At 37.8% G+C, this 72,089-nt stretch overlaps 1 protein-coding gene across 1 annotated transcript; it reads right to left on the bottom strand.

The window, feature by feature from the left end:
• Positions 1-16,028: 16,028 nt before the first annotated feature.
• ICOS (inducible T cell costimulator) lies at positions 16,029-36,958 on the bottom strand. The gene is made up of 5 exons (XM_045854593.1): positions 36,852-36,958; positions 22,049-22,378; positions 21,266-21,372; positions 20,147-20,231; positions 16,029-18,189 (listed from the first exon to the last, which is right to left on the bottom strand). Exons 1-5 carry the CDS (start codon positions 36,907-36,909, stop codon positions 18,149-18,151), a joined length of 621 nt encoding a protein of 206 aa, XP_045710549.1. The 5' UTR covers positions 36,910-36,958; the 3' UTR covers positions 16,029-18,148.
• Positions 36,959-72,089: the final 35,131 nt, after the last annotated feature.

Genomic DNA, 72,089 nt, shown 5'->3' on the forward strand with positions numbered 1-72,089 from the left:
TGCGTCCTTTGAAATTGCATAAAAGAAGCTTGTACCACATATGTTCTTATTCCATAAACTAAGAATTAGGTGGCTGCTAATTCAAACATATACCCCATGTTGGATTGCCACAAATAAAACTACTTCTTTTAGTTTGCAAAGTTTTTCCTTTCTACCCATTTTCATGGGGCAATCCCCTTCTTTCAATCAAAATTTCAAGAGAAAAAAATAAAATAAAAGGCACAGTGTAAAAGTAATAAAAATAGCAAAAAGGAGACTCCCAAACTGAAGTAAAATCTTAACAAACTACTTCTTTCCTAAGCAAGTTGTCAAAGGGTAAAAGATGGAGGTAGAAAGTATCTTGTGAGTAGGGTGATTATCATAGTGCTTTTGGGAGCTTTAAACGTTGCCCAGAAATTAAAGAAGTAAAATCTCTGACTGTGCAGCTTTAATTATAAAACTTTACTAAAAAAAAGCTTTAAATATAAACTCATCTTGTGAATGTAATTTATGGTACATTTGCATATAAGGGATGTTCTCTTAACAAACTGATGAAAATAAAGGACTGATGTACAAGTTCTCAGCAGTGAACCTAAACAACACAGACTCTGGTTACACTTCAAATTATTACCACGAAAGATTTTAAGACATGCTAATATTAAAGTGCTGTGGATGGAGCTAAATATTTTTAAATGTTAGAGTCGTAAAATTGTAAAGGAAGAAGAGACATCAGGAGCTATTTTGTCAATAAGAAAAATGAGACCTAAGGTGTATCTGATTGTCAGTGAAATGACTGTGTGGTAAGTGCAGAGACAAATGGGCTAAAGCCAAATGGAACTGGGTATAATTGTGATGCAATTACACAGCGGCCTCACCTGCAGGAGCCATAAGCTTCAACCCAGGCTCACCTGTGGCACACTCCTAGCTCCCTCTGAGTACAAAGACACTGGCAACAGTGAAAGTGGTAATATAAAAAAACTGGGAAATTCAAAGCTAGTGATAACTATGGGAAAATGAAGAGGTGTGAGGTGTGAAAGCAAAAAAGCTCATGATGATTATGAGAACAGGAGACTGACTAATTTTAGACAGATCATTAGTAAAAAGTGTATAACGCATTATAAACTTTTTTCAAGCATGTAATTATAAAAAATGTCCTACCCTATTTTTTTAAAGAAAGTGTTTTTTTTTTATAAATTCAGGTCTGTCTTTTTTTTTAAGATTCATGTTAATTCAATCTACAGCAACAGTAAGTACCACTTCTTTAGAAAATCAAATTATACCATGAAAAAATGCTTAGCAAGAACTTCTGATTTGTTTTGTGGGGGTGGCAGAGATTCTAGATTATAGGCACCAGAACTCAGTCTCATTATCTCTCTGAGCGCTATGTTCTGCCTTTGCTGTGCTTCTAAGCAAAAATAGCTCAGATGGCCCCCGTGCCCAGCTGTGGCTCAAAGGAGCTTTTCAAGAGCTCAGCAGACAGAGTTTGAGTTAGGTGGGGTGCTTGAAATTATAATATTTGGTGCCTTCAGGTACCAAGGCTTGCTGTTGATAATGAAGATAATAAAAAGAGGGGAAAACCCAAAAGACTTCAAGTAAGCCTAAACATCAAAAGTTTCAAAGCTAGAGGCTGGTAATTTGAGTTAAGGATCTTTTTTTGTGGGCTAAACTTTACTTAATGTTCCACTCCTGCTACAAATAATGCATTAAAAAAATAAAATCGAAACTGTTTTTTGGAAATCAGATAAAGGAAAAAATAGGCCCATTTGGCTTAAAGAAGAAAAGGTGGAGAAGAGGTCTGTTAATAATCTTCAAGGATATAACATGAGTGTTGGTGACATTTCAACAAATAAGAATAACATTCTAGTGAGAATTACTGAAAAGTAACTATATAGAAGATGTCTATCTCTGAATACTTTAAGAATGATGTAGAAAGCAGGAGAATAGATGATACTTCTTTTCAAGATCATATCATGTTTGGGCACATCAAAGTTCATCCATATATTGTTTTTGTGATAATTCTTATGCTTTTAAGCAATAAATCTATTGCTTTTGTGATAATTTTGAGGATTATTTGGAAGAAAAACTATTGTATTTTTTGTGTGTTCCAAAATTCCTACTAATGTATCCCACACAAGGAAGTGAGAAAAGCTTTCTGTGGCTATAAGTTTCTTCCATAAAACTATGAGCAGCAGAGGGTGAGGAGGTGGGAGGAGAACCCTAGGAGAATGGAGGAAAGAATACATGAGTGTGCTCAGAATCAAAGAAAGTCCTCTCAAACCCAAGGAAACACATGACCTCTGAGTCAAGCAGCCATCAGGGATTCATCTTCTGCCATAGCCCTAGCTGCCCCATCAGAGGACTAAGACTCCTGGCAACACAAATTAGAAGGTGAAGATAGTAGCTACCAACTCTGATTGTCCTATACCACATCATCTGAGGCTGTGTGTGGAACTCCTACAACCCTAGGAAAATCACCCTTCCTTGCAAAATCTTAAGTCAAGATAGGAAACATGTTTTCTAGAGTTTATTCCTTATTACATTGGCCAAAATATACTTTTCAAACTTTCCTTCTTTCTCAGAAGCTACCAGGTGCTCTAAAACTTGGGAAGAATGCCATCAGATAAAAAAATCTCAACTATAAATTCTCTAGAAGACCACCAGAAAAAAAAAACCATAAATCAAGCAAAACTAAGTTTATTAAACTTACTGAACAAAGAGAGGATGTTACTTTGGCAGTGTAAAAAATAGAAAATTGAGACAGGTTATCGAGAGTCTTTTAGGCCCTAGGTTAGATAATTTTAAGTCAGGGCTTCCAAGGCAGGAAACTTGTTGGGATGGGGCTCTGTTTACGACAAGATAAGTTGATATGGTGGATACAGGGCTGCTAATGTGGATCTTGCTTGATGAGCAAATTTTTAGAAGTAGCAGTTTTGCTGCTGTCACAGGTTGGGTTCTCTGTGAAACAGACTTTGAGGCAGAGCTTACTATTTAGGATGCTTATTAGGGAGTACCCTTGAGATAAAAACCTGTGACTGAGGAGGAAGAAGCTGAATTGATCAGGAAGAAAAGTCAAATTGTAATGGTCACAGTCTCAGTCGATTCCCCTAGAGAGCTCTAGATATTTTAAATGGCTCATCCGAAATGTCACATTGGGCCATGTTATTGGACATGGGCTACTCCTGGAAGGAAGTCATGGGAAGGGCAGCTCTCTGCAGCTGGGGCAATCTCTGAAAGCAATAACAGATAAAGGCTTTCTGCTGACACCATTCCCCAGAATCTAGGGCAGAAGTCTTTCCTTGACAGGATGTTCCACAGTATTATCATCCACGAGCTTGTATTCCCTGAACAAGTAACCAGTATTATTGTTTGGTCTCAGCATTGTTTAGCATAGGAATAGGAAAATATGTCTGGTTCCGTTATTGTTTAACACAGGGATAAGGAATTAGAAGAGTTTCATTTTTCAAAACAAGTTCAGCTTTTCTCCTCCCCACATGAAATTTATCTGAATCTCATATAAAGAGATTCCCTTCCTTTATACACATTTGGGTTCTATATCCCATCCATAGTCATCCACCTTTTTCCATTTAAGTATATCATGTGTTATTCCCTTATCCTATGCATATTCCATTACCTTTCACCACTGATCATTTCTCTACCTAAAAATTCCTCAAGTTTTCCTCAGTAAAAAAAAAAATTCTACATAATCAGTGATCCTTCTTTCACCATCAAATTTCTTCACTTTAAAAAGAAGAAAGTAGGGTGGGCTTAGCTCTCAGAGGTGATAGTTTAATGCCAACACTGTCATAGGCGTCATAACCCTTTAAATCAGGGATCTGCAAACCATGGCCCTGTGGGGTTTTAGTAAACAGAGTTTTATTGGAATACAACCTTGTTTGTTTACTTACATATTGTCTATGAATGCCTTCATGCTAAAATGGCAGAGTTGAATAGTTGCCATGGAGACTGGATGACCCACAAAGCCCAAAATGTGTATCTGGTCTTCTACAAAAAAAGTTTGCTATCCCCTGCTCTAAGCTTCCAAAGCTGAACAACCCTATTATTTTGATAACTGCACTTCCTTTACCCTCAACAGGGAATCAACTTTCAAGTTACACCTCTCTGTTATTGTCACACCTTCTTGTCTCTGTTTCCTCAGCCATTACCTCTCCTCTTGGTCATCTCCTTTCTTCTGTCTCAGTCTACTCACGTATTGCTACTACATTATTCTTTGGAAAACTCACCTCTGGAAATATTTCTGCCCTGTTCAAATGCCTCCATTGGTTTCCTCATTTGCTAAAATGATTAAATCTAAAGGCATTACATATTTTGCCCCAAACTACACTTTCTGGATTATTTCCCACCACTTTCATATACACTCATATCACTGACTTGTCTCCAAAAAACCCTACCCTTTACTATCTTTGTGATTTTGCACTGATGCTTCTGGTTTAAGAGAATCCATAAAAACAACATTTATACCTCTCCAACCCAAAGTTAAAAACCAATTGAGAAATAGACTGTCGATTGGAGTCAGGAAGATGGAGATAAAAATGCTAGAAATATTACTAGGAAACTAGAGGGGAGAATATGGTTAATTTAATGTATGCGATAACAAAGGGTCTACTGATTCTCTCTACTACACTACATCTCACTCATAACCCTTAGGAAGGTCCATTGAGGGAAAACTTGGGCTTCAAAATAAAATACTATTCAGAATTTCTGTCTCACACTAATCCAGGATAGAGAGAAAATAATAGAATAGCACCCCAGTGCTTGGAACTTTGTAATAAATCAGCTCCCTCAAATGGATCAATGTGGGTGATTGGATGTCTCCTACCATCAAAAGGGGTGGAGTAAGAAAAAAGGTGGGTAAAGACAAGGGTGTTAGTTTAGAACACTTACATTTTTTTTAAAGATTGGGGAAGGGTGTGGGTTCCCCCCAATCATGTATTTCTCATGTATTTTTTCTCATGTATTTCTCATGTATTTTTATCTTATCCTTTGGAATTCACCATGAATTATATCAACCAAGGGAGTAACTATTATCCAAAATGGAGATCAGCAGTTCATCAAGGCCATTTCTTTTCCACCTTCCTAAATACCACCTACTGCTCCTTTGGTATCTTCCTGTGGAAGCATAAAAATGCTCCTAGACAGCACATTCATTAGATTAATTCCAAATCTACACTGCATCCAAGGTTGAGATTTTGCTCCCTCTTCTATTTTCCACCTCAAATTATGCCCAACTACACTGCCCAATATAGCTCACCAGAGGTTAGGCATTATAATTAAGTGGCAAACAGGAGATTTGGAAGTAGGGTTGAGCCTTGCTGAAGAGAAAGAAGAATGAAAAGGAAAATGGAATTGACAATATTTTCCACTAATATAGTATACTAATAAATTTCCAAAAACATAAGTGTATGCAAAATTTGCATATAAATTTTCTTCCATTGTGAAATTCCCAGAAGAAAGCAAAGTCCAAAGATTAAATTCTCTTGCAAGTTCAGGTCCTAATAATTTAATGTGCAAAAGAATTAACATCCTTAATTCTTTCTCTCCTAGTCCTTATTCTCCTTAGGCTCAGCTGAAGGACTTAATCTCAGAAATCTGGTAGAGTCTAAATTATTTCAACCACTGCTGCCTGGGATTTTTATCACTAAAATAATTGTATTTGTTTGTATTCCCCAACATTTAAAAAATTCAAAGACACACCTGGATTATCGAAGAAGGTAGTGCTCATGAAATTTAAAACAAGACAAAAATCCAGTCCCCAGAAAGCTCATCTCAGGTGAAATTGTTCCTTGAACACAATAGTACTCAGTCTAGGCCACATTAATGTGGCCAAAGACCATAAGAGTGAATCTTGGCACTGAGAGAAGAAGAGTGGTCAGAGAGGAGAAGATCTCAATTTCGGTCTTGCCAGGATGTCAGTCAGCTGATGTCAGACATCTAAAGTTCATGACTATAAAGTTAAACCCAACTGGGAGCAATTTCTCATAAGAGATTAATTTCTCCTAAGGGGTTAATGTCACATGTGAGTGAAAATACAAGAGCATGCTACCTTGTTCCTCAGGGAGAGGTGTTGGTGACATCATAGCCTTCTTAGAAAGTGTAGACATTTTCAGTGGTTACAACACCAGTCACAAGATATTTCCATTTCCCCTTCAAGTCTTGTACTTCTGCTGCCCAGGTGCCATACCTAGTGTGATATCTATCTAGACCATCGTTATCACACCTATTTCCAAGCAGCATTTTCAGTCCTATGACAAAATACTGCTATTCCTACCTCTTGAAGTAGAATTTCTCAGGCCTGTAAAACACACTTTCTAGAAAAGACATTATTTTACTTATTACATTTTTTTCTACCAGAGACTCACTCTCAGTAGTTCTCTAAACTGAAGATTCTACATGTTTCAGAATATTTCCCTCCTAATCTAGTGAAAGCTGCTTTTCTGCCCTGCCTGTATCCTCAAAGCACTACTGTCTGCCAAATATCCAGATTTTGGATATTTTAGGCTTTGAGTAGAATTTCATTCTGCTTCATTTTTTTTTCAAGCATAAAATCTGTCTCTAGAAGTTCATTTTCTCTTCAAGTAGGAATACAATGATTTTTGGACTTCAGTATCATGAGTTAAGGAACATTTGGTTGGTCTCAGTTTTTAGTTTTCATGAATTATGCTGTTATGAAAATTCATATTTTCATTTACTTAGGGAAGATTCCCACTAGTGAAATTGCTAGGTAATATGGTAAGCATATGCTAAATTTACAATAAATTGCCAAAGTATTTTCTAAAGTGGCATTACTAGTTTGCATTCCCACTACCAATGAATGAGAGCTCCATTTGCTCCATATCTGGCCACACTTTAATTTTAGCCATACCAGTGAGTGGGTAGTGCCATCTTATTGTGGTTTTAATTTGTATTTTCTTGATAAATAGTGATGCTAAACACATTTTTCATTGTGTTTATTATATATATTCCATATATCCCAATCAGTGGCAGGCCTAGAATGTGAAAATGGACCATATCCTGACAGGTAGGTTAGGTAAATGGATGACATCAACTGGAGTTGTGGAGACACAGTAAAACACAGATTCTGATAAGTTTGGCATAGGGTTCTAAACCCTTAGTGACTGACAGTAAGTACATCTCTTCTTCAGAGTATTTTCCAAAAGAAATCTTTTTTTCATTTTTAAGTATATTTTATTGATGATGCTATTACAGTTGTTCCATTTTTTTTCTGTGGTTTATCCCCCTCTTCCCTGTACCCCCCTCTCTCCAGCATTCTACTGCCCCCCTTATCAATGTCTATGGGTCATACACATAAGTTCTTTGCTTTCTCCATACTATTCTTAACCTCCCCCTGTCTATTTTCTTCCTATAAATTATGCTTCTTATTCCCTGTATTTTTCTCCCATTCTCCCTCCTCCTCCTCCCTGCTAATAACCTTCCATGTGAACTCCATTTCTATGATTCTGTTTCTGTTTTAGTTATTTGCTTAGTTTGTTTTTGTTTTTGCTTTTTTGGGGGTTCAGTTGTTGATAGTGAGTTTGTTGTCATTTTACTGTTCATAGTTTTGATCTTCTTTTTTTTTGATAAGTCCCTTTAACATTTCATATAATAAGGGCTTGTTGATGATGAACTCCTTTAACTTTACCTTATCTAGGAAGCACTTTATCTGCCATTCCATTCTAAATGATAACTTTGCTGAATAGAGCAATCTTAGATGAAGGTCCTTACTTTTCATGGCTTGGAATATTTCTTTCCAGCCCCTTCTTTCCCATAAAGTTTCTTTGAGAAATCAGCTGATAATCTTATGGGAACTCCTTTGTAGGTAACTCTCTTTTTCTCTTGCTGCCTTTAAGATTCTCTCCTTATCTTTAATCTTGGGTAATTTAATTATGGCATGTCTTGGTGTGTTCCTCTTTCAGTCCAACTTCTTTGGGATTCTCTGAGCTTCCTAGACTTGAATGTCTATTTCCTTCACCATATTGGGGAAGTTTTCTTTCATTATTTTTTTTCTACAAGTTTTTAATTTTTTGCTCTTGTTCTTCTCCTTCTGGCACCCCTATGATTTGCATGTTGGAATGTTTCAAGTTGCCCCAGAGGTTCCTAAGCCTCTCTTCATTATTTTGAATTCTTCTTTCTTCATTCTTTTCTGGTTGAATGTTTATTTCTTCCCTTTGTTCCAAATCATTGATTTGAGTCCTGGTTTCCTTCCCTTCACTATTGGTTCCCTGTATATTTTTTTTATCTCTCTGTGTATAGCCTTCACTTCTTCCTCTATTTTATGTCATACTCAATCATTTCTGTAAGCACCCAGATTACCAGTGTTTTGAACTCTGCATCTATAAGTTGGCTATCTCCTCATTACTTTGTTCTTTTTCTGGTGTTTTGATCCATTCTTTCAATTAGGCCACATTTCTTTGTCTCAGTGCACCTGTTACATTGTAAGGGGCAGAGCCTTGGGTATTTTCCAGAGCTGGGCAACCTACTTTGCTGCATTGTGGAGCTGTGTGTCAGGGAGGGGTCAGAGAGTGAAAAATGGTGCTTGCTCAGCTCTCAGACCCTTTAAGTGACTTCCCCTGCTACCCACAAGCAAATTGGGTTCTTCTGGTGCTGATTCCCAAGTGAGTGGGTTTGTGTACATTCTAGGACCCTATGGGTCTCTCCAACAGACTCTCCTGTGAGGCTGGGAGTTTCTCCCACCACTGCAACCCCCACAGATTTTTACAGCCAGAAGTTTTGAGGCTTTCTTTTATCACATTGTAACCCTGGGTTGCACAGTCTATCTCACTGCCCAGTTGTTCCTCCCAGTTTATCTGCCCCCAAATGTGGGACCGCCAACCACCACCTCACTTACCTTGTCCTCCAGTCTCTGCCTGGCCATGTCCTCTCCACCCTGGCTACCCATCTCTACCTGTTCTACCAGTCTGGATGAATATTTCTTCTTTAGCTCCTTGGTTGTCAGACTTCCATACAGTTCAATTTTTCTGGCATTTCTGGTTGTTTTTTGTTTTAAAATTGGCTGTTATCTTTCACTGGTGTGTGAGGAAGTGAGGCATATCTACCTATGCCTCCATCTTGGCCATAGCAATCATACCAAAAGAAATCTCAAAGGTTAAGTTTAGTGATCTCGGGTTATTTTCTTGCTAAGGTAATAATGAGGCAATTACCTAACTCTTAGATTTTAGCAAATGATGATTAGTAGAGTTGCACATAAACTAGAAGGATATAGTGGGAAGTAAAAGAATAGGATCTGAGTTCCAGAGCTCAGGAATCTAGGCCTCATTTCCACTGACTCTTTCATTCAAAAACAGTTTTGGCTACAGCTTCTCATGTGTGGTTAAAACTTGGATGCTGAAGGGTATTATATCAGTGTCTCAGTGACCAGGGGCAGAGAGGAGTGCTGGGAGAACAATGATGGCAAACAGGAGGTTTGGGGGTAGGGATGGGTCTTGGTGAAGAGGAAGAAGAATTAAGTGGAGACTGGAATTGACAAACTTTCTTTCATAGAGAGTTCTCCTTTACTTGCTGCCAGCCCATTTTCTTTCTTTATGCTCTGCAGTCTTCCTCAGGGGGAGGAGGAAGATGAATGGAAAGAGGAGGGACTGAACATTTATGGGGAGGATATAGGATATGTGATGCTGAGCTGGGTAAGATAAAGCAAGAGGGAAAAGAGAAAAACAATGGTGTCAAAAATAAGAGGTATAGTTTCTGGTCTGCTTCTGAGACTCACTAAGATTGTAATCATGGGAAATCATTTTACTTCTTCAGACTATCTATAAATTTGAAGACTCTGGTTGGGGGAGAGTCTGTGTAGATTCTGTGGTTGTTCTGCTGAGCTTTATAAACACTTTTCCTTGTGATAAGATTTGATAACTTAGACCTTGCCTTCACTCACATAAAATGGATTATTCTATACATTTGAAAATCTGGACATTTGAGGTTCTGTAATATATTTCTGAAATATGAAATTCAACATAATCATTTCTTTAGGGTGAAAGAGTAGGGGGCTAGGCAACAAAGAGAAGGGTACATAGGCAGTTTGGTTATTTTAAATCACCCCTTTGCTCCTCTCATGCTAATAGGATTTACTCTCAAAGCACTGTTTGGGAAATGTTAGGCTGGACCCAAGTTTCAACTGGAAGGCAGTCAATGGTTCCCATATTTTTCATGTTCATTCACTTGGGTTTCGTTATGTTAAAAGAAGAATGCTTCCCAGAAATAGCCATATTTCTTGATGTTGCTAGGATATAAATTCAGACCCCACAGCATTTAATACATACCATGGGATGGAGGAAAATAGAAGATCCCCACCCTGATTTCCATTAAAGGGAAAACTCTGACCCAAAATAATTTAATTAAGTCTAGCTCACTTCCCACATTAATAAATTGAACAGCCATTAAAAGCTAATGTCAACTTGTTTTAGGATTCTGGCAAGTCCTGCCAGATAAAGCAAGAAAACGAATTTATTCCACAGTGATGAGGACCCAGTGGCACATAGGACAGGACAGGCTCCTGGCTTAATGGGGCAATTGAGTCTTTTCTTAACAGGAGTTTAAACTACTGATTCCCAAGTAGACTGTTCTTCAGGAATGTACTATCATGGGCTAACTAGCAGACAACCAACTGTGTCTGTAGCTCCTTTCAACAGACATAATGAAAAGGAACTTGGAGGGCCTGGCCAGGTAGCTCAGTTGGTTAGAGCATCATCCTGGTACACCAAGGTTTAGAGTTTGATCTCTAGTGAGTGCACATACGAAAATCAACCAATGAATAAGTGTAATAACAAATCAATGTTTCTCTCTCTCTCTCTCTAATCAATTTTTTTAAAAAAAGAAAGAAAGAAAAGGAAACTGGAAATGGCAAAGTTGACTTCACCCCTGCACACACACTGAAGCTCATATTGGCCTGTTCTCCCTCCACTTTAGCATGGGCTCTGCTAAGAGTAATGAGTGTCACTCATCCAGTGGGCTGAAGTCTAAACTTAATTATGACTTAGAACATGGCCTGATGGCCACAGAAAGAATATAAAAGAGGTAATAATTGGAATTTTGTCAAGGAAAGGTATGGAGTTTCAGAAAGAAATTGTTAGAGCAGGGGATAGGTAATCCTAAATATAAAGACCCATGTAGAGAGTGGAAGGAAAGATTTAGAGGGGTTTCTCACCCTCCCCCCAAACCATGATGGCTAGGGGACTGTAAATAGGCTAAATAATCATCCATGAAATAGACCTAAGTCCTAATCCCTGGAAGCTATAAATTACCTTATATTACCTCAAAGGGACTGTGCAAATGATTGTGGATGCTTGAAGGTGTGGTTAGTTAAGGATTTTAAGGAAGTAGAACCATCCTAGATTATCAATATGGGTTCTAAATGTCCCTGTAAGTGCCCTTATCAGAGAAAGGTAGAGGGAGATTCAACAACAGGAGTGGAGAAGGCAGTGTGACTACAGAAGCAAAGATGGGAGTGGTGACAAGCCAAAGGATGTTAGCAGCCACCAGAAGTTTTGGAAACACAAGAAAATGGATTCTCCCCTGGATCCTCCAGAAGAACCAGCCTGAACAACACCTTGACTTTAGCCCAGTGAGATTGATTTCAAACCTGTGGCCTCCAGAACTGCAAAAGAATGAATATATATTGTGTTAAACCACCAAGTTTGTGATAATCTGTTACAGCAGCTTTAGAAAATCAATACAGGGACAATATGAATTAGAGAGAAGAGATGGGCAGGCTGCTTAGAGAAGGCTTTAGGAGAAGAAAAAGAGGAAAGAGATGCTTCAAGAGCTGCCTCCAGGCATGTGAGAGGCACTGACAATGAGGAAAAAGGCTTTTTTTAAAAAAAAAAAGTTTTGCTGTGCTTTGCAAATGAAACCCATCCCCATTTTAGCATGTTCTCAAAAGACTGGAGAAAGATATATTTGTTAAAATTTATTTCTGATTGAAAGTCATTTCTTGCCATGTAACACACAGGGGGTGGGGGGGCACGATATACAATTACTGAAAGGACCCCCCACTAGGTTTGATTGTCTGTCGCCAATAGGAAAGACTTCTCTCAATGCCAGAGATTTGTGAAAAGGAAAAGAAATGTTTATTTAATGCTATACAGACTTAAAGTAGTGACCTAATGTCTTCATTAAAATATCAAAGTCCTTTCTGGATACCCTCAGGTGCCCACACTGCTTCCTTCTCTCCCTGCCCTAATTTAGGTACCATAACTCCAGAAAAGAAGCAAACGTCTGTGTTTCAGGCCACTGGCACCATCAGCTGTGTCACTGTCCAGGCAGGATCTCTAATTACTCCAAAGCCATGTGGCACCTTCTCATGGCCTATTGGCAAGAGTTCTTTGTACCTATTTTCCAGGCAAAGTTTCTCCTGCTTCCCAGGCCACGTGGCCAAAGGGAGCACCCCAAAGCAGCATGGTCCTCTTCTACCAAAGCTGCAGGGGTCCCCACTCTGGCCAAAACCGCATGGTTCCTTCCATAAAGCTGGGGGGAGAGGGGTTGCCACTCTGCCAAAGCTGAGTGGTGGTTCTCCCTACTAAAGCTGTGGGGGTCCCCACTCTGGTGAAACCATATGGATCTCTCTTCAGTGGCTGCCGTGTCCGGGTTTAAATCCCTGTGCTAATCTTCCTCTGTACCCTCATTTCCAACTCCTCCTACAATCAGTTATACCTGCCAGCATTCCTGTATTATTCCAAGTTTACTGGGCTGCCATAGCAGGTCTGGGCAAGCTGGCCCCATGGCATGGAGCCAATCACTTCAAAGCTCTCATGCAGGTGCTGTAACTCCAGGGACCTGCCCCCCAGTTAGGTCTGGGCAGGGAAGTTCCTTCCATCCCCCTGACTCAGAGCACAGTCACAGCTATTTAACATATCTATGCAACCAGTTAAAAGTTATAGATATGCTAAATGACCATGTCATGGATTAGCTGTAAAGCTGTGGCTGTATAAAACAGCCCTGCTGTTCCTGCTCCATGTGTCCCTTCCCCCAACTCATACTTGTGGGGGAAGAGGTGAGGACATCCTAATATTTTCTGGACATCTTGAGTTCTGGACCCCATTCCAAATCCCTATTTGGGACCCCCCTCTTGGCTGCACCCTGTTACACCCTCTTATGAAGAATGTGAATTTAACAAAGAAAAAGATATAACAAGGTAGAGATTTTTATTCATTGGAATTCAAGCTGATATTCCTAAAGAAGGAGGTCAGATCCTAGTAGGATTCTATGTCACAGAAGGGAAATGAAGCATATTTGAGTGTGATTCAGTCAGAGCCTCTACAGAAATAACTAATAACCTAAAGGTTAAGTAAAGAGGGGAATGCAGGAATTCTTTCCAAAGGTATAGATGGAATCAAGGAACAAACAAGAGAGGACAAAGCACCAGGGGCTAAAACAGTGGAAAACCACTGTTTCCTCTATGTGGCAAATAGAAGGGGCATAGGGTGTCTAAGTTGGAGTTCCCCCAAAATGGAGGCTGAGACAAACAGTTTATGTGAGAAGTGAATGGAACACCAATATGAATGTAAGCAAAAGTAACACCAACAAAGAAGTAAGAAAGAGAAACAGTTTATGTGGGAAGTGAGAGAAACACCAGTAAGGAAGTAAGAAAGAGAGACACTGGGGAGGAATGGCTGTCAATAAAGAGTATCAAACCAGTAATCACTATAGGCAATTGGATCTTAACATGGACCATAAGGTTAGGTACCCCAGGCCAAGGGAGCCACAGTGGCCTGAGCTAGGGATGGAAAAAACACCTGCCTTAGGTGTTAGAGCTCAGAGTGGGAAGGGCATTCATGGGGTAGGAGAGCCCAGCATGGAGAGTTGGAGCTCAAGCTGGCCAACTCCAGGATGGTGTGTTCTAGACAAGATGAAACTGGAAAAGTCAGCATTCATGCTGCCTGCCACTACCAGAACAAATAAGTAGAGACAAGGATTGAATACTTATGGGTACTTTATTCAGATGCTGGCCATCTGAGAAAATGATGGCTTATGTAACCTCAAAAACCATCTTAGTATCTCATCTTATCAAGCTGACCTTTTTTTTTGTAGTGAGAAAGAAAGGTAGGTAAGGAGTTTGGAAAAAGGTTAATCAGTCCTGTGGCAATTTTCCTAGGATTTCTTTATCGCTGATCAACAGTTTTTTGTCTGAGTCAGACAAAGAACTTCTCTCCCTGAAACACAATGGCTCAGATACAATCTCCCTTGCTTGCAGAACGTTGGGGCACACAGGTTGAATTGCTGTTCCTAGAATAATAGCTTTCCACTTAAGACTATTGACTATGACTGACACTAAAATTTAACTCTTGAGTTCCCCTATCAAAGAGTTGGAGCCCAGGCAGAGAGAGGGAGCTACCACATGGGGGAGGGGGCACTACCAAGATGAGAAGTTGATGAAATAATGGCAGATTGATCAAATATGCAAACATATTAAGGATAAAGAGAGTGAGGTTTCTCAATGTCATAAGAGGGATAAATAACAGAAAGGAATAAATCTAGGATGAACCCTATAGTGTTGTATTGGAATTAAGGGCAAAAGTATAAACTTATATAGATAAGTGCAGATACAAATATAGATGGTAAGGTGTGTATGTGTGTTATATATACACATATTTACATCTATACTTACATGCATTTTATATTTACACATATATTAATATATACATGTGTGAGTACCTACACATATTTACATCTATATTTAAATATGCATATTATATACATGTATACATACCCATAAGCATACATTTGCAAACACTTTTATATCTATGTGTGTGTGTGTGTGTGTGTGTGTGTGTGTGTGTGTGTAGCCCAGGTCTGTTCCCTGAGGGGCCTAGGAGCCAGGAAATCCCAATAGTAATAAGTATAACTAATGCCTAGATCTTGGCTGCTAAAAATCTTTGCCCACTCAAAAGATACCAGGGCTCCTTGGAGAAACTGCACATTCCAGCACTGAGACAGGGAAAGTATGAGCTGAGTCTGGAATGCCTTGCTCTGCCAGAAAGCAAGGGAGTGCTGAAAGAATGATGGGGACTTGTTAGACAGACACAAGAGCTAGTTTGAATAGTCTCCCACGAGCCAAGAATGGGACAATTTAAGGATAAAAATAAAACAGTGATAGTGACACGTTTACTCATTGGACAAATTAGGAAACCGTATAGATATAAATGAACAAATGAATAAATTGAAACTTTGATGAGGAACAGAAGAGGTACAAAATTTCAAAGTACCTCTGCATTAAGTATTAACTATAAGGAGGAAAGAGTACTTCAGAGTGGAGAACTTGACAGACAACACCTTAGTTAAGTAACCAAAATCAACATTGTAAGTAATGTAACAAATTGAGATGGGGAGCCACCTGATAGGATGCACTTAAAATAATGTGGCATCACTTCTTTGTTTTTTCTCTTTTCTTTGTTTGGCCAAAGATCAGTAACTTGATTTTGTTATGAAGAAACATCCGACTGACTCAAGTCAAGGAACATTCTACAAAATAACAGTTTGTAATCTTCAAAACAGCCAAAGCCGTGAAAGTACAGACTGAGAAAATGTCCACAGTGAAGGACACAATTGAGATGGGAAAACTAAATGAAAGAGAAGATTCTGAATAGAATCTTCTGCTATAAAGTTTGAGGACACCTGGGAAAATTTGAATGCAGTTTGAGGGTCAGATTAGTAGCAATGTATCAACGTTAACTTTCTGATGTTGGTGGATTGTGATAATGGAGGAGAGTGTTCTTGTTTATAAGAAATACATACTATTCAGAGGTAATAGGGCATTAGGTTAGAAAACCGACTCAGGAAAAGAGCAGTTGTCTTGCTATACTTCCAACTTTTTCATAAGTATGTTGTTGTTTCAAACTTTAAAAAAATAGGAAAGAAGGGAGGGAGGGAGAAAGAAAGGGAGAGAGAAAGAAAGAAAATGAAAAGAGTGATGAAAAGAGTGGTAGTTCTAAGCAATAGAACTATCTTTAAGAACAATGACAAATTTGCTAAAGTAATCATTTCCTCCCCCCAAGAAAACACTGAGATGTATTTTTAGTGGCTGCATATCAAATGTTTATTCTTTAGCTTCCTACTACTACTAAAATCCAGTTCATAGGTAGCTCCTCTTTAAACCAGTTTTTATTTCATAGAAATTGTATCTTTCAATAATTCCCTTTGAAATGTCCCATGCTGAGGACGAGGATGCTGCGGGGCACAGCTTAGACAACCAGATCTCCTCCCACCCTGATCCTCCACACAGAAAGCTGCAAATAACTTAGGGAACACCTCTGCAAGGCCAGCTAGGTTGTTCAAGTCCGTTGAAAAGAGAACACCATACTTGATTCAAATTACAAATTCAGTATTGTACTGTACACATCCAGCATTACACATTCTTAAAATAATATAAGCATGCATAATGACAAATCAGGTGTCTTTTAGAAAGTAATCTATAAGCAGGCAATTACAAATTATAAAACTACTAAATAATCCCATTTCACCTAAAGTTAAAAATGTCATTGAGTTGTCATCCTGTTCTCTATCTATGAATCCATTTCTATTTTGGTCTTGGGGAAAGGGAGGCTGGGAGTGGTGGGATTGAGCAAAAAAGAAAAAGAACTCATGGACACAGACAACAGGCAGTGATTGCAGGGGTGGGGGTGGAGTTGGGACAGGGTATTAGGGTGATCAATAGTAATGGAAAAAAATACAATGAAGATAAACTATTAAAAATATTGAATATGCATTGGCTGTTTTAGAAGTCTTTGGCAAGCAGACAGAAAATAGAGAAAATATCTAGGCTAAGAATATTCACATTCCAGGTATTGAAGAATCTTTCTAATCAAATTATATTTGAAGGAGGACTATCTTAAAAGGCCAGGTCAGTTTCCAGGCTGAATGATTTCGAGGAGCAGCAGTCATGCAGAAGTCCTCTGACATGTCTGTGCTTCTTCATACATCCTGGTGGTACAAATGCAGGCTCACCCACTATGGTCCCCAGGCTGACTTCAGTCTCTGGGGGCAAGCATACCTGGTTGTCTCTAGATCAGGGGAGTCTCTCAACCCTGCTCCAGGTTAATAGAGGTTATTTCAACCTGTCAACGCCAGTGGCAGCATGACTGTAGTTTGGCAGTGACGTCCAGAAACTGTAGTTTTCTTGCTGAATAGGTCATTGGCTCTATCCCAGGACAATGTTTGACAGTTACAGGTTTTATTTGTTTGCAATTGTAATATGATCTACAAAAATAGCCTAGCTTGTAATTAATAGCACCTTGAAAACATAGGTAATTGTAGAAAACAGAGTCATAAAATGAAGTCACTTTTCATTCTGGTCAGTGTTTCCTACAACTAATACCAACAAGTCAAAAAAGTATACCATTTTAACTGAATATCTGGGGGAAGATGTTTTCTGGGAGCAGAAATATACTTGTAGAAAGAATATAGGCTGTGACTATATATAAAATACTAATGTATATTATATATATATGTATTTTATTGAACAGTAGAGGAAAAATATAGACATAGCTCCCTACTCAAGGTATCTGTCAAGTAGTCATGAAGAAGTGTGTTCAAACAGAAAACTGAGAGTAGAAGGCATCTACACTCTTGGTGGAGTGGTGGACTGAGGTTCAGAAGTTGGAAAAGAGTACTGTGTACTCATGTATTAGTACACTATAGTTACATGTTGACACCTCAGAAATAAAATAGCTACAATTTTGTAGCCTCTCCTGCTACTGTCTGATTAAAAGAGGGATGTGCATCCTATAAGGAGAAGAGGTAGTCTGTTCATGAAATGTGGACAGATGCTGGCCCTTGGCTGCCCATTCACTTTGTAGATTTAGTACCCTAAACACATTTTAAAAACATTTGTAGATGTGCTTGTTTACTGGCTGATGTGCTGCTAGAAGCAGATGTGAAGACAGTGATTCCAGTCCAGCGAGGTCCATTTGTTGAGCACGCATGAGCCAGGCTTTCTGGAAAGCTAGTTCTGGAAGGACGTTTGTTTGAATAGAACTCAACAGCACTGAGGCAGTCTGTTAAAATCTCTGTTGACTGATGCAGTCACTGGTCCAGATTGAACAAACACCAGTAGAAGATGTATGTAGTCGAATCAAGTCAGATGCTCCATGGTCCAGGAAATAAGGAAATCTTGCACTTCAGGTAGCAGGGAGATGGCCAACGAGGTTCATGCTGGAGGACTAGAGAGTCCCAAGTTACGAGTAACATCTGTAACAGAAATTTAGCATAAATTCGTTAAAAGCTCTCCATGTGCCTATTCCCTTCAACAAGCTTTCCCCTCTTCTCTGCCTCTAATAAACACGCAAACACACATGTGTACACACACAGGTAAACCCCATCCAAACTCTCCTCTATCCTTTAAGACCCAGTACCAGTTCCACATTTTCCATGAAGCTTTACTCAGCCCACTCTCAACTCCTATAGCAGATGTTATCTGAACTCTCCCTCTCACATTAATTGAGTACTTTTGACACTGTTATGTGACCCCACCCTCCATACAAACATATCGCCTCTCCCAGTGATATTGCAAACTGAAAATGAGGACTGTCTTGGGCCTTCCCTTCCTCTATCCAATAGCACAGTGCTATTCACATAATAATCATTCAATAAATATTTGACAGAGGTGCTGAGCCAGGCTTTGCTTGGAACTGTGTATGTGTAATGCTTTTAGAATATAGAGAAGAGAGATCCTGCCTTCCCTCAAGAAGCTTACACTCTGACCATTTTCACAATTATTTACTTAAATCTAATTATAAGATATATGCTGGGCTTGGTAGGTGGGATGTGGAACCACCCACCTCTGATTTCAGCCACAGCTGGGGTGGACACTTCTGTGCATGTTGACTGTCCTAGTACTCTCAGTGCAACAGCCCCATCACACATTTCTCTGCTTTTCTGCCTCAGGCCTTCCTCTGAACACCTGTGAGCCAGTTCATTTCAAGCACAGGGCACAGCTCAGGGATGAGGGAGGTTAATATGCCCTGCAGGCAACCTCAAACCAGTGGTGATGGGAGCCAGTGGATAAGTGCCCCACTTATGAGAGATACCTGTATACTTCTCGGAGGTCCTGTGACCTCTAGCTGAGATCTCGGTAATGCAACCTCCTTTTGCTTTTCCTCCTTACCTGCCTCACCTGCCCTCCATAACCCCTTCTTCTTGAGGTCACCTTCCATCTAAACTACTTGCACCCAAGCATCTGTCTCAGGGTCTGCTCTCAGGGTTCCAAATCAAGGTGGACATATTATTACAAGCAAAGAGGTTGAGAGAGATTTTTTTCAATAGCAAAGTTACATGAAACACAAATTCTTTGCTAGGAGCAAAGCTATGGTATTCAATCTCTGGGCAACAAAGAAGTCACTGAACATTCTGAGCATCTAAAAAATGAGGATATGGACTAAAAAGTTCTTTTTCATATTTTAATTCTATGATGACAAATGTTTTGTGTGTTTCTTTAACATAAATTTTTCACCACTGAGTTGTGGCAAAAATGCAATGCCTTCTATCTCACTGCATAGCTCATATCATTCCAACCTCAAAAGCATGAAACTTACACGTTTTCCACAATAGGTGCTTCAAACTTTCTGAATGTTCCTCAACTTAATGACACTCAAGTTGATAACACTTACTGTTAATAAAAAAGGTCAAAGTCCCACCTAACTGGCCTTGTATAACATCAAGGTTCTTTAAGTGTGCACATTTTAACAATATCTTCACCAATTCTTCCTTCTCCCCCTTGGTAACACCAACCCAGATCTCTCTTCCAAATCTCAGTCAAAAGTCTCCATGAATTACATGTCTCCCACAGTGACTCACTCGGATTTTTGCACCTAAGTGATATTGAGTAAATTTCATTGTATGACTTAATGAACTTTTCAACAGGGAAGTCTTAGAATCATCTAAATTTTTTTAAATATCAATTGGAAAATTGCCATGATACAATAATGGTTTATTAACTTGTTTGGTTATTTTTAATGATAGTTTACAAACCTGTTTGTTTTTAATGCACTTCAGAAATTGTAACTTCAGTTAAAATAAAAATTCAGCTTTTCACAGAAAATACTACAGTTCAAACTTAGAGGCCTTTCCCCTTCAAAACCATAAATTAAAATCCCAAGCTTACTGTGAAGCATGCTCTTCCCTCCCAAACCCCTAGATGTCGCTGTACCTGTGAGTCCAGGCTTCTTGGCCGTGTTCACTGCTGCCATGATCATGTACTCACTGTTAGGGTCGTGCACGCTGGACGGACACTTCTGGAAGAAAAAGCGAAAACTTGGTTTGTCATCTGCTCTCCCCTATCTCCATTCCTGTTTTCTGGTTTGTTTACTTATTTTTGCTTTATTATTTGTTTATTTTTGTCTATTCTTTGTTGAAGTGCTATGTGACAAATGTTGTAACGGGACTTGGGCTCCTGGTTTCAGGCTAAGTAGGAGAATAATATTGACAAGTAAATATGAATATTTCTGCTGAACTAACTTCCTCATATTTGCCTTTATCATCCTTTCCCCAGTCCATTTAGATCATGGGCCCTATCGCACTCTCTTCCTTCTTTATCTCTCTTTTCATATTCCATCCTGGCATAGACACACATAGTGTCTGACCAATGATCACACTGTGGATACACTTGAGTATTAGCATACTTGAGTAATATGCAGGATGGCATAAGTTCTTTGAGAACCTGTGTTGTGAAAGACTCAAAAGAACTCTTAGCACAGAAAGATTCTTGTTGTCATTATTGTTATTGTGTTATCTTTCTGCATAACTTTTCAGTGGTTTTCTTTAAAAAACAAGGAGTTCTAATAATTTACCACACAAAGAAGCTGGCCATTTACTTCTCAGCTACTACTGGTACCTTATAAGACTTTCTCACTGATTATTTCTTAATTGACCAACTGAGTGAAACATAACTTTTCATCTTTGTCCTGACTTGTAGGAAGCTTAGAATCAAATGTGCAATCCATGTTAAATAATTTTTAAAAGTCAGAAACAATTATTTTTATGTTTTTACCTTTCTCCTTTTTGTCTTTTATTGGCCTCATTTTTATTGAATATATAGCATATATCTTGTCATGTAGTAATGCCATTGAATAGTTTTTTAAATAAAGCATCTCTAAGATAAATTTCTGTTTCAAGTTAGTAGTTTAATTAGTGGCTATATCTTGATAAAAAAGAAATTGTCTATTTGTTGATCAGTTTACTCTGGCAAGAGTAATACGTACTATGATGAGTAAATAACCACTGATATTTCTCAGTAAAGCAGATGCAAGAAGAGACAGACATTGCTCACCTTTTTTGTAAGCCAACATAAAAATACGCATCCAAAAATGTAGATGACAACAAAAGCTGCACATCCCAGGGGTAACCAGAACTTCAGTTGGCAACAAAGCTGTGATTCTGGGTTAGAAAAGAAGGTACGTTAAGAAAAAGTTCTAAGAAATCTTCCCTTTCAGTGCTGAATCACAAGTTCTTTTACCAAATTTAAAAGTGCGATTTAATCAAATGAGCTTGTCTTCACTACAACCATGAAATCCAGTAAATAATAAATGACATCATTTCAATTTTGTAGCAAGAATCCAAAACCTAAAACCTAAGAGATTCTATGCCTATACATGTTTATAAATAGGATTAATAAAAAGGACTTCTCTGTCTATATATTTGTAAAAGAATAAGCAGGAAAATTGATGACATAAAACTTATTTTTCAGTCATCTCATTACAGCCCACAAACCAAGCATAAAATCAATAATATAAGTGTTAAGTAAATAGAAGTAATAGTCATTAAGTCATGGATTTCAGTATTTGTCTTCATTTTCCTGATTTTCAATGGCATATGTGTTTTAAAGACAACATAACCTATTGCTAACTCATCAGTTTACATGGATTAAATTGGATAATATTGATGAATACTAATTATTATTAATAAATCATCTTTGCATATTTTCATCATAAATGATTGCCATCAATTGCACCTACATGAACTTCAACACAAAAGATACTTGTTTGTTTTTGTGAGTGAGAAAAGTTGTCAAAGTACAAATGCACATTACATTCCGAAGATGAAAACGTCTTACCATAAACATGCAAATACTCTCGGGTAACAATCTCTCGAAAAGGAGGGGGATCAAAAATTGATAGATTGCAGATGTAATAGCTGGCATGAGAACTGTCCAAGTTGTTCAGAAAAAAAGAGACACTATCATTGGATAACTGACAGGATTTCAGGTTCTCGGTGGGTGGTGTGTTTCCGCTTCCCTTTGCTTTAGCGAGATTACAGAATACTTGAGTCCCTTTTAGCAACTGCAACCTGAATTGCCGAACATCCTCAGGGCACTTGCATAAAATTTGTACGCCTCCATTGTGATATGAAATCATTTCAGACTTGGCAGAATGTTTGGTTTCTCCTGGATTAAAGGGGAAAAAACAAAGTCAAAGTGATATTTTGTGCAGAGATAATTTTAGTAATTATATTTGAACACAAAAGTAATACTCTCTTCATAAAGTGACCCTTATTGCACCAAAATGACAGAACTTCACAACAACAACAAAGAACATGGCAATAGTTAAAACTGTGCCCTAGGAGAAACCTAACCACACATGTGTTTGTCATATATGAATATATAATATGCAATATATTAGGTAATATATTTACAAAGTACAAATCAAACAGATATGGTCCCTGACATTTGGCAGCTCCTATGTTGGAAACAGATGATAAACAAATAAATATGCAGTAACTCACCATATTTGTGCAAGGAATGGAGTACTAATCAAATAAAGGTGGTGGGATTTGTTTGAATTTTAGTGGAGAATCAGAAAATGCCACTTTGAGGAAATGACTTTTATCATTGAAATTGAAGGAGGATTAGCACTTATTCAAGGAGAGTTGGGGGAGAGATTTGGGGAATGATGTAGTTAAGAAAAATCTTTTAAAAGTACAAATAGCTTAAACTAAAAATGTATTTAAATATGTATTTAGATTATACTGTCCTGCTAGAGCTTAAAGAACAGATGAATCATTTTCAAATGATAGAAATGTGTGTCTTCTCTGAAACTCATCCATTGAAAACTATATCAATGGTTTCCTTTCAGTTTTATTTCTGATAAAAAACTTAAGGCCCTAGATTTTCACTTACTGTTTCATTCTTTCAGATAAATTTTAAGCTTATAGGAAGCCAAGGTTGTTTTTGTGAGCTACTTAGGATAACAAAAGGAAAAACCTGAAATGGTTTTGAGCTAGATGCAGATTCGAAGTTAATAGATTATAAATTCAAACTGCTTTTTGCCTTCCTTTTAAAAATATTTTGGATCTTTTTTTTAATGTGAGAAAGTTTTATGCTGAAATTGTTTGGGAAAAATATTACCACAATGGTTTTTTACTTGTTTTAAAATCTCTGTTCTAGTCTGGTGGCTCAGTTGGTTGGAGCATTGTCCTGCACACAAAAAGTTTACAGGTTCAATCCCCAGTCAGATCACATACCTAGGTTGCAGATTCAATCCCCAGTTAGGGTGCCTATGTGAGGCAACTGATCTATGTTACTCTCTCACATTGATTTTTTCCCCTCTCTTTCTCTCCCCTCCTTCTCTCTCTAAAAATCAATAAACATATCTTCAAGTAAGGAATAAAAAAATACATTAAAAAAATCTGTTTTAATTCTGAAATATCTGTGTATTTTTGCTTTTTATCTTTCAGATATATACTTGTTTCATATAGCAAACATATTATTTTGTGTTCCTGTATTGTCATTTAATGTTATATCATAAACATTCCATTTTGACAGTCATCATAATTATCCTTTTTAATGATTGCTTTAAAAGGCTATAACATTAATTTATCATAATTTGTTAAAGCATTTCTAATATTAAATATTGGGTTTTTAACACTTTGCTCTTATATAAATGTTATGATATTTGGTCAAATTGTTTAAATGTTATTATGACACTGTGTATTACCATATTACTGGAAGGTCTATTTATAGTATGACTAGTATTATGCAGGAGGATTCATTTACCACAACTCTACTTGCACTAGTTGCCTTAATTTTATATAAGATTTATCAGAGTTACTCATTTTTCTTTTCTTTTTTCTTTTTTAAGTATATTTTATTGATTATACTATTACAGTTTTCCCAATTTCTCCCCCTTTACCCCCTCTCCACCCTGCACCCCCCAACCCTCCAGCATTCCCCCCATTTAGTTCCTGTCCATGGGTTGTACATATAAGTTCTTTCAGTTCTGTTTCCTATACCATTTTTTATCTCTCTCTCTGTCTATTTTATGCCTACCAGTTATGCTTGTTCTTCCCTGTACCTTCCTCCCCCCATTCCTCCCTTCCCCCTCCCCACTAAAATCTCTTCATGTGATGTTCATTTCCCTGATTCTGTTCTTCTTCTAGCTGTTTGCTTAGTTTGTGTTTTCATTGTCTTTTCTTTTAGGTTCATTTGTTGATAGTTGTGAATTTGTTATCATTTTACTGTTCATATTTTTTATCTTCTTTTTCTTAGATAATCCCTTTAACAGTTCATATAATAATGGCTTGGTGATAATGAACTCCTTTAACTTGACCTTATCTGGGAAGCACTTTATCTGCCTTTCCATTTTAAATGATAGAGTAATCTTGGATGTAGGTCCTTACCTTTCATGATTTCAAATATTTCTTTCTAGGCCCTTCTTGCCTGCAAGGTTTCTTTTGAGAAATCAGCTGATAACCTTATGGGAACTCCTTTGTAGGTAACTCTCTCCTTTCATCTTGCTTCTTTTAAGATTCTCTCTTATCTTTAATCTTGGGGTAACTTAATGATGATGTGCCTTGGTGTGTTCCTCTCTGAGTCCAACTTCTTTCCGACTCTCAGGGCTTCCTGGACTTCTCAGAAGTCTATTTCCTTTGCCAGATTGGGGAATTTTTCCTTCATTATTTCTTCAAATGAGTTTTCAATTTCTTACTCTTGTTCTTCTCCTTCTGGCACCCCTATAATTCATATATTGGAATGTTTTGGGTTGTCCCAGAGATTCCTCAGCCTCTCTTCATTTTTTGAATTCTTGTTTCTTCATTATGTTCTGGTTGGATGTTTATTTCTTCCTTTGGTTTCAAGGCATTGCTTTGAGTCCTGGTTTCCTTCCTGTCACTGTTGGTTCCCTGAATATTTTACTTTATTTCATTTTGGGTGTGTTTCATTTGTTCTTTCATTTTTTGAGCAAGTTCAATCAGTTCTGTGAGCATTTTAATTACCAGGGCTTTAAATTCTTCATCAGATAGGTTGGCTATGTCCTCATTGCTTAGTTCTCTTTCTGAAGCTTTGTCCTGTTCTTTCATTTGGCCATATTTCTTTGTCTTGGCACACCTGTTAAGTTGTAAGGGGGCTGGGCCTTGAGTATGCACCAGGGCAGGGCAACCCTCCTTGCTGTGCTACAGTGGTATCTGTGGAGGAAGGTTCAGATTGGGAACAATGCAGCTCACCTGTTCATCTCTAGCCCACTTTCCAATGGACTCTCATGTGAGACTGGGAGTTTCTCCCACCTTGGCAACCTCCACAGTTCACAGTGAGTTCTGAGTCTCAGTTTCCCATTCAGCCAGTCCAGCCCATGTGGGTTCTTACTGGTCTGGTTGTTCTAATTGACTGTTTCTTTAATTCTTTGGTTGTCAGAATTCCGTGCAGTTTGATTTTCTGGCACTTCTAGCTGTTTATTGATTTTAGATTGGTTGTTATCCTCCTTTTGGTTGTGCAAGTAAGGGAAGGGTTTCTATCTGTGCCTCCATCTTGTCCAGAAATCCCTCACTTTTCTCAATATCTGTTGACTTCAATCTGTATCTCTCATATTACTAAGAAATAGATTTTCAACTTGGGGTTTGCTTGTGAATATACAAACAAGGATTCTAGTTCTCTGTTATGGCAATCCAGATTATTCTATTAATTCACATATACAAAAACTAAAATGCTGAACAAAGTGTCTAAAAATATTATTAAGAGACACATAGAGCTGACACAAAGAGAAGAAATTACTAGGTTAAATTTGAAGAACCAGAACCCAGAGAGATAAGCAGAGCTTAGTCACTGCTGTTAACTCTGAGAGCACTTGCTGTTCTCCCATATTCAAACTTTTGTTTTCATGTTTCAACTCCCAGAGTGTAAAAAGTGAGATATCTATTAGAAGACCATTTCCTCGATAAGCTGGGATTCCCCAAAATTGCATTCTTGGAGTTCGGGTAAACCAAAAGTAAACCAGCCCTCATGCAGATGGTACTTTTGAATCACTTCAGTGGTTCACAAAACCCCAATTCTTAAATTTCGCTGAAGGTGATTTTGGATTCTTATTACCCGTAGGCTTTTAAAAGTAAAAATGTCAACTATTTCAGATAGAAAAGACTTAACATCCTAGGCCTCAAATCATATCTACAAATAACATTTTAATACAATGACAAGCACACCCTAAAAAATAGGCACAAAGGAAACAAGATAATGGAAACAACTGATCAATGTTTCTCTTTCTCCCCCGCCCCCCCCCCGCCACTTTCTCTCTCTCTCTCTCTCTCAAATCAATAAACATATCCTCAGGTGAAGATTTTATAAATAAATAAATATTTTTAAAATATAGAGAAAATAATGCTTATTTTATTTCTAAAATACAGGGAATAATATAAGCATGGGGGGAAAACCCAATAATATGAGAAGAGATGAAGTCTGCATTATATGAAAGTGAAAGTTGTTTTGTTTGAGGACTTATTTGTCTGAGTGAACTATGTTGCACTATTATGGTTTTGATGCTTGTATCTCTACCATCTGCTGTGGAACATAAAATTAGTGGGCTTGTTCTCAGTTCCTTTAGAAATGATCAGAGTAAACTTCCCAAGGACTAAGAATGGCAGCAAGTAAACCACAAAGACATCTTGGGGTAAAAGTTTCTGTGGCCACTGTGTGTACAGACAGATACAATGCATTGTCTTCTATTTCTAAAGATGATTTTGTATCAACTTTTTCTCTTTTGTATCTACACAATGACTTCTAACCCAACACAAGATGAAATGTAATAGTCAGTAGTACAGGATGGTAGAAGTCCAATGCAGTGGCTCCTAAGGAAACCAGAGGAAAATTCTGGCTCTGGGATTAGTAAGCCTCTGTGACTAGAGTACCCCTCTGGATTTCAGTCTCGTCATCCGTGAAATAAGGAAGTGAGACCAAAACATCTTAAAGTACTTTCTAACACTTACCAGCTGTGGATCAAGGATCAGAACATACCCACCATATGAGACCACAAATAACCGAAAGAGCTACTACTGTGCTGTTGGATCCTCCAGGGAAGAAATCATGTTCCCATAATCCCTCTCTGTCCCAGCATCTTATTGGGCTGTTCCAGGAAGTCAGAAAAAGGGGGAATGAATGAGACTACCTTACTTGCCCATAGAAGTGTGTAGGTAGGGCCAGGAAGACTATCTAAAGTTTTCTTGAATGACAGTGCCAAGGGTTCATGCCATTGACATTGGAGGAGTAACTGGAGATTCCTTCCAAAGTGTTATTTCTCCTGGACATGCTTATTTTTTTTCATCTTATCATAGTTAGTCTAAAAATTACCTATGTCACCTTTTTATTATTGAATGTAGTGATAAGAAGCCTGACTTAATTTTCCACATACTGAATACTTAAACACTCCATCTGGAAAACCATCTGGGGGCAAATAAATCTAAGTCTGCAATTTGAATGCTTTAAACCAGGGGTGTCAAACTCATTTTCACCAGGGGCCACATCAGCTTCGCAGTTGTCTTCAAAGGGCCGAATGTCATTTTCGGACTGCATAAATGTAACTACCCCTTAACAGTTAAGCAAGACCTCAGCTGCCACTGGGTAGAAACAAGGTGCTGGGCCAGATAAAACAAGGTGGAATGCCGGATTTGGCCCTCGGGCCTTGTGTTTGCCACCTGTGATTTAAACTAAAGGGACCAGGTATTGCATTTAATCAATTGCTTCATCATAACTTTGGCATCTATAGAACAGATATGCTCAAATACCTCATCACAAATTCTGTTAGTCTTTGGTGACATTTGAAAAACAGTATCAAAAGGAGGTCATACCTATAACCATGACTAAATCATTTAATGGATAGGCAGACAATTTCAGGAAAACCTGTAGATCACTTTCATATAACTACAGAAACAGCTAGAATATCTTTTTTCACCCTCCCTGGATGTTCTTATCTCTAAGGCTAATGTCCAACCAGGAGTACTGATGGGATAGCACCCTTTTATAGCCAATGTCTGTTTTAACTGCTTGGGTATCAAATCTGTTTGGTCAGTTCTTCTGCCATACCAGTATTTAAAAATTGTGAGCATCCCCTTAACCAAATTCTTTTTTCTTGCTCTTTCTTCCTTTTTCTTCACATACCACCTCTTAATATAACATCATCCTCCAATATATCCTCTCCCAACGATCTTGTGTATGTCCCCCCTCTCCTTAACATACCATCTTCAATACTCATAAATTCTCATATACATTGTCTGTCCATGTTTCAGACATCCTGTAAACACCCCCATATTCTTATACACATTTCCTGTAACATAATTCAATCTTTGCTCAGCAACATATGCAGTCAGACCCGGTATACTTAGAAATCATGCATCAAATCTGATTCTTTCATCTACAGGCAACTGCTAGCTTAGCCAGGGGTGTCAAACTCATTTTCACCAGAGGCCACATCAGCCTCGCGGTTGCCTTCAAAGGGCCAAATGTCATTTTAGGACTGTATACATGTAACTACCGCTTAACTAGGTGCAAGGAGCTTGGCGCTGCTGCTGCTGCGGGTAGAAACAAGGTGTCAGGCTGAGTAAAATAAGGTGGAGGGCCGGATTCAGCCCACAGGCCTTGTGTTTGCCACCTGTGGCTTAGACGGTTCAGATTCTTTGTCTCTAAGGTCAGAAACTCTTGGGTGTGTGAAAGATTGTGGGTTTAATCTAAGGTTGGAATGCCACTAGCAACAACCAAGGGAAGTGTAATAAAAGCAGGCAACCACATGAAGACTGAGTCTCACAGGATCACTGATAGAATCTGTCTATAGGAAACAAGTTTGATTTCCTGTCCCTCTGTTTTATTCCCAGTAAAATGTATTCATTTCTCCTCCATTTGAAGTGCAACTGTCCAAACTAGCATTGTCCCTCTCTGGAACTACAAGAGCTTCCTAACTCTCTGCTGTCACCCTTGCCCATTTACCACCCATTCTCCTCAAGGAAACCAGAACGATTTTCTAACATATAAAGTTGGATAGTGCCATTGTCCTGCTTATAAAACATCTAGGGCCTTTCCAGTTCACTTAAAATAAAATAATTCCTCATGGCTTCCATGACCTGCATGACCCACCTTATTTCTCTAACCATTTTATATCAGTCATTCACTACACTGAGTCACAGTGCTCTTCTTTCTATTCCTCAAACACAAGAAGCAGGATCCAGGGTTTGGGGATTATTGTTTCGTTGTCTGGAATCTGGAATGTTCTCTCTGATCTTCGCATGCTTCTTATTATTATTCTTTTATGGAACTAGAGATGATTTTTTATTATAGATTTCTCTTTTTAAAAAATATTTTTAAATGTTGTTGTTCAAGTACAGTTTTCTGCCTTTTCTCTCCACTTCTCCCCCCGCCCCACCCCAGCCATCCCCACCTCACTCCCCTGATTCCACCCAGCCTTGGTTTTGTCTGTCCTTTATAGCTGTTCCTGCAAACCCCTCATCCTTTTCCCCCTCATTAGCCCCTCCCATCCCCCCTCTGGTTATGGTCTATTTGTTCTTAATTTCAATATCTCTGATTATATTTTTCTTGCTTGTTTGTTTTGTTGATTAGGTTCCAGTTAAAGGTATGATCTTCACATGCTTCTTCACATGCACTTACTTCTGTAGAAACCACTGACCACTCAATCCAGAGGACACCCTAAGTCATTTTCTATCATATTACCTGAAATAAAGTACTTATCATTGTCTGAAATTATCAGGCTTATTTATTTATTTGTTTGTTGTCTGGCTACCCCACCATAACATAATCTTTAAAATCAGTGACCTTGTTCATCTTATTAGAGATCCATCCCAAGTACCTATAATAGTACCTGATGTGTAGTAGACCAAAATGAATATTTCTTGGATGGATGGATGGATGGACAAATAAATAAATCTGTATATATTTTTAAATCTGGGGACATGAAGCATTGAGTATAGAATGTAAGAACCAAAGAGCTATTAGAAATTACCCATTTAAGGCTTTCATTTTACATTTACATTTATCAAGCTAAATTGAGGTAAAAAAAAAAGTGAGCATCTTACCCAGGATACCTCCTTAACTGGGATATCAGATTCTAATGTAAATTATCTGTCTGAGTTTTAAAGAAACAGGTTCTTCACCTGTAAATATCTCCCAGGTTCATAAATACTTGTTTAGGTTAGTAATGATTCTCTTGGCTCTTTTATGTCTAGCAAGGGAAGGTCAGGTTTAAATCTGGTTGATTATTTGAATCTCCAGAGTGCACAGTAATTAAGTTTGCCCAATGTACAGGGGTCCTGGGACCAATGATTGTTCTAATTCACCCAGGTGTTTCATAACCACAGCATGTCAGAGATTTGTGGTATATCTTTTAGTATATCTTTTAGCATTGCTATATATTTTAGTATTTAATGCATTACTAAAAACACAAGCAGGAGCATGTTGTCTTGAATCCTGTGGATGAGTGTTGAAATCTGAATATTAATTCTTAGTTTTTGTTTTGATATCGTATCTGTTTACTTCTTGTTGGTACTCCCAGATTGTAAGTACTCTAGAGCAGTGATTTTCAACCTTTTCATCTCAGAGCACACATACTTATTATTAAAATTCTGCAGCACACCAAAAAAACATATCTGTTTGCCAATATGACAAAAAAAAATAGGTATAATTTTGATTCATTCATGCCAGACAGCCATTGCTGTGTTGACAGTTGTCATTTTTTTATTTGACAATCTAAGGGAAAAGAGGTCAGTGCCCTGATTAAATAGTCAGGTATTGCATGGTTTAAAAATTCTCGTGACACACTAGTTGAAAATTGCTGCTCTAGAGAACCTGTACTGTGTCTTGACTGCTATGTCTACAGGGTACAATCTTCCCGATAGAGGCTCAAACCTGTTAACTGCCGCTAACTATGATTTTTATATTACTGTTGATATCAATAGTCTAATGTTTTCCAGACAAGAATAAGACTCTTTATAGTAGGTGATTTCTTCAGGTTTTCAAATATTTCAGGGGATAGGAGTATTTGCATCTTCATTTTTGGGTTAGCTGTTAAGAAAACCTCTGAAGAAAAATGTATTCACCTGTACCATGTACCAAATAGCACTGTGGTATGGTTCAAAAGTTTATTTTCAAGTTGATTCTTTTAATAGCTAAACTACTTCACTTCTTCTGTATAAGATGGTCTTATTGAACCCATCCTACCAGGATGGTTTGTAAGCAGTTGTATTTTTCGTGGTTGAAAATTTTTGACAAAAACACTCAGAAAATTCACACAATACAGGGACTGTGAGACAAATCAGCAATTTTAACTTTATTCTTCTTAGCTTAGACCTCTAACCACAAACCTCCAAAAGGTGTCAGAGTGATAGAAAGATAAGATCTCCTGAGTTTGCAATTATTGGTAATGCTTATTAAACACATTTTTTGTAATCAATGATAAGCTTAGCTGAACATAGCACATACATAAGACTTAAGAGGCAAAGTTCTAAAAATTGCAATGTTTATTTTGTTACATTTGAGCTTTTACTAAGAAATTCCAAAAATGTGCTTTCTACCACTTTTTTCACCTTTCCTAAAAGTATTGTCATTTCTTATGAGTCTACTATCTAAAAACTTTATATTTGCATCATTTCTATACTTAACATCATTATTCAATGGTATCCATAATGTAAAGAAGTGATTGAAATCAGTAGGAAGAATCGACAAAATAAGCCCAGTAGAAATTCTTAACATTTGCTGAAAATAAAGCCAAAAATGTGAAAAAAATGAGGAAAAAATGTTAAAAGCCAAAAAATGCACACACACACACACATACACACACACACACACAATATGTGAATTGTTTATGCTCTGCAAGGAACTCTGTACTGGGGAATAAAACAAAACCTTGGTCCTCTAAGTTAGATGAAAGATTAATTTTCTTCTAGTAAAAACCCATTTTCTTAAAGAAAATGGAAAAATCCCAGAAGTGATATAAAACTGTATAGCAAATATTCACAAACTAATTAATTTGCAAACAAGTTATTTCATTGCCATTGATTTGAAATTGTCCTACTAGGGAAATCACATGAGGTTCAATAGACTAAAATCTCTTCCAGGGAGAGGGAGAGAGACTTTTATGAGTACCCATGAATATCCACACTATTTCCCAGCCTTCAGCTGCTGTGCAAAGCCCTTTGGGCACGCAGATAAGATGCTCCCTTCCCTGAACTCATTTACATGCAAGGCTCCAGCTCTCATCTCTACTCCAGTGATCCACAGCTTTCTCTCAATCCCACCCCACCCCTTGACCCCAGGGAACATTTTCAATTTCCTTTTGACATCTCTATTTGGAAATCTTATACATCAAGAATAACAGTTACAAACTAAATTCATTATTCACTCACAAACCCAAACCTCATCCTTTAAGAGAGTCACTAGTCTGACTTTCAGAACCTCAGAGTCTTCCCCATTTCTTCCTCCCTGACTCTCCCGATCCACTTGGTCACCAAGTCCAGTTGACTAGCTCAAGGGTATCTCTTGAATTAATCTTCTTCCTCCACCCCCATGGCCAATCCAGATCTTTTCATGTCTTCCCTCATCTGTGAGAGCCTCTTCTTGACTGTCCTTTTCGACAGCAGTCTCTCCCATCTGAGTCCCTCCTCCAGGTTGCTCCCAAAATTGTGTTTCTAGAAACTCTCCAACTTGAAGCTTCCATTACATTTTTGCTTATGAGGTTAAAAATCAACTTGTTTTTGTCATGGCACAAAATCCTTTGACAATCTTATAGGTCATATATTCAAGCCATATCGAATTTTTTTTACCATTCTTTTTACATTGTTACTTTTGTTGCCATCTATTAGAATATCTTATTACCCCTTTATTTACCTAGAAACCCCCACTATTCTTTAAGAACTATTTTGAGTAGGTCCCTGAGATCAACTCCCCAACCCCAGACAAAGATTCCTATCTTTATCCTCTCGATAGTATTTTGCTTACACCAATATATTTATAATTCATATATGTGTAGAGCATAATCATTCTATCTTTCTCATTTAACCACAAGCTTCACAAGAATAAGGACTGCATCATGGTCCTCTAAATAATCCCAGGACCTGGAACATATTAGAAACTCAATAATATTAAATAAATGAATACATAGAAGAATACAGAGGTTGAGCATCATTGCTACATGTCCTGCAACAGGCTGAAGAAAAGAGCCAGAGTGGCGGGCAAGACCTTATTCACTAGATATTGAAGAATACTTGTTTCCCAGTCCGAAAACAAAGACCCATACTGAATGATTCCTAGCCAATGCTCTGAAGCGCAATAGGTCTGGAAATAATAGAAATATCTAAGCTTTCAAAAGCTTCCAAAACTAATACCAACAATAACTTATAAGCATGGAGTGCTTCCTCTGCATTGGGTCCTGTGTTAAATGCATTACATGTAATATATCATTCGGCGGTCATTATAACACTTGCAGTCAGATTTTCTATTTTTCCCCCTGTTTTACAGATGAAGAAACTGTGGTTTTGAATTACTGGCCCAAGGTTATAGAGACAATAAGTGGTAGAGCCAAAGTTTGGACTTAGACAATCTGCGGCTAGAGTCCACACTCTTAAAGAGCCACTAAGTTCATTAGGATAGATTTGGAAGGCATTTTAAGATATTTCTTTTCCTTTAAGATGTGTTGGGTATACAATAGTCCCAAATATTTAAAGTAGTCACATTAATATCACATATGAAAGTACATGTGCTTAGCACATTGAACCTGCAACAAAGTCTGGGTCTTTGCTCTGAAAGGGTCTAAATCCTTAATGATTATTCTGTGATTTACCTGCCTATTGAAATATAAAAATATGGATTCACATATACAAAAAATTTTCATAATTACATAAGTACAAACAGATACTACTATGATATTTTTGCTTTAGACCTAGATAATACAAAATGAAAAGAACGTTCATTGTGAGTTCAGTGGAGGTGCTGTGGTTGTTTTTCATGAATTGATTTTTTTTAGTGCTGAGCCATAGGAGAATATAAATGTCATCTGCTAAAAGTTTTATTTCACAAATTCAAAAATGTTACATTTACCATATTTTGCTGCATATAATGTGCACCCATGTTTTTGTGCACATTATTCACAGGATTATTATACCCATGGTATGTAGTCATTATACCCATATATAATACGCATCCTTACTTTTCCCTCAAAAATTCAGGCAAAAAAGTATGCATTATACAGGGCAAAATGTGTATATAATGCACAAATACTGTATTTAATTGCTTATTGAAAGTGCCATGTGCATGTTACATCAACAGCTCAGACAAACGAGATCCCATCAGAGCTAGTGGTTTACTGAATCAAGGCTCTCCAGTCTGTCTCTCTCTTCTTTTCAATATAAAAGTTAGAAGGGACATTCAAGTTTCAAGTCTCCACACTGAACTTAAAAAAAGTCATCATTATCATGTGGAGGTAAACAAGCCAAGTTGTACAACTCCAGTAGGCAGAGGCCTCTGATTTGTATTCACATATACAGATGTATAGAAGAATTCAGTGTTCCAACAGAAAAAGATTTTATCAAAAATTTTTTTTAAAAAGTAATGTTATTTACTACTGTGACATTTCAAGACTCCCACAGTTGTGCCTAAGGACACAAATATGTTTGACACAATTTACCACATGCCTGTATCTGTGACTTTAAATTTGTTTTTGTCTTTTATTTATTTGCATTGTCCAGTGCAAGAAAGGACTCATAAAATTTCATAGACCTAAAATGTGCAAGCTTGTTCTCTCTATATACAGCAATGGGGGGATTTTGCTTTCATTCTCAGCCTCACTTTGCACATTCCTTCAGTGTATCCCTTCTCCACTCAGGCACGTCTGTCTACTTCCGGTGTCCTGGCCTTACTTTATTTCTTCCTACCATAGATGCTTTGCACTTACTCTTTTCATGGTATGGAATATAATTCCCTACCCTCACACCATTCTCCCCATTTAATCCTACTTGTCTTTCAAATAGCAGTTCAAGTGCCACTTTCATAGGAGAGACTTCAATGAACTACACTTCCCAACCTCCCTGCACTGCCACACCCACACAGTATAGATAGGCTTCTTTATTACAATCTATGATAGAACTGAGTTCTATTTGTAATTATCATTAATTCTTGTAATTATTTTACTAATGTCTCTCTCCCAGCCACTCAGTTGGCCTGATGAGAGCAGGGAAGTAATCTTGTTTGGCTCATAGCATACTTACAGCTGCTAGCACAGTACTTTCTGCATGGTAAGTACTTGGTGCTATGTGAAAAACTGGATGAGTGAATGAATGAATGAATTAGTAAATATTAATTCTGAAGCTATTCATTTGTTGTATATGCTGCTAAAGGATTCCATTGGGCCCTGGCTGATGTAGCTCAGTGGATTGAGCTCGGCCCTGCGAATCAAAGGGTTGCTGGTTTGACTCCCAGTCAGAGCATATGCCTAGGTTGTGGGCCAGGTTCCCAGTAGGGGGCCCTCGAGAGGCAATCACACATTGATGTCTCTCTCCCTCTCTTTCTCCTTTCCTTCCCCCCTCTCTAAAAATAAATAAAATCTTTTTTAAAGAAAGGATTCCATTGGGTTATAGAAAAAATATAGACAAGCAAGTTGTCCTAAACTGACCTTGGGACTTATAAGTAGACCTTAATTCCATATTTCTCATCATTCTTTACTTAAGAGCATCTGAGCCACCTTGAGCCACCACAAGATCAAACATTTGACCAGTCTGCTTTAGTTTTTTTATTTTTGGGGAAAAAAGTCATATTTCTTTGTAACACTAAAATATTTATTTCTAGATAAGATTATGCCTACCACAAGTCCTGACTTCACTTTTAGTGTTAATAGAACTCCCCAATTTAATATAATTGAACTTTTCTTTTCCCAACCTCAAGAACAAGGCTCAGAGTTTAGGATAAAATAAATGTAATACTAAATAAAATGTATAGGGTAAGAAGTAGTAGAAACATATATTAACTTAGTTGTAGGTAGCATTATTTAAATTGTTCAAATAGAATCCGATATATACCATCTAAGAGAAAGAAGTGAGGGCTTCAAAATGATTTTTTAAATGTCTAACAAGGGCTGGGGAATGTTTTTATTTCATCTACTACTCCTTGACCTTTTAGAGGGACACTTTGAGCCAAAAACAGTATTTGGAAGCCTGGGCATTTCTGACAACAGACCACCCAGATAAGATTAAAATCAAAATCCTTTTTTTCAAAGTCCTTCCATTTCATTTCTCCTCCAGAAATAATTCCCAGCCCAACGCCAGGACTTGTAGTTTTCATTCTGTTGACACAAGCCCTTTTGCCTTTCATCTTTCTCGGAGAACAGTAAGCCACTCATCTACTTTATCCATTAAAAGGTAACTCCAAGCAGGTAATTTAAAATTTTAATTGTCTGATGAAACATTTTTTTTATCTTAAAACATGATATCAAAGGAAGCAATACAAACTCAATGCCTTCGACAGTCAGCCATCCATGCACGTGGGCACTTCTGCAATTGTTCTGACTTTCAAAAAGATACTCTTCCTATTTGGTGCCTAAATTTTCTGCCTTTGATTTTCTTGCTGTTCACTTGAATTAAACTTAATAAGAAATATTCAATAGGCCACTTACCTGTTAGAACTTCAACTTGGAAGCAGAAGAGAAAGAAATACCAAAGGTCAGACTTCATCTTTGCCAAGGACAGGTAAAATGTTCTCCTTCAGTGTTTAAAAAAAAATGACAGCAAATTCATCCTCTCAAGTGTTTTCTATTTGCTGGAAAGGAAGTGGTTTTGTGGGGGTTGATGTAACATGAGTGCAAGGAAGTGTTTTTTAATTGATGACAGTGGTTATACAAGAAGCATTACTGCTAAAGGGGGCTGAGCGTAATCCATGGATTGTTGATGATTTTGAAGACAGAGAAGAACTTTACCCTCAGTCTGGTTCCAATAAAACAAGTGAAAGAGACAACACCTATTCTCTTCAAAACCACCCTACTTTTTTGAATCAATAGTTATTGGGGATAACAGGATATAAAAATAGCCACATGATGAATAACATATTCTGACACATTTCTGTCTTATGCTATTTGCGTGAGAGGAAGAAAGCCTTTGAAATAGGACAAGAAATAAGTGAAATTATTACAGAAATTGAAATGAAGATATCTGAAAGAGGAGCAATGCAGTAATCTGAGAAATAATATTTGCATGGAATTCATTGTTCATTTTCCAAATGATGGAGTCAGTTTTAATGTAACTTAAGCTCTGCTGTACATATTATAGAAGAGTCTGTAGAAACCAGGAATTCTACCTCTATAACCTCAGATGAAAGCAGGAAAATTGAAAAGCCTACTCATGATTTCTCTGTCCCTATAGGGAAATAGAGTAAATAATAACAAGAGTAATAATAGTATAAATAATTATATTTATGTATACACAAATGTTTTATATGAAATAATACATAAAATTTATAAAATTAAATGCAAAATAGCGTATAATATATTTAATATGTATAAAATATAATGTGAATATAGTCAATATTTTTATATTGTTTCACATGTATTCCAGTGTAATAGTTATATCTATACATACACATTTATGTTATGTTTTATACATGCATTAATCTGTTTAATCCTCTTAACAATCCTATGAGATGGAAACTACTAATCACCCATTTTACCCATAAGAAAAACTAAGGCACAGAGTGTAAAGTACTTGGCCCAAGTTATATGATATGTAAGTGGCAGGAATGGGATGTGGAGAGTCCAGCTCCAGAGTCCTCCCTCTTAACTAAGCAGGTAGAACCATTAGTGCCAAAGGTTCTGAGAATACCCTCCAGAAGTCTGAACCAGCTTCCAGGAGGCTGAGTTTCTAAGGAGTGACAGACAGGGCAGGACTGACTCTCAGCCTTCGGAAGTGACATCCAGGTGAGCAATTGAAATCAGTTGGGCAGGGCCACGAAGGTTTCAGTCCAAAATATCCAGACTCTAAAGTAGAATACAGGTTTCAGGCTACAGACAGCAATTAGGGATACTGGACCAGAGTCAAGGGGTTCCAAAGGAAAGGTAGGAGGCTGATTCAGCAGTGATTTCCCTAAGGGGATGAGGTTTTCCCTGGTACAATTTTGGGGGTTTCATGGGCCTCATTAGTGGATAGGAAAGAAGATATTTGAGGTGTTGAGCTATCCCAAGCAGTAAAGATTGGGCTACCAGGAGACCTAGGAACCTGCTACCCTGATTTCTTCCTTTCCCTTCCACTATGTCTCCTGGACAGTATCAAGAGAAAATTCTTCTGGATGCATTGCCATTGCATCAGAGTCCTTTTCCAGCAAAAATATGGGCAGTGGAGAACAACTGACTTCTTCTAAACTTTTTGTGACCTAGAGCTGGAACTAAATACACTATGTAGAGCTTTTACTTTATTTGATAAAAGCTGACACAAATTCTAAAGCTCAGCTGAAGTCATGTGGAGGAATATAGGGTGGCCCCCAAATAACAAATGTCCATTGAGCACATACTGTGTGCCAGACACTGTGCTTCCCATGAATTATCTCATTCAGTTCTCACAGCTACTCTGTGAGGTAGAGCTCATGATCATTCCCACTTTACAGATGAGGAAACTGGTAGTTAAAGACATTAAGCAACTTGCCCAGGATCACGCAGCCAATAAGTGATTGAGCCAGGTCAGACCCAAAAAAGGAAACTCTGAATTCCACACTTAATTACCACACTACATTCTCATGTTAGTCTTTATTTATATAGCCAGAAACATGACTTTTGGCCTCCTATTTTGGTGGAACAAGGATACCCTTAGGTACTAGACAAAGTTCCAAAACTTTTGAATGCAACAAAAGATTTCCTAATAAAATTTAAATGTGATGTTATTATCTCAAGAGGAGAAAAATTACGTGACAATGAATACAATTACTTATGGTTTTAAATATTCAGAATTACTTTTCCTATGCTTGTACAATAAACTGGGCAAAAATTTCCATTTACCACACAGGAAGCACTCTTGTTTGCTTTTATGTTATTTTTTTTTTCATTCCATGACTTAAGAAGGTTTTGATTTGTGTGTACAGATGTCTGGGGCAAAGGTGGGGAATGGAAAGTCTGTTACATTAAAAGCAAAATGTTTATTATTACTTGTCTTTACTTGTCTTGTGGGCATGAAAGTTCACAATGTTTGTGTGCTTGCTTTTCTGAATTTCCGCACACAAAGGCCACTGAGTCCAAACAATAGTGTTGAAAAGCACCCCCAAAGTATCACCTAAACTTGGCTCACCAATTTGAATGAGAAGGCTTGTTCCTGATCAAAACTGTTTCTCCCAGTTCATTTCCTGTATTGTTGAGTGGCAACTCCATCCACTCATTTAGGCAGGAATCTGTGAGTCAGCCTTCTCTGCTCTCCGCTATTCACTAGACTTCTTGCACTCTGCCACGTACTCTTCTCTCTCTCTTGCCAGGGTCACTGGGTCAGATCAGGCCTCCAGCATCTCCCTCCTGGCCTTTCTGTCCCTACTCTTGTCCTATTTCAATCTGCCTCCACACCACAACCAGAGTAAGAAATCTTTTTAAAATGTAAATCTAATTAATCAGTGCTCCGCTGCTAAGCTTCCTGTCAGTCTAAGATAAGTCCCAAACTCTTTTTAAGCCCTTTTACCATAGGCCTCCTATTCAGCCTCATCTCTTGACACATTTGTTACTTTTCCCCCTGCACTGAAAATGTCAGCCATATTGAATGACGCAGTGTTCTCCAAATTCCCCGAACCCACGCTTCCTCCTACTGCCAGGAGCCTTCTTCTTGTCCCCACCCCCTTCCTCACCACCCAGCCTCTTGTCTTCTGCAAAAATCCTATCGTTCTTCAGATCTTTGCTTACATGCCCATCAGTTCATTAAAAATTTCTTTTCTGATCCATTCACTACCAACCACTTCCATATCTAGTGTCCAGTAGGTAGCTTTTCTGCATCCTCCTAAAGCTCATCTGTGTTCCTCATTCTAAACCTCATCATGCTACTGTAATGGCCTGTTTGCTCTCTCACAGGCCTTACTGCACTGTGAGCACCATCAGAACAAAGACTGAAGATACCTTCTTTGCAGCCATATCTGCAATTCCCAACACAGTGCCCAGGGCATAGTAGGTGCTCCATAACTGTTTCTCAAATGAATGACTATTTGAAGAACCCTTGACTTTTGAAGGAACTATATTACCTCAGGAACAATGACCAACCAGCACTTTGCTATTTGAATCATAATGCATGATGTGAGTACAGAAAACTAACATGCTTTTGTATATCACATTGAAATTAATTCAATAAAAATAACAATTAATCATCTTCATTTATCTTTTATCATTTGTCCATCCTAATCTTCAAATAAAAGGACATTCTATTTTAACAGCCAAGTCCCATTTACTCATTTAAAAGTTATTAATTAATCCATAAATCCCAGAAAAATAATTGCACATTTCCATGAATGATGAATAAATCACAGTGCATAATATGACTGTAAAGTAATATGATCAATATTTTTAACATAAATATCCCAACTTAGTCTTGTTGGCAGCAAAGCTTTCATTCTGACAACAGTGCTGTGGCTTAAAACATCATAAAGCACCTCCCTGGACCCCAGTTTCTCCAGCCTCTCCAGACTTCGGGACCCCTCAGTCCTATTGTTTGTTCCTAGATTGCCTTCCTATGACTCCTTCCCTTTGTTTATAAAAATGATATAATTTCTCCAATCACTGACACATACAAACACATTTCCTCAGATCCCATACCCCTGCCATCTACATTTCTCTCTTCTTTCTTAGAAAAGACAAGTCCACACTCAGTCTCTACCCCTCAGTGCTTCCTAGATGCTTCTCAACCCACTGTAAATGGGTTTCTGTCTCTCTCATCCCACTGAACTTTCTTTCCCAAAGCCTACTCATGAACTCCACATTGCCAATTCCAGCCAACTTTCTACATCTTCTCCTTCCTTGACCTCTGTGAATCATTTGATGCTTATACTTACTTTATATTGATGTTATAATTTACCTTGAAATAGTACCACCCATTTCTGACTGAGTTACCAGAACTAAGGGCCATACTGCTTACTTTAGGTTGCTTTGCCTGCCTCTACTGTGGTTTATCCTGTGTTAAATTTAAAATCTAAGTTTCCAAATAAAATATTTATTCTCTTAATTTCAAACAACACTTCACTGAGCCCCTCTGTGGTCCCCATATGTGGTCAGAATCACTGCTATCTTCTTTATAGCTCCCATCTCTCTGGCCTCTTCCAGCTTGAGTTTTTCTGCCAGTTATCATTTCTCTCTTCTCCTAAATGTGGATGTTGATATTCCCCAGAATGTGAGCTTCAGTCCTTGGCTTTCCTCATTCTATCTACTCCTCCTCAGCGATCAAGCACATAAAATACCAACACCATTTTTCTTCTGTAACTCTCAAGCTGATTCTGAAAGCTATTTAAAAAATGTTTTGAACCATAATAATATGTTAAAATGAGTACATAATCCTTCCAAAAGACTAAAACTGAAAAAGGACTCACAACCTCTTATACATACATGGGCCAGGAAGATAGAAGCAATTGAAAAAAGTAGACCTGGTGTAAGGCAATGGTGAGTGGTGGAAATTGGGGCAAATTAGAGAGCACACAATTTAGGAGAAGCAGTCAATAAGATCCAGTGTACATTGCTGCAAGGGAATGTGAGTCCAATATAGCCATATCTTCTGTTTTTTTTTAAGTAAATATGAGTCTAGTCTTCATGGGAAATATCCCACTATTTAAATTTTGCAATTTATTCAAAACATGTAAAATACAGTGTGAGCCAACACTATAGGAGGCAAACAGAACATGCCCATAGACTATTAGTTCTTTACCTCTGCTTCAAAGGTTAACAAGCATTTGGTGCTAAATACACACACACACACACACACACACACACACACACACACACTTAAAGTTAGAAGATCCTTGTGCTAGATCTACCTTCATCATTTACCAGCTATGTAGCCCTGAGCAAAACCAGGGCATTTTCGGGACAGAAGTTTATTCATTTAAAACCTCAAAGGATGCTTGTGCAGACCAAAAGTTAATGAATATGAAAGCTCTTAAGAATTATTACATGATACCAAAAGAACATTTAGTTATTATAATCAAATTTTATTGACTTAATATTTTGTGACTTTAATAATATTTTTAGTATATTAAAAATACCTTAATACATTTTTATTCATCTTGAATTTTTACAGAAAAAATGACAAGTTTCATTGACATTTTGGGTGTGGCTATTCAGTGTAGAATTTGAATAACCTCTTAGAGTAATTAATGTATTTTCAAGAAATAAAATGATCACTCCAAGCCTATGAAATGCATTCCATTTCAAAACTGCTCTTTCTCTCTCTCTTTCTCTCTCTCTCTCTCTTTCTGTCTCTTTTATTTTTCTCTGTAAGCATCTTAAGGGCAAAGATAGTATCTTCTCCAGTTACTATTTCATATCTAAATGCCTTCCACCCAAGTGGCTCAGATTGGCTAGAACACAATACTGAAATTCAGTAGATATTATAGAGGTTAAGTCAAATTATATTAGGTTTCTTGGGTGAGCTTTTGTGAATGGATGACACCTACTGGTAAAAACTGAAAATTTTTTTCTTTTTAAGAAGAAAAACAAATGTTCATCTTTTAAGCCAAGAAAGAGAGAAAGAGAAAGAGAGAGGGAATTACATCCAGCAGAGTCCAACTCTGTCAAAAGTATAATTGCCAGAGGTACAAATCAAGGATTTCATGAAATCATGAGAAAATGTTCATGATACAGTAAGCAGAAAAAGCAAATTATATGCATTACATACATAGGAGCTTAGTGTTTAAATCATTATGTAAAAATTTACAGACAAAAATATATAATACCATACATAAAAACTATATATAGAAACAATTCAAAGGATAGGCATCAGAATATTAATTTGTAGTATTACAAATTATTGTTTTTCCTTTTTGTTTTGTGCACTTTTGAATTCTTCTCCTATGACCATGTATTGTTCTCATACAAACAATCAAGCAAAATAAACCAGAGACATTAAAATAGAGAACAAACTGACAGTAACCAGAGGGGAATGGGGAGGGGGATAACAAGGGGAAAGAAGAGAAGGAGACATCAAGGAATATGTATAAAGGACCCATGGACAAAGCCAATGCAGGGTAGGATTGAGGGTAGGATGGAGCAAAGTAGTGGCAGGAAAATGGAGACAACTATACTTGAACAACAATAAAAAAATAAAGAAAAAACACACAAATAAACAAACACAGTGTGTACACATGTTTATGTGTGTTATATGAATTTTCTCTTTCCTAAAAGTTTTATGAAATTACCTTATACATGATGAAGCAGAATACCTAAAGCACAAAGGACACAAGTGATTAAAAAGACTGAATTAGGAAACAGAAACAAATTATAATTAATTAAAAGCTCTGTTTTTTTTAATCATGAACTTGAGCATACTTAACTATGGGAAACAGAAACTCACCTAAAATTTTAAGGAAGTCAGGATCCCTGCTATTTTTCAATAGAAACATATTTAAAAGAAATGTGGTATACATTTTTAAAAAGAGGATAAACATTGATCAAATATTGGTTCTGATGTGATTGATTACCAAGAAAATCCAAGAGAATGAACTAGAAAAGTATTATGATAATTAAGAAAATTAAGTAAGGCAACCAAGAACAAAATAAGTATTAGAAAAACCAAAGGAGATCTGAAGTAGCAGCAGGAGGAGATCCAAGCTGGCAGTGGAGTAGGTAGAAGCTTCACTAACCTCCTCCCAAGACCAAACTGGAATTACCACTAAATTATAGAAAATCATTCTGAATAAACAACTGAAGACTAGCTGGAGAGAAGGTTTATAGCCAAGGACTTACTGAAGAAACCACATCAGCGCATCAAGTCTGATAGGAAGTTCAGGGGCACAAGAGGGCTGGCTGGGCTTCCACAGGCAGCAGCTGAAGTTCCGAGGGGATATTTTGAGAGCTGTGTGTTCCCCTTGAGAAGTGTGGAGTCTAAACCCCAAGCTAGGCTCCCCAGCCTAGAGCACCAGAGCCAGGAAAGAAACCCAAATAACATCCAGCTATGAAAAGCAGCAGGGTTTCTGTCTACTAGAGAGAGACAGCTAGAGACACAGTCTGCCTCTTAAAGAACCAACACAAAAAGTCTTGTTTGCAGCCACTTACCGTGGACTCTAGTAGAAGGATGGCAGAGTGAACTGGAGCCATGTGAGGGGGTCTGGGGTTGATGGCTGTAGGGAGATCCAGCCTCCAGGATCCGTGTGCTAAATCATTCCCCGTACTGCAGAAGCCATTTTTCTCAGGCAGAGCATTCCCCTCCAGGTGACATCAGCCTGGAGAGAAGCAATAGCCCCACCTGCAGGAATCCCTCTTGCCCCACCCTGTGTAGCTTAATTCCTGCTGCTGAGGAGTACAGCCAGACGCTCTTCCAGTGACTAGCCTAACAGACAGCCTACAGGTGGAGGCAGATCTCTCAGAGCTTTGAGACTTTAGCTTTCCATCCCCTGGGCCTGGTGCAAGTAAAAGCTGGCCTTGGTGTGCAGCTTGTTTTTTTCTGCACACACCAGACCCAGCAGAGGAAACCAAATTCCATGGATTACTAATAGTTCCAAACAGGTTGCCCAGCGTCACTTACAGGTAGCATCTGACATAGGTCTGAACCAGAGTCTTTGCATATTTACCTAATATGTAGAAACAAACACAAAGAGGCAGAAAAATGGAAGTCAAGAAAGAGGCCCCAGATGAAAGAACAGAGAATTCTCCAGAAGAACTAAATAAAATGGAGGCAAGCAATTTATCAGATATAGAGATTAAAGTAATGATTACAAGGATACTAAACTGCATGAAAAAGACATAGGAACCATAAAAAGGACCAGTCAGAAATAAAAACTGCAATATCTGAACAAATGATACACTGGAAGGAATAAACAGTAGATTAGATGAAGCAGAGGATCAAATCAGTGATCTGGAAGACAAAGTAGAAAAAGATTACCCAAGCAAAGCAGCAAGAAGAAAACAGAATTAAAAAAATGAGGATAGTTTTAGGGACATTTGGGACAACATGAAGCATAACAACATCCACATCATGGGGATACTGGAAGGAGAAGAGAGGGAGCAAGGGATTAAGAACCTATCTGAAAAAATAATGACTGAAAATTCCATAACCTGGTGAAGGGAAAAGACACACAAGTCCAGGAAGCACAGAGTCCTAAACAAGATGGACCCAAAGAGGCCCACACCAGGCCACATCATGTTAACATGGCAAAGCTTAAAACAAGGAGAGATTCTGAAAAGCCACAAGAGAAAATCAGTAAGTTACCAATAAGGGAGCTCCCATAAGAGTGACATCTGATTTCTCAAAGAAATATTTCAGAGCAGAAGGGATTGGCAAAAAATATTCAAGGTGATGAAAAGCAAGGAACTACAACCAAGGTCACATTATCCAGCAGGGTTATCATTTAAAATTGAGAGTGAAATAAAGAGCTTCCCAGGCAAGAAAAGGTTAAAGGAGTCCGTTACCACCATACCATTATTGCAAATGTTAGTTTGCTTTAAGAAGAGAAAAAAGGACAAAAAAAGGGACAAAGAGGAAAATAGTTAAAAAAATAAAATAACAATAAATATGTATCTATCAATAATCACTTTAAATGTAAATGGCTTAAAAACTCTGATCAAAAGACATAAGGTAGCTGAATGGATAAGTAAACAAGACCCACATATATGCTGTCTACAAAAAATTCCCACTTCAGAACAAAAGATACACAGAGACTTATAGTAAAGGTACAAAAAAGATATTTCGTGAAAATTGAAAGGAAAAAACTGCTGGGATAAAAATACTTATATCCACAAAATAGATTTTAAAACCAAGCCTTTAGTAAGAGACAAAAAAAGGGCACTACATAATGATAAAGGGAACAATTCCACGGAAGGATATAACAATTGTAAACATTTATGTACCCAATGTAGGAACACCTAAATATCTTGGTAAAGCAAATCCTGATAGACATAAAGAGCAAGGTTGACAGAAACACAGTCAAGCAGGAGATTTTAACACTCCACTGACTTCAATGGATAGATCTTCCAGACAGAAAATCAACAAGGAGACAGCAGCCTCAAATGAAACACTAGATAGAGTGGATTTAATTGATATCTTAAGAGCATTTCATCCCAAAGCAGAATATACACTCTTTGCAAGTGCACATGAAACGTTTTCTGGGTTAGACCACATGTTAGGACACAAAACAAGTCTCAGTAAATTTAAGAAGACTGAAAGCATATCATAGCATTTTCATATCATAGCATTTTCTTGACCATAATGCTATGAAACTAGAAATAAATCACAAGAAGAAAAATGAAAAATACAGAGACATGGAAGCTAAAAAACAATGAATAGGTTAACAATGAGATCAAGTAAGAAATCAAAAGACACCTTGAAACAAAAGAAAATGAACAATTATATGCCCGAAAATTAGACAACCTGAACAAAATGCATAAATTCCTAGGAACATACAATCTTCCAAAACTATCAGGAAGAATCAGAGAATCTGAATAAACAGCTTGACATTACTCCTATTGACATTAAAAACAGTAATCAGAAAACTCCCAGCAAGCAAAGGTAAATTTCCTTTGGTAAATTTTATCAAATATTCTGAGAACTGACACCTATTCTTCTCAAATTATTCCAAAAAATTCAAGAGGAAGCAAGAGTCCTAAACTCATTTTGTGAAGCCAGGATTATTCTAATTCCAAAACCAGAAAAACACAATACAAGAAAAGGAAATCATAGACCAACATCCCTGATGAACATAGATGCTAAAATGCTCAACAAAATATTAGCAAGCCAAAAATACAGCAGTACATCAAAAAGATCACACACGATGATCAGGTGGGATTTATTCCAGGGATGCAATGTTTGTATAATATTTTCAAATCAATAAATGTGATTCACTCCATTAAAAATGAAGGATAAAAATGACATGATCATATCAATAGATGAAGTAAAAGCATTTGATAAAAATCCAGCACCCACTTGTGATTTAAAACTCTCAGCAAAGTGGAAATAGAGGAAACATGCTAACATCATAAAGGCTATGTATGACAAACCCACTGCCAGCATGATACTCAATGGGCAAAAACTACAAGCTTTCCCCTTAAGATTGCAAACAAGACAGAGATGTCTGCTTCCACCTGTCTTAGTCAACATAGTACTGGAAGTCCTAGGCACAGAAATCAGACAAGAAGAAGAAATAAAAGGCATCCAAATTGGAAAGGAAGAAGTAAAACTGTCTTTCTTTACAGATGACATGATACATACATGAAGAACTCTAAAGATTGTACCAAGAAACTACTAGAACTGATAAGTGAATTCAGTAAAGGAGCGAGATACAAAATTAATATCCAGAAATAAATTGCATTTTTATATACCAATAATGAACCCCCAGAAAAGGAAATTAAGAAAACAATCTCATTCACGATTGCTTCAAAAAGAATAAAATACCTAGGAATAAATTTAACCAAGAATGTAAAAGACCTATACAAGGAAAATTATAAGAAACTGAAGAAAATACAAATAAGTAGAAGTATATACCATGTTCATGGATACAAAGAATTAACATCATTAAAATGTCCATACTACTCAAAGTCATCTATAGATTCAAGGCAATTCCTATAATGATACCAATGATGTATTTCACAAAACTAGAACAAATATTTCAAAAATTTATATGGAACTACAAAAGACTCCAAATAGCAACAGCAATCTTTAGAAAGAAGAGCAAAGTTGGAGGAATTATGCTACCTGATATCAAACTATACTATAAGGCCATAGTAATCAAAACAGCATGGTACTGGCATAAAAACAAACACATAGGTCAATGGAACAGAATAAAGAGCCCAGAAATAAACCCACACCTTTACAGTGAATTAGTACTTGACAAAGGAACTAAGCACATACAGTGGGCAAAGACAGCTTGTTCAATAAATGATATTGGGAAAATTGTACACATACACGCAGACAAATGAAACTAGACCACCTTCTTATGCCACACACAAGAATAAATTCAAAATGGATCAAAAACTTAAATGTTAGACCCAAACCATAAAAATCCTAGAAAACATAGGCAATAAAATTTCAGACATTGCTCATAGCAATATTTTTTCAGATATATCTCCTGAAGCAAGGGAAATAAAAGAAAAATAAATAAATGCAACTACATCAAACTAAAAAAGTTTTGCACAACAAAGGAAACCACCAACAAAATTTTTTTTAAAATCCACTGAATGAGAGAACATATTCTCCAATACATCTGAGAGGAGTTAATATCCAAAATTTATAAAGATCTTATAAAACTCAATACCAAAACAACAACAACAAACAATCCAATTTTTTAAAAATTAGCGAAGGGTCTGAACAGATACTTCTCCAAAGAGAACATGAAAGTGGGTTTGAGGGTAGAGTGATGGAGCAAAGAAGAAAAAGGACTCATGGACATGGACAACAATGTGGTGATTGTGGGGAGAGAGAGTGGGTGGAGGTGAAAGAGGGGATAAGGGGGATAAATGGTAATGGGAAACATACAATAAAAATAAACTATTAAAAAAAGAAAAAACAATCTTTTTTTATATGTCAGAGTAGTTATATGAGTAGTTAAAACCTGTAAGGGGACAATAACAAGGGCTCTACATAATCTTACCAAGAGAGCTATGAAACTTGCTTTCATAGATTTAAGTAAATGGAAATGCACACAATGCCTCTGCAAGACTCTCCATCATGAAAGCATCAATCCCCTCCAAATTAACTATAAATGTAATGTTTTTCAAACCAAAATACCAATTGGATTTTTCAAGTCTGAGATTCCATCTGAATAATCCAAGAGCTCTTTTGAAAGAATAAAGTACAGAATAACCTAGACAATTAATGGACGGGCATGTGAAGTGACGAAGGTGTTGAACCTTAAGAATAGGTGTATGAATTAGGTAAAACAAATACACAATCCAAGAGCAAATCCACATAACACAATAATTTAGTAAAATGATAGAGACATAGAATTTGAAGTCAGTGGGGGAAATTTGTACTTTTCAGTAAATAAGGAATTAGGAATAATTAGCCAATTATTTGAAAAAATATTAAGTTAGAGTACTATATGATATAATATAATATAGCAAAACAAATTCATGATTCAATATTAAATGCAAAAAAATAAAATCACAAAATAATTTGAAGAAAATTTAGATTAGAAAAGTACACCCCAACTGCTTGGAAGGATAAACTCCAGTTATTTCTCAGGTATTTTCCTAATCTGTATCATCTTTTTTTTTTAATCAAAAATTACATGTTAGAAAAAATAATAAAGTCATTTTTTGACAAATATATAGGTAACTATTTGCCTCTGTTCAGTGTAAAGAAAGTATCCTAAACCAAAAACAAAGAAAAATTTTTAAAAAATGTCAAGCCTTGATAAATTTAAATTTATAAAAACTCACAAATTTCCACACATCAAAAAAATTAAAATTAAATTCAAATGGTGAAGGCATAAAAATATTTGCAACTTATTTACAGCAAGAGACCAATGTGATCAATATGTAAAACTTCTTACAAGTCCTTTATAAGATGGACACTCTAGACCCAGCAATTCCACTTCTGGAAATATACTCAAAGAGCTCGACACACTAATTTGAAAGAATATATGTACCCTCTATGTTCATTCCAGCATTATTTACAATAGCCAAGATTTGGAAGTAGCCCAAGTGCCCATCAGGAGATGAATGGACAAAAAAGTGGTGGTATATTTACACAATGGAATACTACTTGGCCATAAAAACAAAGAAAATCTTATCTTTCCCACAGTATGGATAGACCTGGAGATCATTATGCTAAGTGAAAGAAGCCAGTCAGAGAAAGACAAATACCACATGATCTCCCTTACACGTGCAATCTAATGAACAAAATAAACTAACAAACAAAATAGAAACAGGCTCCTAGATACAGAGACTAACAGTTGTCAGATGGGAAGGGATAAGAGGACTGGATGAAAAAGTGAAAAGATTAAGCAAAAAAAGAGGAAAAAAACTCATAGACACAGCATGGTGATTGCCAGAGGGAATGGAGTACAGGACATAGGAGGGGGTAAAGGAGGGACAAATGGTGGGGGAAGAAGACTTGACTTGGGGTGGTACACACATAATAGAATATAGAGATGATGTATTATAGAATTGTACACCTGAAATCTACATAATTTTACTAATTAATGTCACCCCAATAAATTTAAAATAAATAAATAAATAAATAAAGTTTTTAATAAGATGGATACTCTAACTTTAAAAGTTAGATAAAAGACCTAAGTAGGTAATTCACAAAAACAAGAAAGGCAGAAGTCCAAATCCACATTAAGAAAAAAGTTCAAGCTCACTAGTAAGCAAGGAGAAATGAGATACATAAAACCATGAGATACATTTTTGTTCTACTAAGTTGGCAAAGTTATGTAAATAACATTTGAAAGATATTAAATCACATTTGAAAAATATTAAATGATATCTAAAAGATATTAAGTAAACTCTAATGTTTGGTTTTGGTAAGGAAGTAAGTAATGGCATTTTTACCCACAGCTAGTGGGAGCGAACATTGATACAACCTTCTGAAGGGGAATTTGATTATAAATACCAGTCTTACAGCGCATCATGCAGTCTCCTGATCAAGCAGCACCCTCCCAGGAGGCCTGCTCTACTGCTTTATTAGACATTTCAGACAGGTTAGGGCCCCACTGAAGCTCCAACAGACCCCATACATATACAAAGCAATGCATCTACATCATAAATTATGTCTAAACAAACTCCAAACATACAGATTTTTTTATTGTTGTTCAGGTACAGCTGTCTCCATTTTCACCCCATCATGCACCCCTCCCCACACATCCCTGCCTCCCATCTTTGAACCTACACTCTTTGGCTTTGTCCGTGGGTCCTTCTTACATGTTCCCTGATGGCCCTTCCCTTTTTTCCCCCATTATCCCTCTCCCCCTTCTTCTCTGGTTACTGTCAGTTCTTTGTTTCAATGTCTCTCATGATATTTTGTTCACTTGTTGGTTTTGTTGATATTTTTAATCTGCTTTATATCTATTTGGAATCATCCAAACGATTGAAGGAATTTTATTCTTTTAATTGTTTAGTGTCGGATGGACAAGATCTGAACAGTAATGTGGCAGAGTGTATACCTATTCTACCTTTGAAAATTTGCATTGGAAATAGCCTTAGAAAGGTATCTGTGACCTGAAAGAGAATAATAGCAGGACAAATAGAAATTGTAAGAGGAACTATTCTGTTTCCTTCCCAGACTGACTGAAGGGGGTCTTGGAGTATAGTTAATGAAACGTGACTTAAAGATGTGTTAAGAAACACGAGCCACTTCTAAATGTGTTCTAGTTTTAATTGCTCCAGTAGACTTGTTGCTATTATATTTAAAAAAAAAAAACACTAAAATTAGTACCATATATTCTTGAGGTGGCCCATATCTGTGTTTTACATTATCTCATCAAATAAGTGATATTCTTTGTAATTGATAGGTGGCTTCTATTCCCAAGAAAACATGCCAGCCAATGGCCTGTACATAATTTTATTTTTGTTAACAAATGTGTTTTCAGCAGTGCTAATGCCCCTTTCCCTGCAGTGCAACACTAAAGCACAAACCAAACCCAAGTCATCCGATAGTAAATAAGATATGCAGATGTCAATGTAAAGTAATATTGACTTTAAAGTACAGAGAGTATATTGTCCAGGGATTTCTAAGTCACAGAAACCCAGACTGGCTTAAGAAAAGAAATCATGGATCATGACACTAAAAGTTCGAGAGAACTTCAGCTATAGCTAGATCCAGGAATCGACCATTATTGGTATCTCCTTTCTGCTGTTTTCTGTTTTGGCCTCAGGCTGAAGCAGGTCGTTCCAAGGAACTCCTGCTTTATATCCTCCCACCTTTTCAACTGTGACAGTTTATAAAAAGAGGATATAGCACCAGCACAAGTCCTATGTCTGATGCCCTACACTGATGGGGCACATGCCCTTTCTTTTTTAATAATCCCTATGGCAAAGAAGATGCAAAGCCCTTGATTGCATTACAATGATTGCAGTCTCGGAGACTGGGGCCCACAGGTAATGGCAGCCTCAGCCCAAAACCATGAACTGAGAGTTGGGAAAATGTGGCCCCTACAGGAAAATCAAGGTGCTGTTATAAGCAAACAGGAAAAGGAACATTGGGCAGACAAAAGCAGCAGAAGTCTGCAAAGATGGGAAAATGTTTCCTTCACCTTGACACTGGGGACAAAATAAATGTTCAAGGCACAGCATGAGAACTCATTGTGGTAGGATGTAGAACCAGACATTTAGATTAAATCACTGAAAGTGATTAACAGAAACTCTTAGTCATTTCATCATTCAAAATAGAGAAGGACAAAATGAGAGCCTAAAATTAACACTCTTTGTTCCAAGGCCTTGAATAGTTTAACTCATCTGCAACAACAACAACAAAAAAGTGAAATGTATTGAGGAAAAGGATCTTTTCCACTCTGCTCTGTGCTTTAGGAGTTTGAACCTACTGACTGCACCAACTCTGTCAACTTCTGGCTCTCATTAGCTGTCTTCAGCTGTGAGAATGCTCCTGGGAGAGTGCAGGGCAGGAGGAAAGTCAAGTCGAGTGGCTGTTCCCTAGGCCTCCCTTCAAAATCATAGCTTCCAGCACAAAGCCATCTCTTGCAGCTACAGCTAATCCTACAACTCTGTCTGGGTTCTGGTAACATTCACTCTCCTTGACCTTCAGATCCAGAGGTGGTAATGGCTTCCTTCTGCTGTTTGCCCTGGTATGTTTATCCATCTCATATTGGTTTTCTTTAACCCTGCTTATATCTTTCCAATAATCTTTATTAAACTTCCTTCGGTTACTCCTGCTTGAGTTTACTGCCTATTTCCTCTGAGGAGGAAGGTGCTCCGTAGATCTAAGGACCAATTTCATAAAGACATTAATAGTAAGTGCCTGGCTGCATGTGTATTGTTAGTTTGGGTGAGGCAAAGAAAAGACCTTCGTTTCACACCCCCCCCGCCCACAACACCTATTGACCTGCTCACTGATGGGTGAATTTCCTTTAAGTGGAGATAAAGCCTTTCCTTACACTATTATGGAGAGGAACACAGCATGCAAATTTCTCGGGCTTAAAATTTCTTCACTCTGTAAATGTTCGCTATCAGATTCTTTCTTGAGAGATAAGACTGGTGACAGAGGCAGAGGGAGCAGTGAGGCAGAGTCAGATAAGGATAAAGAAAATGGTGACAACACAATGAAGGATCCAGGGGGAATAAAGAACTTTGTATACCAAAGATGGGCTTTTTCAACTTACAATTTTAAAGACTAACTCTAAAGCTAAGCATCTCTTCTCTACCCGCCTAGAATAAATGAGGCTCCCCATGGTTAGGGACTGAATTGTTTCTCCCTGAAAACTTGTGTGTTGAAGTCCTATCCACGTCTCCCCTCCTGGACCTCAGAATTTGACTGTATTTGGAGACAGGACCCTTAAAGAGGTAATTAAGGTAAAATGAGGTCATATAGGTGGGCTCCAATCCAATATAACTGGCGTCCTATAAGAAGAGGATATTAGGACACACGTGCACAGAGGAGACACAATGGGGTGACATGGGGAAATTAGCCATGCTACCTGAAAAGGGGTGCACGAGGCATTGTTCTTGGTTCCCATCCTAACATAAAGGGAAGCTTTCACAATGTCTACAGACCTTGATGTCCTGCAAATCGAAGAGGATTTCTGCCAGTTCCTTGCAGCAGGAACCCAGTTAGGTGTCACCAACCTTGACTTCCAAAAAGAACAAGCATCTACAGAAGGAAAAGTGATGGCGTTTGCACCATAAAGAGAACCTGAGAGAAGCTTCTGCTGGCAGCTCGTGCCATTAACCTGGCTTGGGTGTTGTCACATCTTTTAGGAATACCAGCCAGCATGCTGTGCTGAAGTTTGCTGCTGAACTGTGGAGCCTCTCTGATTGCTGCCACTTCACTCCTGAGACCTTCTGGGAGGTCCAGGCAGTCTTCTGGGAGCCACAACTTCCAGTGGTTACTGATCCCAACCAAGACTGAGCACCAGCCTCTCACAAAGAGGTCTTATGTTAACACACCTACTAATGCTCTGTGTCACAATATGCTCCTCTACACTATGTAGACATTGCCATCAAGTGCAACAGCAAAGGAGCTCACTCAGTGACTATGATGTGGTGGATACTGGTCCAGGAAGTTCTGCACATGCATGGCCCCATCTCCCAAGAGCACCCACAGGAAGTCATGCCTGCTCTCTACTTCCACAGAGATCTTGACATTGAAAAGGAAGAACAGGCTGCTGCTGTAAAGACTGTGACCAAGGAGCAATTTCAGCGTGGATGGACTGCTCCAGCTCCTGAATTTACTGCTTCTCAACCCAAGGTTGCAGACTGATCTCGAGGCATCCAGGTGCCCCCTGTGTCTGTTCAGCAGCTTCCTACTGAAAACGGGAGCGCTCAGCTGCCACTGAAGACTGGTCTGAGGCTCCCACTGCTCAGACCACTGAATGGGTACGAATAACCACTGAGTGGTTTTAAGCTAGTCTTCCAAAGATTCTTAACCAAAAAATGGAAAGATGGTTGATAGAAAATAAAGTTACTAAAAAGTCATTTAATTAAAATAAAAGCCAAGGATTGAGGCCTAGAAGAGTACCTTTCCTCATGGTTCTCAGAACAAGCGTATCCTGCCAACACATTGATCTGGCACTTATAGTGTCCAGAATTATGAGACATTTCTGTTGTATAAGCCAGTCAGTCTGTGGCACTTTGTTAGGGCAGCCCTAGCAAAGTAATATACCTGTCCCCATGGTTTCTAAGGTAAAGACTTTTCTTCTGGGCGGGGGGGGAACCACCTCCACCCTACCAACAAAACCAAGTCAATCTACTGTTTTAGCATCTTGAAGGTGCAACTTTTGCATGTAAATCCTAAGGGAAGGTAATCTTTTGAAAAAGTCTATCCATCAGTACGCGTCATTAAGTCCATCATCCCAGGCAACAAAATTGCAAGTGCATTTATTTCCTAGCCATTTTTTCAAATTAATTTATGGTTGGACTACTGTCTCTCCTACCAAATACTGGAACAAAGCTCCACTCCTAAACAAGGATTTGGCATTTCAGGATGTAGCGTGTTTTCTCTTCTCAAACAGTGCTCACTGAACAAAGAGGAAATTCAACTGATGTGAAGAGCAAGAAATAAAATAAAGTAAGATGAGATCCCTGGAATATTGAGGTCAGTTCCATACCCAATTCTAACAAAGGTTGTTTATAAAGCCTTATCTACAACTTCTGGGTCTCCTTCAGCCCATACCCTGACCTACACCAACCCCCTTAATTTGCAAGGGTTTGCTTGCTAAAGATCGGCCTGTTCAGTTTGGTTTTGGTCAGTGCGTGACATGAACACAGAAATTCCACCTAAACAGCAATGGAAAGCAAAACAAAGAAAGAGCCGCACACAATCACATTTATTTTTTCTCTCAGCGGGAGTAAATACTGCCAGGATACCCCTGCTCCCATTGCCATTGTTAAAAAGTAATAGAACTTTCCTTTGATGTTTTTGCTTGGGAATTCATTGCCTTAGAAATAAATGTAAAAGCATCAAGTAGATTTGGGGCTGATTAAAAAAACAAAATCAAAACCAAATTGCTCAAGTTTTAGAGAATTCAGCCTCAGAAATGGAATAACATAAGTGACAGAAAACCCATTAACGGAGTCACTTGTTTCACTGTCTCATTTTAGTCCCAAGTTCCCCAGTTGTTCATTTTAATTTAATTTAGTGAGGCTCCGTGTTCTTAACAATAATTTGTAGGAGTGAGTTTTCCTTTCAACTACATAAAATTAGAAGTTTTGCCACATTCTTAAATGTGCTATTTATTACACCCCATGCCCAGGAATGTTTCCAATAAAATACAACTTGATTTCAAAACACAAAAACTGGATTCCCTTCAGAGACTCTTGTTAGCTCTCAGCTGTGCTGACACAACAATGCTTCATCCAGGGGCTCCGCCTGCCCGGTGCAGAAACTGAGATCTGCTTCTGGAACCAAGCCTTTGGGATCTGAACCCACCTCTGGTCTTACTAACTGCTGGACCATAGGTGGGAGGCAACTTCCAAGTTTCGTTTTCTCATCTACAAAATGAAGATAATGCCAGTACCTGCCTCATTCGTTTCTTGTGGGTATTACATAGCTCAACACAAGTAAAGTACTTCCACTAGTATCTAATATAGTTTATTTGCTCGGCGAGTATTGGCTGCTGCTGGTGTTAAGGGAGCAGAGAAATAGCGTGAGTTCTCACCTTCTATCTGCAGGCCACAGCTCCACCTCCTACGGCAGTTAAACAGCCAATGAAAGGACTGGGAATGCCTATGTGAACCAAGGGGTGGCTTGCATGGTTAACTGGTCAAACCTCTAGCTGTCTCTGAGGGGCCCTAACCTAGGCCTGTGGTGGCGGTGAGGTTTTGTGGCACCAGCATTCTTAGTAGGTTTTGTTTTGAAGATGCAGAAGTGATTTGCCTTAAAAAAAAATCACTTCAAACTTTCTCTTGCTTGACTTGTATTACTTAGTAAAAATTTAAAACCATTTCTTATTATGTGGACTCAAAAGCTAAATATAAAAAGATGACTGATATGAAATGTAAGAAAGGAGAAGAGTTCATGAAAGAAGCTAAAAGCAGAACTCGACATTATTTTCATGTCTGAGATGGAAAGTTTTCTTATATTATCTCATAGTGGGGAAAGTTTCATTGCATCTTTCCTTTCTATCATACTCCTTCTATAACTGCTAAAAGAGAGAGAAAAATTATTTTGCCTAAATCATTTCCAAAGTGACTGCCTTGTTGGATGTAGTGAGTTTTGCATTACCAACATTTTCCCTAAATATCCCCAGAATTTGATGCAATAATATTTTTCAAGGACATAAATTATCCAAGCCAGAGTCTAGAAGTATCATTTTGCTGCCCCTTGGTGCATAAAATAAGGAAAACAATGTGCATCATAACCTGGAAAACCCACCTGTCTGGTGCAGGGAAGCATGGGAAATGTTTCCCTCTACGGAGAACAGTATACCCTTCAGTTGCCCAAAATTTGAACCCAGAGATTGTTCAAGAAAGCTCAAAGGGGTTTTTTAAAAAATATCCAGGATCCTCTTTTAAAGATGCTGGAGGAAACAGAAAGCCCAAGGATTCAGAAGCTGCATCCTGACCTGTCAGACGTCAGAACACAGAAAGTCAGAAGCGAGCAGTGATTGGTGGGTGAGGGGAGTCAGAACTCTGGCCAAAGGGTGGGAGACGGAAAGGAGTCGAGGAGAAGGTGCCTGTGCGTGGGAGCGGAGAAGAACACCGGGGAGGAGGAATATCACCAACGGGGTGGCAGGAAGGTGGGGTGGGGGCAGAGACTACAACTCGTGGAAGGGAGAACTGTAAGAAAAATAGTCTTTCCAGGAAAAAAATTGATGAGGAAGCTAATCTGTTGAATCACCCCATTCTGCCTCACCAGACTTAATTGTCTTCTTAGAGGTTTCTTTAAGGGGGCATCTCTGAAACTGAGAATTGATCTACAAGTTCCCCAAATTTCAAACATTCTGGTAGTCACTTGATGATCTGAGGAGGGGTGTTGGTTTTGTGTTTGCTTCTGTTTTTGCTATTTCCCAGGACCACTTGGTTTACAATTATCTTAATATTTTTCTCTTTATTAAATTTGTTTCTATATTTATATTTTATTTAAAACTTAAATAAATTAATTTCATATCAATAATTAAATGGAAAGAATTGGGGAGGTGCTAAGATATAAGGGTGCTAAATGAGACTTGATCTTTGGTCTAATCACAAGGAATGAAAAAAAATCGAAATAGGAAAAAATTTTATCACGTTGTGAGTCAATATAATTTAATGAAATGTCTATGTACCATCTGAAGTCATTTTTTCTTATACACCTCTTAAAACTAGCGGCATTTATCCCACACTTTTTTTTAAGATTTTATTTATTTATAGAGGGAAAGAAATATCAATGTGTAAGAAAAAATCAATCAGTTATCTCTCACACACCCCCAACTGGGGGACTTGGTCTGCAACTCAGGCATGTGCCCTGACTGGGAATCAAACCAGCAACCTTTTGGTTACAGGCCAGTGATCCTGCCCGTGAGCCACATCAGCCAGGCTGTTTATCCCACACTATAGAAAATACTGGGGCTGTGAGCACTTCACTCACTAGAAAGGACCATGCTCTTTACAAATTAATATATTTTCTCCTTAGACCAGCCAACAATGTCATGAGACTTAGGAGCTCATCACCTCTAGGAGTTCTAAGAGTTACAGGGGAAGGCCCAGGGCCAGAGTTGAGAGACACATTACTCCAGAGAAATGCTAACAAGGAGTTGATGGACCCCTGGATAACATCCACCACTGTATCTACCCATGTACTGCCCAGTATGGCAGTCTCCAGACACACGTGGCCACTGAGCAAATTGAAAGGCGAGGTCAGTGTAAAACACACCAGATTTTTGAAGACAGAACAAAAAATGTAAAATCCATTACCAAGAATTTTATGTTGGGGACATTTTGAAGTGATAATACTTGGGATCCATTGGGTTAAATAAAATATATTACTAAAACTAAATTCACTTGTTTCTTTTTCATTTTTAAATTATTTTATTTTTGAACCAATTTTAGACTTAGAGAAAGTTGCACAATTGTATAAGAGTTTCCATAGACTCTTCAGCAAGCTTCCTTTTAAGTTAATACATTATATAGCCACGGTGTAATGACCAGAACCAACAAATTAACATTGATACAGTGCTATTAACTAAACACCAATCTGTAATTAAATTGTACCACTTTTGTCCACAGATGTCCTTTTTGTGGTTTCAGGATCCAAGTCAAGATAACACATTGAATTCAGTTGTCAGTCTCTTCCAGTCTATGACAATTCCTCAGCCTTTCTTTGTCTTTCATGATCTTGATGGTTATACAGAGTACTTGCCTGTCACCTTACAGAATCTCCCTCAAATTATGTTGGTGTTTTCTCGTGGTTGGAATGAGGTGATGACTTTGAGGAAAGAAAAATCACAGCTGAGCAATGTCCTTTTCAGTGCATCCTTTCAAGGAGTTTATGATGTCATTACGTCTTGTTACTGCTGATTTTTGCTTTTATTTAACATGGCTACGATGAACATTTTAATTACATTCATGGTTCACAGCATTATTCTATCAGACAGCACTAGTTGATACCATACATAAAATAATAAGTACATGACTTAAAAGAGAATGTTCATAACAGAAATGCATGTACTAATCATTTTTCTACACTATTTTGACATTTTCACCTTTTAATACTAATAACAACTAACATTTATTGAGAAACTACTCTATGCCAGATGGGTTTGTAAACACTTCCCTCTATTAAACCACTTAATCTCTAAACAATCTGATGAGGTAGATGCCGTCCTCATCCCTGCTTTGCAGCCAAGGAGCCTGAGCAGCAAAGAGACTGCAAGTTGCACAAGGTCCCTTGGCTTGCTCAATGGCAGATCCAGAATTTGACCGGGAGGAGAGAATTCCAGAGCCAGGGTCTATAACCACTACACTTTTTTAAACCCACAGCAGCAGTTAAGTCACATCCCACAGCTCAAGCTTTCCCAGCAGTAAACTCTGTTTTAGCTTTTCTCTTTTTCTACATGACACAGAGTGGGAGAATTGATATTTAAGCTTCTATGCTCTGTGCTAAGAATTCAACACACATTATTTCATATAATGCTTATAACAGTCCCATTTTACAGATAAGAAAACTAAGGCTCAAGAAAAGAGTCACTGTCAGAGGCTGGGATTCACCTACTTTACTCACCATTATACTCTTTCTCTCTCCATTATACTCCACATTCTCCAGCTGGATCAACCACTTACGTCAGGGGTGTCAAACTCATTTTTACAGGGGGCCTTATCAGCCCCATGATTGCCTTCAAAGGGCCAAGTGTAATTTCAACTCATTAACAGTTAAGAAGTAGCTACATTTATATAGTCCTAAAATTACTTAGGCCCTTTGAAGGCAACCTCGAGGCTGATATGGCCCCTGGTGAAAATGAGTGTGACACCCTGATTAAGTGTTTCATTTCATCAGATTTTAATGTTCAATTTTTTTAAAAAAAAATCAGTGCTATACTATAGAGATTTTATCCAACAGCAGGTTTTATAATAAAAGGTAATGACCTTGATGTACCTCTTCAGTTACCAAAGGGAGAAAATGGTGTCAGTTTAGTACAAAGTACAAAATGGGTTCAACTCCAAGTATGGAAAACCTAGCCGTCTGTGTAAGCAATATAAGGTAACTCTTAATTAGCTAGGATGTCTGATGGAGAAAGCAGAGCATCTGGCCTGTTTGTGATTATCTGGGATAATTCTTTTTGCAAGTAGCACCAATACTTAGCAGCCATAGCTTGGAAAGTGATTATCAAAACAGAGCTGCCTGTGGTTGAATACAAAATCCATTGTGTGCATTGAGGCCTATTGCAGTGGCTGAATGGCAGAATCTTCTCTAATAAAGGAGTAGAACTGGGCACCAGTCCCTGGGGCTGTGCTGCTTTGGTGGAGACAGACAGAAGAAATGTGGCCTAAATGGAATATTCTGATGATTCCTGAGGCCAAAAGCAGAGGGTTGCAGTTGTTCCTCTTTGTTCAACTGAATCACCTTACAAAAAGTAATGAGGTGATTAAAAGAGTTCTATATAATTAGACATACTTGGAGTGGCGGGCGTGGCTCATATTATGAAGTATTAAAAAATATTTAATTTTTCTCTGAGTTTCCTGCTTTGAAGTCCCAAGATTCTTTTACATCTCAGAGCCTTCTACAGTTCCCAAATATGGCCACTAGGGGGTGCTGCTGAATCATAGTTCACACAAAATTCACAGTTTAAACTGCTTTTGTTTCCTTGGGGGTTGGGGGAGTGGCTCATTTCATAGGCAAGTGCACAGTGCAGTGTAAGGAGCAAAATTCAATTTCGAAAAAAACTGTTTTAATACAGGCCTGTAGAGCAAATTTATAAATTCCAGAATTGCCATCAGAAGCAAGCAAATCTCAGCAAGAAGAGATGAACAAACTATTTCATGTAGTGACATCCTACCTTGAATTATTCTCTTGAAAATATTTTGTGTTTGCACTGAAGGAGATGACCACCTGTGCAGTTTTTGTCTTGCTTTGCTTTGGGGATTAGTGAGAGAGCTTCCCCTCAGATATTTGAGAAGAAAACTGAGACCTTCTTGGAGGGTTGCCTGTTCCAGGGAGAGCCAAGAAAGCCAGCTGAAATGGACACGCATCCAGCAGGCTCCTCTCCGTCCCATGCTCACACCCTTTAAGTGCAGGCGCACCTTATCCTCCTCCTCAGGCGCTCCTCTGACAGCAGTAAATCTGCACCCCACACAGCAAGATGAATAATTTGAAATAAAATGCACATTCCCACATGCAAGAAGGGAACAAAAGGAGGAGACAGGCTGCTGAGGACAGCGCATGTTCCCAGCATCCACTGGGACGTGTCACGAGCCACCTGAGAACCGACAGCCAGGAAGCAGGTATGCCCCAGTTCACTGAGAACAAACATTCTGAAAGTCCACTGGCAGGCCCACGTAAGGTGTATTATTACCCTTGTTTTACAGATGAACACTGAGAATACACAGCCCATCAAAATTCACCCCAAGTCACACAGCCAGCAAATGGCAGACGGAAGCCAACTGACTTCAAAGCCTGGACCCTTTCACGGTACTCGCCTGTTCCTATCGAGTGCTTTCGGTGTCCCAGGCACTCTTCCAAGTGCGTCACATGCACCATTTCATTTACACCCACGATGGGGTAACGGATGGGTACTGTTATTATTTCCATTTTAAAAACGAGGCGATTGAAGCGCAGAGAGGTTAAGAAACTTTTCCAAAGTAACGAATGCCGTGAGGAAGTCGGGGGCATGGATTCAAAACCAGGCCACAGGCTCCAGGAGTGCTACGCCGAACGAGACCACCACCCAGGGTACCCGCGCAGCAAGTTCTCAGTTATGCACGGGCTGAGTTATGCATGATCGGACCAAACCCGTGACTGCCACAAGGGAATGGAAAGGTCGCTGCCCCGAGTGCGGCATGACATCAAGTAACACTTGTTGAGAGCCAGGTTCCATGTTTAGTACTGTATGGATGGAGGGGATTGGGGGGTGCTGGAAACTCTGGAATTTATTTATAAAAAATTGTGTACGTTATAAAAAAAGTTGCGTTTAAACTTTAGTCACCTTCAAAGTACTCTCCATTTGATGCAATACACATATCGAGACCTTTTTTTCCGCTGCTCAAAACAGTTTTTGAACTCATCAATTTTGCTGCCTTTTAGTGCTTCTGTCATTTTTTGTTTCACCTCTTCCACATCAGCAAACAGGGGTTTTTTGAAGACTTTTTTTCATCCAGGGAAACCAAAAAAAGTTGCTAAGTATGAGATCCAGTCAATAGGAAGGGTGGGGCATGGGAGTCATGAGTTTTTGGTCAAAAACTGCTGAACACTCAGCTTGGTATGGGCAAGTGTGCTCGTAAATCACCCATCATGAAATGCGCAAATGTATTGAAAGAATCTTCAAAAAAATTTACTGAAGCTGAACACAGCCTCTCACAACAACACCATCTGGCACACTGATACAGATGGGTTCCTAGAATACGCGTAGCAGGGACTGCCTGTTACTACAAGGACTACAAGGGACCCACCCTCCAGAGGATAATTCTTTTTCTGTTTTTTTGGTCCCCCACCCTATATGATATCATGTGGTTCTCACAATAGTCCTGGGACAGAGGAATAATTATCCTCATGTTCAGGTGGGAAACACGTGCCAGAAAGGTTACTTAACCTACCCAAGGACATGCAATTAATAAATAGAGGCAAGGCTAAAATGTAACATCTGTTTAACTTGGAAGGATTTCCAAGTATTGTTGTATGAGAAAAGCAAATTCCAAAACATCATAGATAATGCACATATACATAGAATTACATCATTATGGAAAAAACATGGAAGAGTATATCTTAGATTGTTAGTCTAGGTTATAGGAGAAAATATGGTAAGGATGTAAAAAGTGCATACAACATACATTTATGCATCCATGAAAATTACACATATGCATAAATTAATGTACATATAGTTATAAAATTTATACAAAAGTTACAATAAATGAAATTAAATAATTTAATTTGATAGATATTTGTTAATTTTATAGTCATTTCTAATACCATCTCTTAGTACACTTTATTCTTATGAATGTGTCTTTCTAATCCTGGGTTGTTAACAGAAATAAAAAGTAAGCATTACATTTCAGATTGAAACACTGGATGTATTCAAATTAGAGTCAGGAACAAAGCTAGGAATACAACATTATTCTAGAAGTTCTAGTTAATATAATAAGAAAAGAAAAGGAATTGAGAGGAAAAAAGCATTAGAAAGGAAAACACAAAATTATATGTGGTAATGATGGTGCTATAAAAGAGTATACATGTATCAAAACAACAATGGCTTTACATGACATAGGGCCAACCCTGGACACCATATTTAAATTGGCAAAAATTAACATCGGTACCATTTTAACTCCTCTACTTTGTACCACTTACAATTTCTCCTCCAAGTCTCAGTGCTATTATGTTTCTCTAAACTCTAAAACTACGATCTTCTTCCTTTCACTACTCATAACCAAAGCCCACTTTTCCCTGTGGTAGAAGAAAAATGAATCCCCCTCCCACACAAACTAATTCAAACTAATTTGTGAATGACTATTAAAATCCCCATACTATCCCAAATGTGTACATGTGTACAGGTGTGTATATATATATACATAATTAATATACTTTATTTTTAGAGAACTTTTAGGTTCACAGCAAAATTTAGTGGAAATTATAGTTTTTATATAACCCATGTTCCCCACACATCAACACCCTCTCCTATGATCTCATGAGAGAGAGATACATTTGTTAAAAATCAATGAACCTCCATGGACACATCATTCTCACCCAAAGTTCACAGTTTACAGTAGGTTTCATTCTTGGTGCTGTACTTTCTATGAATTTTGACAAATGTGTCATGACATGTACCAACCATTCTAGCACTGTATAGATTAATTTCAATGCCCTACAAATCTTCTAGGCCACGTCTATTCAACCCTCCCTGTCCCTTAATCCTGGGCACCACTAATCTTTTTACTGCCTCCGTAGTTTTGCCTTTTCCAGGGTGTTATATAGTTGAAATCACACAGTATATAGCCTTTAAAGATTGGCTTCTTTCACGTCATAATATTAATTTAAGTTTCCTCCATTTTTTTATAGCTCGATAGCTCATTTCTTTTTTAGTACTGAATAATTTCCATGGTCTGTATGTATCATGATTTATTTACTCATTCACCCACATGACATCTTGATTGCTTCCACATTTTGACAATTATGAATAAAACTGCTATAAACATCTGTGTGCAGATTTTTGTATAGACATAAGTTTTTGATTCATTTGGAAAAATAACAAGGAATACAACTGATGGATTATACAGTAAGAGTATGTTTAATTTTGTGAGAAACTGCCAAAATGTCTTCCAAAGTGCTGGTACCACTTTGCACGCCCACCAGCAATGAATGAAAGTTGCTCCACACCCTTGTCAGCATTACATATTGTCAGTGTTCTGGATTTAGGCCACTCTAATAAGAATGTAGTGCTCACTCATTGTTGTTGAACACCTTTTCATATGTTTATCTGTATACCTTCTTTGGTGAAAAGTCTATTAGGTCTTTGCTCCATTTTTTAATCAGGTTCTTTTGTTATTGTTGAGTTTAAAGGTGTATTTTGGATAAGACGTTTGTCCTATTTGTCTTTTACAAATACTTTCTCCCAGTTTTTGGCTTGTCTTCTCATTGCCTTGACATTATCTTTCACACAGCAAAAGTTTATCATTCTAAGGAAGGAATCTATCTTTATCACTATATTAAATAATTGATTATTTCTTTCATAGACCATCCCTTTGATGCTGTACCTAATAAGTCATTGCCATACCCACAAGCATCTAGGTTTTCCTCCTATGTTATCTTCTAGCAGGTTTACAATTTTGTGTTTTATATTTAGGTCTATGATCTTAAGGTCTGTGTCTAGATTTATATTTTCCATGGTGATGTCCAGTTTTTCCAGCATCAGTTTTGAAGAGACTAATTTTGTTCCATTGTACGGCCTTTGCTCCTTTGTCAAAGACCTTTTGACTAGATTTGGGTGAGTCTATTTATGGGGTCTCTATTTTGTTCCATTAACCTATATGCATGTGCTGATTAATGATGGGTTTACCTTCTAAGAAATGCATCGTTAGGTGATTTTGTTATTGAGCAAATGTCACAGGGTGTACCTACACAAAGCTGGTGGTATAGCCTTCTACACACCTAGGCCATATGAAATATAGTCTGTTGCTCCTAGAATACAAGCCTGTACAAAATGTCACTGTACAAAAAAAAATACAAGATTAAATCATGCACAAGAGAACATGATGTAACCAAGAGATGTGGTAAACACGAGATGTCTGGGCTGCTGCCCGTGTAACACAGCAAACTTTTTTTATAAATGGAAAGAGTACACTCTGATATGATCATAAAAAGCATAGTAAATACAAAACCAATTACATAGTCATTATCAAGTATTACATACTGTACATAATTATAATGCTATACTTACATATGACTGGCAGCACAGTAGGTTGCTTTACACCAGGATCACCACAGACATGAGTATCGCATTGTGCCCTGACATTATAACGGCTAAGGTGTCACCAGGCAATAGGAATTTTTCATTACCATTAAAATCTTATGGGAACGCCATTGTACACAGGGACCATTGTTGACCAAGAAGTTGTTAAGAGGTATATGACTGTATGTGTTGATTCTTTTACCAGTAATGCACTGTCTGATTACTGCAGCTTTATAATAAGTCTTGAAGTCAGGGAGCATCAGTTCTTTAACTTCGTTCTTCTGCCTCAATATTGAGTTGGCTATTCTAGGTCTTGTGCTTCTTCATATAAGCTTTAGAATCAGTCTGTCCATATTCACAAAACAAATTTCTGAGATTTTACCTGGGATTGCATTGAATCTATGGATAAAGCTTGGAAGAATCGAGATCTTGACAATATTGAGTCTACCTATCCATGAACATAGAATATCATTCCATTTGTTTAGCTTTTCTTTTATTTTCTTCATCAGTTTTGTACTTTACCTCATAGAGATTTTGTACATATTTTATTACATTTATACCTAAGTATTATATTTCATTTGGATGGGTGCTAATATAAATGGTAATGTGTTTCCCTGAATTGTAAACTTTTCCACTGATTCTCGCTTTTTTCTTTTTTGCTCTTATATGGGACAAGAGGGCTGGAGGGTTGGTTAATTCACCAAGAAACTACACAAAAGGTTAAAACAGGCTGGAGTTTGGTATTTCTTTTCACCCAGGTAAGTGAGGCTCTGATAAAATTCCAGCAGATTAGGCTCTGGTGAAATAGTTTCTCCTGAGAGCAGGAGAATAGAATGTTCTGGCCTATTTCCAAATGGTTCCTTTTCCCATTTCTGTGCCATAAGCATGCTAGAATTTTTCTCCAAGATTTACTGGGAGACATATAGAGCTCCTAGAAGTAAAATTCATAAAAATGTAGGCACTTCCCTATATGCTATAACTGGGTCTTGACTCGCTAAGGTTTTAATTCTCAGTTTTCCACACGGAGCCTCCAACAATTCCTCAATTATAATTCAGGTTCTCCTACCCTAGACCTGACTCTCAAAGAGGTTTCTCTGGTTAGTGTGATTCTCTGCATCTAGCTATCTCTGCGATTTTCGGGACAGCAGTGGCCCTGTGACCTCAGCTCTCTGGGGAATCTATGAAGAGCTGTTGAGTTTTTAGTCTGTTCAGATCTTTACTTGTTATGATGGGATGGCAACTTCTAAATCTCCTTGCATACTGGACCAAACCTGGAAATCCCTTTCTTTCTATTTTTAAGGAAAATGTTTGATAAACTAAATGAGGCACTGGTTACTACAATTCCAGTCCATGAAGCAAAATTAATGTTAAAACATACAGATAAATGTAATTTTGGAAATCTTTGCATTAGTAAGGGTTCCCCAGAGGAGCAGAACCAACAGTGTGTGTGTGTTGTGTTCTTGTAATCATGGAGGCTGACAAGCCCCAAGATTCTCGGTCAGCAAGCTAGAGACCCACAAACGCTAATGGTGTAGCTCCAGTTCCAGTCCAAAGAACTCAGAACCAGGAGTACCCTCAGTATAATACTAGCCCAAAGACCAGCAGGCTCTTCTGTTTCGGTTCAAGTCTGAAGGCAGGAAAAAGCCAATGCCCTAGTTCAAAAGCAGATAGGCAATCAAAAAGAACTCTTTCTTACTTGGGAGAAGGTCAGCCCTTTTGTTCTGTTCAGGTCTTCAACAGATTAAATAAGGCCCACACTGACTGGGGGCGGGGAGCAATCCACTTTACTCAGTCTAGCGATTTAAATGTTCACCTCATTCAAAAATACCTTAACAGATACACCCCAAATAATGTTTGTGCAATTATATTAGCACCTAGGGCCTGGTCAAACTGTAACATAAAATTAACCATCACAACCATATGGGAACAGGAAGAATTGTCCTTGCTAAGACTCCAGCTTCAGAATCAGCCCCTGGTTGTTCCTGCTTTCACAGTATCTGTCCTTCCTGTGTCACTGAACCCACAGATTATTTAAAAGCTCCAGGTATTTTTTAAAGTAGGTTCTAGGGCAGCAGCAGCAACAGCAGGAAGGGATGGACAGTGCAGGTTGCTGTGAAAGTGAATCATGCCTCTGCAGAAACAGAGGTGAAATAAGGTCCAAAAAGTACGGCTACGTGGAATGCTAACAAGTTAAGGGTGATGAGGAATGCACAGATTCATGCACATGCACAAACTTAGTGTGTCTTTTACACATAATACAAACAATTACAAATAGTAAAGGCCAAGCATGTAGCAAAAGGAATTTTTTTAAACTTTAAATCAGATTCTGTCAGAGAGAGAGAATGTATATACTGAACTACTATGCCAGTGACAATGTGTCTTCAAAGTTCTAAAAGAAAATTATTTTTAACTTACATACATATAATCAAGTATGAAGGCCAAATAAGAACTTTTTCAGACTTACAAACTAATCAGATATTTGACTTACACGCACCCTTTCTTAACAACTTACTTTAGGATATAATTTAAGAAAACAAAGTTATCTTCTCAATTTCCTCAGAGATAACATGTGGGCTAGACACCAGGCCTTTGGTCTTTAAACTGTTTGTCACAGAGCCCAGTGCTCTAACACAGAGGTCAGGTCGCTGGGGTGAGGAACGAGAGAGTGAGACAGACCCCAACACCTGTCCCCACTTCAGTGGGAGAAACTTTGATTGGAAGTTTCTATAGAAGGTTTCATTTGAGGAATGAGTTCTGGAGTTTCAAATCATTTGGAACCTTCTAGATTGGGCAGTCTCAAAAGTCCCCCAGGTTCCAACATTTCACAAGTCTGGGAACACAGGCTAGTTTGATCAAACAATACCATTTGTTGAATTGTGGAGCACCAGAGCTTCATGTTGCAAACTAAAGCATAGCATCCTTCATCAAAACTGAAAAGGCTTCCAGAGATGTGCTACAATTTCTCTTACCCTGCTTGAATCTTTCTCTTTGGAGTTTATTTTCTTCAGAGCAGAAATCCTGAGGAAGACTGATATTCTTTCCATATCATCAGTTTGATGATATGGAAAGAATAATAGGATAGAAATCAGGAAATCTGGCTTCTAATCCTTATTGCATTACATTGAACGATTCAATTAATGTCTCTGGACCTTCATTCCTTTCCTTACATAGAGATGGAGATCATTTCCTCAGCTAACAAAGAACAAAACAGAGTGCCATTCAGAGCAAGATTCTGAGTCCAATGTTGTGAAACTACATAACTTTTTAGATAGAGAATATATTTAGAAAATACTTAACTTTTTATTTCACTATACAGAAGACACCGAAAAAGCATCTCAGACTCTCCGAAACTGTCATTGGCTTACCAGCAGAAGTTTTACCAGCTGTTATCATTATGAACAAGATAATCATGAAATAATTCAAGTCAACAGAACATTGACAATGAAATAGTTCAAACTTTGGATACTCGTTTTGGGGGTGGGGGTCACTTCTGATTGACCCGTTTTCAAGCCCATGGGTCAATGCTGATTTATAGACTTGACTTGGAAAGTTCAAGAGCACATGTAGTGATGTAAAAATCATTTAGGAATGTTGGGTGGACCATGACAATGTTTTGGAATTAGGTGGCTAGCGTGATTCTCCAGAGGTTGCCTGGCCAAGCTGTCATGTCTGGAACTTGGACAGATGTGAACTGACCTGGCCAGCATTCCACAGGGGTGAAAACTCCAAACTGGATCTCAGGAGGCAGTTCCAAGGTTAATAGCTGCTCTATTTCATGAATTTCTTCTTGTTGCTCAATCAAATGCTCAGCAGTTTTAACCTAGTTCTTCCTATTTTAATAACTAAAAAATATTTAAGGTCCATGCCCTTCATATTATAATTTTGCTATTTCTGAGGAATGATATTAAGACTCCAAGTTAATCAATCTCAAACCCTTCAAGCTATTTTCTAGTTTTCCCCACTCCAACATTTTCCTAGTTCATAAGAGACAAAAGAGTTGAGAAGGCAAGCTTGTTAGAAAACTAAAGAGAAGAAGAGAAAGAGGAAGATGAGACTAGAAAGAATAGAGACACAGCTAAGATGAAGTTGGAGAGAGCCTGAAAAACAGTGAGCATAATAACGTAGTTTCCACATACGGTTCCCAGAGTCTTGAATTTGCCAAAGTCAAGTTTCAAATGCAAATTGATTAATCAGTGGGGAACTTTGTTAGTTTTCTCTTTGCCAAGTAATAAAATTAAGTAAATGAATTTTTAAAATAACAAAGATCATAGTATAAACTACCAGACAAAGTCACAGAAAAAGTATATTCTCAAAATAACAGTTATTTAAATGGAGTTAAAAGTATACTACATCAATCATGTTTTTCTCATCTAACTTCAGACAAGTGAAACTTTGTCAAAGAAAAGTACTCCTTCTTGTTCTGACACTTGAAAAATACTAGACTACTCCCATTGTGAGCATAAAGTTAAACAGAAGAGCCAAAACACTGTAGGCAGACAGGGTGGTTTCACAGAGCTACAGGCAGAGGGTGGTTTCACAGTGCAGCATAGGAAGCACTCTGAAGAGCCTTCTTAGAATGCCCACTAGAAAGTGTATTTTCCAGAAGAAGGAAATTACCAACTTTCACCGTGCTTTGAGTAGTGGCAATGGATTTTCATATATTGATCTTAATATCCTACAACCTTGCTGAACTTGTATATTAGCCCTAATAGTTTCTTGTGGATTCTTTACATCATATGCAAATGAGAGAGTTTTATTTCTTCCTTTCAGATATGGGTGCTTCTATTTCTTTTTCTTCCTTTATTTCTCTGGCTAAAATGCCCAGTACAATATTGATTAGAAGTGGCAGAAAAAGACATTCTTGTCTTGTTACTGGTCTTTGGAGAACAGTCTTTGGTCTTTTACTCTTAAGTATATTAGCTAGGGTTTTTCATAGACAACCTTTATCAGGTTAAGAAAGCTCCCTCTTATTACTAGTTTGTTGAGTGTTTTTATCATGAAAGATATTAGGTTTTTGTCAAATGTGTCTATTGAAACAACCTTTTATTCCATTAATATGGTTCATTACATTGACTGATTTTTGTATGTTGCACCAACTTGCATTCCTGGGACAAACCCCATTCAGTGTCAGTGTGTAATCCTTCCTGTGACTGGTGGATTCAGTTTGCTATCATTTTGTTAAAGATTTTACAATTATATTTGTAAGGGATATCAGACTGTAGTTTTCTTGCAATATCATTGGGTTTGGTATTTTGGTAATACTGGCCTCATAAAATGGACTCGAAAATGTTCTTAGGGGAGATACCGACGCAAGAAACAATGGGCAAAAGCAGTAGAAAGATCTCAGAGTGAGATAAAAAATAAAGAGAATCTGAGCCTCATTAAACAAATGGCTGGCAATAGGAATTTTGTAGACTGCACCATAACCAAATGTATTTTCAGAGAACAAGAATTTTACACAATTTGTAGGTATAAGATACAAACTGGACAAAGGAAATAACCATTGTAGCACAGTGGATGACCAATTTTGGCTAATTCCTAATGAGGAAAGAGCTTAAGTTTAATTTTAAATTATTTATTTTTTTAATTTAATCTTTATTGTATTTTCCATTACCATTTAGTCCCCTGTTAACCCCCACCTCCCAGCAATCACTGCACTGTTGTCCATGTCTGTGAGTCCTTTTTCCTCCATGCTCAGTCCCCACTCCCTCCTTTCCCCGCCACTAGCTGTCATCCTGCTACCTATGAGTCTGTCCACATTCTCCTTGCTAAAATTATTGAATACAATTATGCTCAAGTTAACTATATAAAAAAGTGTATAAAGTTTTCATTTCAAAGCCATAGTTTAGTTGTTTTCAATCAATCTTTGTAAGGGAGATTGCTAATTATTCCCCATTATCTTGTCCCTCTTTCATTTTTAGTAATTGTAAAATTTAGCTGGGCACATAACTACATAGCCAAAGCCTCCATTTCTCAGCCACCCTTGCACCTAGGTGTGGCCATGAGACTAGGCTTTGGGAGTAAG

This window comes from Phyllostomus hastatus, unplaced genomic scaffold (assembly GCF_019186645.2).
Source record: "Phyllostomus hastatus isolate PE091 unplaced genomic scaffold, TTU_PhHast_1.1 phas_contig_137, whole genome shotgun sequence".
Taxonomy (NCBI): Eukaryota; Metazoa; Chordata; class Mammalia; order Chiroptera; family Phyllostomidae; genus Phyllostomus; species Phyllostomus hastatus.

Coding starts and splice junctions, on each gene's coding strand:
- ICOS (XM_045854593.1), bottom strand. CDS start 36,909: ATGAAGTCTGACCTTTGGTATTTCTTTCTCTTCTGCTTCCAAGTTGAA. Junction 20,232..21,265: donor TATGTTGGCTTACAAAAAAG/GTGAGCAATGTC, acceptor TTTTTCTTCCAG/AAGTGTCCGTCCAGCGTGCA. Junction 18,190..20,146: donor CAAGAAGCCTGGACTCACAG/GTACAGCGACAT, acceptor TTTCTGTTACAG/ATGTTACTCGTAACTTGGGA.